The sequence below is a fragment of the Paralichthys olivaceus genome, chromosome 12 (assembly GCF_024713975.1).
Source record: "Paralichthys olivaceus isolate ysfri-2021 chromosome 12, ASM2471397v2, whole genome shotgun sequence".
Classification (NCBI taxonomy): Eukaryota; Metazoa; Chordata; class Actinopteri; order Pleuronectiformes; family Paralichthyidae; genus Paralichthys; species Paralichthys olivaceus.
This window is the reverse complement of record NC_091104.1, coordinates 13,016,061-13,077,660: the sequence shown is the minus strand read 5'-3', so window position 1 is coordinate 13,077,660 and position 61,600 is coordinate 13,016,061. Positions and strand designations below refer to the sequence as shown.

The following is a 61,600-nucleotide window of genomic DNA, read 5'->3' as shown; positions in this document are numbered from 1 at the left end:
GAGTTTTAGAAGTTTTGATGAAAGCCTGGACTGGCAGAGTTATATTCTTTCTGCCTGCTGTGGTGTTTTCCACTGCGTCTTCCCCGGGGAGACCGTTTGGAAATATTTTGGGATGCTCCAAAAAGGATTTCACAGGTTGATGTGTCGACACATTGAGTACAAATAAGGCAGAGAGAGTTTTCAAACAACAAATCTGCAGATCTAAAACTCACCCAGGGATAATGTGATATATATTATTAATAAATATCATATTATATTGATTGAGTGTGTAAATGTTAAGACATTACACCAAATGGTTTTCCTCTCAATCGTGGTTTCATTGATTTGTCAGATGATGGATAAAAAATAAAACACCACATGCATTCAGTCTAAACACACAGCTTCCAATAGTCTGATCCTCACATACTTATCAAGGGGGGAAAACACCGGACGTTTTTTAATTAAGCAACACACTACAATCTGCTCCACTATTTGTCTGTCAACGTGCGCTGTCCATCCGAATAAGCCAATCAAAAAAAAATAAAAACGTCTCAGCACTGACGTCACACTCATCTAAGCCACATGACCCCCGCCCTGCTTTTTTTTTTTAAGCAAGCTGTTGAACAGTTGGATTATAAGATCATGAATTTGGGTTAGATCCATGGATGTCAATCTGAAAATTGGTGTAAGTAATGTGCGGTATTGTTTGTGTTTTTGAGATTTGTTGATCCTTCTTTACAGGATCCTGCTGAGTGAATGGAACTGCACAAACCAACACAGGCAACAAACAGGTTCATGTCGTGTTTCTTATCATAAATACAATAAACACATTATAGTTATTTCACTTGAGCTACAGTTAGCCTGCTGTTGTCTGGGGTGTTCAAATATCATTTAAGATCCCCATCAGAGTCATGCAAGAGATGTCATGGGCTGAATTTCAAATAGTTGAAACAAAACATTGAGTAAAAGATTGTAGAGCTGATAAAAAGGTGACAGTCTTATGAAATATTGACACCTTTTGCGTCCATTAAAAATGTCTCTAAGAAAATGTCCTGAATATCATATACAACACAATTCTAACTAAGATTGTTAAAATGAACTTACTTTAATTCATTTTTGGTTATTAAAGCCTGACTGACACTGGATCTTTAAAGGGTAACCACCTTAAAATTTGGAAAGATAGCTGCACTGCCCACTATGGGACAAAAGGTAAATATATGTGTTAAACAGGTGAGGTCACATTCTCTGTGCTATCATGTGACGTCAGAGAGACTGGAAGAAGCATGTTGTCACCACTAGTTGGCAGCAAAAACAAGCTCTTAAGTTGATCATGATTTCATTCTCTTTTTTGTTTGGAGTAGGAAACTAATTCTTCTTATGACTTAGCCGACACAGCACCAGCAATATTTGAAGATCAGCTCAAATTTTACAAAGAAATATTACTAATAATTGAGATGCTTCATCACAATTTTCCAACTCTTCCAGTTCTTAACTTACAGGGATTTTATGACAATAAACTTAAGTGTGGTCGGTTCAAAACTCACCACTGGCTCAATGTTTCATATGTGTGTGTGTGTGTGTGTGTGTGTGTGTGTGTGTGTGTGTGTACTGCTGCCATACTATACAACATCACCAGAAATGAAAACTTAAATACTGCACTGGTCATGTCACTCTACAAAGAAAATAAGTTTTTGCATATATAAACATATACAAACTTATATTTATAATGTAAAGATTATGTAAGATAGAGTCCTTATAGTCAGAATACATAATAGATTTGTTTTGTCATGGCGAGAGGTCAGTGTGCAGTACTTCCTGTATATAAGCGGTGTGTTGACAGTAAATACTGTGTGAAGTATCTGATGTATTGTAGTTTTCAGTGTATCTGAGATCGTCAACAGTCGCTAGATGTCAGCATGTGGCTGAAAAACTCGAGCTTCTTCTGCCGCTTGTCCCTCCTCTTCTGCTTCCGCGTGGAACTACGTCAATACTACGACCCTGTGGTTAGCCAATCAGCGGCCTCACATTCACTTTGGGTATTTCCCCCAGAGTTAGGTCTGTCAGGCGAACAGCCTCACGCTCCTCTCTGGCGACACTACATTAACACGCATGTCCAGAAATCAGAAGCGCTGAGACTCGAGTGCTGTCTTGTAGCAGATGATCGATGATGGGGGCACAGGATCTTTTAAAAGCCAACATATTAAGGCGGAAGTTGTGCCTGAGAACTGTTCATCGGGGTAAATAACCCTCCGCGCGGGGGCAGCGCAGTGATTGGCTGAGAGTGATGGCGGGTGTTTGTGAAGACTGATCGCTGGAGCTGTGTTTCTTGTGTAGCGATGTTTTGTGAGACTCTGAACACGATCTAACTCACGGATGACACCGAGATCAGGTTCATCACAACCCTGACCCTCACAGGAAGTGAGGAGCTGCTCACCTGTGTCTCCCCACCGCTCCTCCGTCAGCTCTCCTCTGTTTTAGCGCTATAGGCTAAAGTGAAGCTGCCCTGTCGGTGACTTCCAGCTTCAAGATGAGCTCCTCAAGGGAGATCAAGCGTAAGTATCGCTTTGCTGGACAAGTGGACACGTGTTTATAGTGTTGTTGCTTAAGTGTTTGGTGTTCGATCCCTGAGCAGAGCTGCAGAAAGCGAAGAGCAAAGCCCAGAACAGCAGCAACCTGAGGGAGGAGGCGAACATCTGCAACCAGCTGGGAGAGCTGCTGTCCAGAACCGGTGAGGAGGTTATATACAATCTATAGGATCAATGCTTATCTATCTATCTATCTATCTATCTATCTATCTATCTATCTATCTATCTGACTATCTATCTATCTATCTATCTATCTGACCATCTATCTATCTGACCATCTATCTATCTATCTATCTGACCATCTATCTATCTATCTATCTATCTGACTATCTATCTATCTATCTATCTATCTATCTGACTATCTATCTATCTATCTATCTATCTATCTATCTGACTATCTATCTATCTGACTATCTATCTATCTATCTATCTATCTATCTATCTATCTATCTATCTGACTATCTTTCTGACTATCTGGGTATTATATATTCTATATAATGTATAGATATATGAAAGCAGATACAAAGTGATAAGGATGGATGGTTAGTTAGTTAGTTAGTTAGTTCTTAATTAATTAATCCCAAACTGTGAAATTCCTGCAGGAAGGTATCAGGAACATAACACACTAAACAAAATATAAAAGTGTGTTGGCAGAGTAGTAGACACGACTCACACATACAGATTTAGCTTGTGTGTATTTACAAAGTACTGATATGTTTATTCATTTCTTTTTAAAGAACATTTTTTGGTGAGCAGGATTACGCAAGAACTACTCCTTTCCATTAATCGTACAAGGAACAACCCATGAAATTGTGCTGTGGATCCAGGATTTTCTTTTCTTTGTCTTTAACATTGTGAGATAGGGAGTTTTTTCAATCTATTTCTTGATTTCTCAGAGAATAATCATGGATCTTGATGAAAAAAAGATTGGACATGTTTAGAGGATCGATATTTAATGCAATTGTGTGCAGATCCAAATAAAAATCTGGATCTAATAACTTAAATGTGTTTTCATCGAGGGACTGTTGCGTCTTATCTGAGTGCCATTCTAGTTTATGGATGTAACTCAGTTGCTTGTTTATTTAGTTCATTTCACTCCTCACTACCTCACAGACATGCAACATTTCTTTTCCATGACCTATAATGATGCTAACGTCTGCAAGTCTGCAATCATATGCTGTGTCTCTTGTACATTTTTCACTTTAAATGGATAAGCTCTTTCTGTCTCTTGACATTCATCATGATATCCTGTTATCCAGTGTGATTTTTAAATCACTGTGTTGTCGTCTCAATCTAACATTCATCCTCTTTCTTATTCTTTTCTCCACTTTCCATCATATCAGCTCTATTGGTTCATGTTTTTCCCCTATTTCTCACAGTTCAGTATAATATTCACTTCTACATTCTCCTTTTCTAACAGTTTGTTTTCTCCGTTTGCTCACTGACCCTCCTGTGTCTCAGGTGATTATGAAGCTGCCATCAGGGAGCATCAGCAGGAGTTGTCTCTTTCTGAGGTGGTGAATGACGTGATTGGACGAGCCGTGGCCAATCGTAAGATAGGAGAGTGCTACGCAGAGATGGGAAACATTGAGGCTGCTTTGAAAGTGAGTCCATTGATCTGCAAGAATAAGTTGATGCCCATTAAACCACTTTCTTCTGTGGCGTTACCTCACTACTGTATTTTAATGTGTATTCAGCACATAAGTGGTTGTATGTTTGTCTTCTTCAGCATCAGCAGTGGCACCTGGACTTGGCTCGTTCTGTAAGAGATCATGCCGAGGAGCAAAGGGCGCTGGCCACTATTGGTCGAACCTATCTCTTCCGTTATGAATCGGACCAGTCGAGGAAAAGTTTAGAGAAAGCAGAGGATGCCTTCAGAAAGAGTCTGTCCATCGTGGATGATCGTCTAGAAGGTGTGTTTATTTACCGGCGTGTGTGTCCTCAGGGATTTGTAGGGAATCATTTTAAACATTTTTCTTTTCTTAACTCCAGGGACAGTGCCGGCGCGAGAGATAAGTGAGATGAAGGCTCGTCTGTTCCTCAATCTCGGTCTGGTCTGCGATCATCTGGGGGAGCCTAAACGCTGCAGCGAGTTCATCCGCCGTAGTGTCTTTATTGCTGAGTATGAAGAACCGAAACTACTTTGTCTTAATGTAAACACTCAGGTAGGAATGTCGTCTTGTTAATGGGTCTTCCTCCATTTTTATTGTGTGAAGGAAGAGCCAGCTGCTGGAGGACCTCTACCGTGCGAACTTTAATCTGGGCAACATCTACTTTCGTAACGGTCAGCACTCTAACTCTGTGCGCTGCCTGGAACAAGCCAAAGAGTGTGCCAGAAAGATTAAAGACAAGTTCAGTGAGAGCGAGTGCTTTCACTGCATCGGCAAGGTACATCCTCGACCAAACCCCCCTACTTACTGCCTCTCCTGTCTGTACAGTTTGTGACGAGTGTGTGTTTGTGTCCTTGTCATGTTTATCCACAGGTGCAGCTTTCTCTGGGTGACTTTGTTGCAGCGAGACGATCTCTGAAGAAAGCTCTTTTGCTGGGTTCCCAGCAGCCCCAGGACAAGCAGGCAGTGAAGAAAGCTTTCAAATATGGTGACGATTTAAGTTTTGATTCACTCGTTGATAATCGGATTAGTGTTTCATTTTCTCTCCTTCACGATATTATAGTTGATGGCATGATTTTTTTCCTGATGTCCTAGCTGACCATGGCTGTAAATTAGAGGAGGAGCTTGGAGATGATCAGGGAAAAAGACTCAGCTCCCATCAGGCCGTGGAGCTGGCAGAGCAGCTCGCGGACCTCTACTGTAAAGTTGGCTGCTACAGCAAAGCTCTGGATGCCTATCAAGCTCAAGTGAGAAACATTAAAAGCTTTACAGGGACAGTGCTCACATCCCAGCTGTTTTAACTTGTAGCCACCAGGCATTTTAACATCGTACATACTTTATAAGTCTCCTCTTTTAAGCAGCTCTGTAGTTGATTGTTATAGAGCATTGAGAACTGTTGTTGTTCTGGTGCAGCTTAAAGGTGCGGAGGCCCTGGGAAAGGCTGCTCGGGAGCTGGCTGTCATCCACGTGTCCCTGGCTGCCACCTACACAGACCTGAGGCAGCACAGCAAGGCGGTGGAACACTACAGACAGGAGCTGGCGTTACGACACGGCAGATCGTCGGAGGTAAACACGACCAACCTGCACATACACCCAACACTAATCTACTTTTAAACATCAGCCTCATGGTAACGGGTATTATGGGTGTTGTGCTTTGATGTCAACCTGTCTGGCAACGAAAGTGTATATAGCCTTTGATTCATCCATATATTTGGGCTTTAAGACATATTACAATAAATCATTTGGAAAATCCCTTGTCAATCATGATCGATTGATTTGTAGTTTTAATTTATTGTAAAGGCATTTCTGTATCCACCACAAACTTGAATGTGTTCTTTCTTGGACCATGTCCCATCCCGCCACCAAGTTTTGTGGAAATCCCTTCTGCAGTTTTTGTGTAATCCTGCTGACAAACAGCGATACTGCCAGGGGCGAAAACATAACCTCCTAGGCAGAGTAACAAATCACAAAACATGTGTTTCAATAAAAAATAAAAAACTTTTAATAATGGAAAATACTGTCATTGTTAAATCTGAATATTTTCTCCATCGTTCAGTCGGTGGGTTTCCATACTTGAGAATATAACTCCTGAATCTGTCTCTATCAGGAATGTAGCACTTGGATAAACATCGCAGCAGCTCAGGAGGAGAGTGGCTGTACCTTCCAGGACATAGACAGCAGCTACAGCACAGCGTTACACTGCGCTCAGAAGTGTGGACAGGCCAGACTACAGGTGAGGTGATATGAGCAGCTGAAAGAAAAAATAAAGAGGCTGATGGAATACTTATTCTTCTTATTTATTTTTTTAAACCCTCAAGGTATTGGTAAACTAGACTTTTTGAAGAGTGAATGATTTCCCGTCGTTCCCTCCTACAGAAACGTGTGTTGAGGCTGTGGTTGGCGTCCCAGAGACGCAGGGGCTCATTAGATGCGGATGACACTGAGGCGAGGCTGCAGGAGCTGTGTGCTGCAGAGGGCTGGAGTCCAGACGGGAGTGATGGTGAGGAGGATGAAGAGGAGGAGATGGACAACAGCGAGCCTCTGGATGACAGTGACGTCGTGCTCTCAGATTCAGGTTAGAGACACGCTGTTCCAGAGTTGACCTGTCTCATCACAAGATTTTTGGATTCAATTCAAGTTATCTAATGTTAGTGTTTTCATGGGGGCTCTAGATGATGACCTTGAGGGTTATGACAAGATGGTGTCGGGAAGGAGGAAGGCAGGAAGGGTGAGTTTATCAGTCAGCCTCATCTTCAAAGTCCACATTGTGCAAGGCCACTCTTTTACCCTCTGACCTGCTTGTATCCTCGTCTCCTTGCTTCAGTGGAACAAGAGGAATGAGAAGGGTGAGACGTCTCTGCACAGAGCGTGTATAGATGGAAACCTGAAGCAGGTCCAGTATCTGGTAGAACAGGTAAGAATACAAAAATATTTCTGTATTCTGGAATGTGAGCAAGAAAGCAAAATCAAGACAATTGTAATTTAAAACAAAGAAGGTCAAGCAGATAAGGTGTGAAATCGGATTAAACTGTGAACGGTAACACACTTATTGGACTTGGAGCTTCCTGTCTGAGTTTGAGGTGCATATTTATTATTTATTATCTGCTCAGCTATGAATCTTTTATAACACTCTTTAAAAGTTAAAATCAGACATTCTGGATTCTGTGATTATGATTGTTTTCCATCTCGTCTCCATGTCAGGGTCACCCAGTGAACCCCAGAGACTACTGTGGTTGGACTCCCCTGCATGAGGCCTGCAACCATGGTCACCATGGTAACTGATTTAGGATTGAATTCATTGAATCTGGTTTAAAAGCTTATTTTATGAAAATGGAATAAAACCATCTGCTTCTATCATCCTGTGTTTCTCTTTCTCTCGTGCAGACATTGTAGCTGTGCTGCTGGACCGTGGTGCAAACATCAACGACCCTGGCGGCCCGTTATGTGAAGGAGTGACTCCTCTTCACGATGCGCTCGCATGTGGCAATTTACAAGTTGCAAGGCTCTTAGTGGCACGAGGGGCTTCTGTCACTCTACGCAACTCCAAGGTGTGTGTATGTGCATGTATGCGGTTACATTTGTACTTTTAGCCTCTTTTAAACAGAAATCCCACTATACGGCATTTTAGGCTGAATATGTACTTGCTGATTAGCCACGTGTGGACATCCAGACATTGTTCACATACACATTCATGTGCCTCTCTGACTAACTGCTGCCACAATAAATATGGAACAAGAATGCCACTCTATGGTGGAAGAAAGGTGCAACATTCCCACATTAAACAAGCTGTGTGAAAGGGATTTAAAGCCCAGTTTGACGAGGAGATTATTACAGGGGTTGATGAGCAATAAAGTTGTTATGCTGCAGGAAAACCATGTGACCTTCATCACTCACAGGTTTAGTATGATCATTAATGTTTTTAATCATTTATATTGATCAATATTTTGCATTCCTCTCATCATTTCCTATTTCTTTACATTTCGACCAGGAAGATTGCACTTTTTTTTTTTTACTGAGGTAGGAGTAAAATCTCATAGACATGCGTGCTCCAGTTATGATTGGTATCAATGACCACTGCCGGTGATATTAAAATCACCCCACCTCCCCAGACAAATAAATCCCATCACAAGTCGCACTGATGTATGTATCTGTGTATTTCATGCTCTCACTCTCCTCTGTCAGGGAGACGCAGCCATGGATACCCTGCGTTATTGGCAGAGGACGTACAGCCGAGAGCTGGACAAGGAAACCAAGCAGGAGTGTGTGGCTACAGAGAGACTGCTGAGGGAGGCACTGGCCGGGGGAGGTGAGACTTTCACCCGGTCCTACCATCTTATCCTCAGCTTGCCTTTGTTAAATATCCTCTCAAATACTTGTTTTTCCTACTAATCTCTGTCTCACACAGTGCCTGCTGCTCCGGCCCCAGCCAAGCCTTTCGATGCTCTGCAGGACAGCCAGCTGTTTGATGCGGAGAACTCGGAGCCACTGTTGTCCTCTGGAGGGGGCTGCTCCGCCAGCCAAGACCGGCCTCGACACAGCAGGAACTCGGAGGTGAACGCGCGGCCTGCCAGCCCCAAACGGTGGCAGAGCAATAGTTCAACCCAGCGCCACCGAGCCAGAGGAACAGAGGCTGCTGTTCTCTATGGGGTAAAGTCTGATCAATGTTTTCAATGAAAATACTTCATAACTTCTTATTCTTCTTCTCTAGATCTACAGTTACAGTAGATGATTTGTATGTATATGAATTCCTCAGAATAACAGCAGCTGCTCAGATGAAAGCGACTCTGACTGCCCCGTCAGTCCCCTCCGTCCTGTCCGTCCTAGGCACAGTTTCCCATCAGCCCCGAGTCAAAAGGAAGCTCCACCAAACAAAGAAACCGGCTCCATCCAGACTTCAGGCACCACCAGAGAGAACCCTGCACCATTTGTCCTTGAACGAGAGGAGTACCACAGCGCCATTCGAGGCTTGGGCAGTTCCAAAACTCTTCTCCAGGGTCTGTCACAGCCACAGTTCTCCAGCACGCCCGCCGTGACGTCCAGCAACAAATCAGCTCTGGTTCCTGAGGAGGAGTATCTTGCCGATGACTGGCTGGATGATGATTTAGGGGACATGCAGCCGAAGAAGAAGAGGAGGCTTCAAGTCAAGCAGAACGGGATGAACGGGGAGGACACAGCCATTTTGTCAGCAGCCAGAAATCAAAACAGGCACCTAAACTCTAACCCAACCTGCAGAGGTAATGACTTCTCTTTCATTTCAATCTCACTTTATGTTTCTTTGCTTATTTGACCGTCAGTATTGCTCCTCTTCTCTCAGCCTCTGCAGTTCCCTCCTCCTCCAGCAGGAGTCTCTCTCTGAAAAGGAATGGCTCTGTGAGGCCTCACCAGGTGAAAATGACTCAGATGCCTGGGATGGTGCGGTTGGGCAGACGAGAGGTCAACAGGCCGCACAGCCCCACCCTCACAGATGATGACGACATGATACCTGAGACCCCGCCTCCGCACATACACATGCAGGTCAGAGTTCCAAAGAGTCAAAGTCAGAATACAGATTTCACTTATTGAGGACTGTGTCTGCAGCTCGATGATAATTAATGTTTCAACGTGACCAGGGGCTAGAACTGGAACATCATTTGTCATGAGTCTGCACTCGATTAATTTTAGATGGGGATGAATGTGACTGTAAATGAGACAGAGCTGATAGAGCCATTTTAAGATTTCTGAACATTAGCAACTTTACCAGAGAAGAAAATAGACTTTAACATCATATGTTCGCATGAGTCATGCTGCCAATCTGTTAAATCTAGTTCAAACTTTTTTAGTCTGTTAAAACAGCCCTGCCGTAAAATATTTTACTTTCGCAAAGGTTGTTTAGTTCCTTGACTCTATTTTAAAGGTGTTGATTTAATTGTATGGTCTTTTTGAAAGCTGCAGTTTGTGGGGCTGTTAAATTGGCAAAACAAATGTTGAGGGTGATTTCCCTCTGGGTCTTTTTTTTCATGTCGTCTTAAATTTGCCTTTTACATACATTTGCATATCACATGACGTCCATGTGTTTTTCCCAATCCTCACTCAAGAGTCTGGTTTCACTCTATACCCTGCACTTGAATTCAGATAGCCCCTGCTTGTGCTTAGATTTGCTGTTTGTGCTCTAACTGTGTGCTTGCTCGGAGATATTTTGTTGCTTGCGCTCAAGCTTCAGCTCTTCTCCTAGCGCTCACACAGCTTTTCTGTGCACACATCAGTGGATTTCTCTCCGATTTTTTTTTGTGTGCAACCAGTCTGTCAAGATTCCTCAGCCAATAAAATCCTAGATATAGGGATGAAAAACGAAATGGTCCTGCCCTCGTTGTGGGTGTGTAAATGAAATAAAGTCCTGCTCTCAAACTGAAACAGCCTTAAATGATAGAAGCCAGTTCATGTTGCTCACATATATATTACTGTTTTTATTTGTATATTTCAGCCTCCAGCTCAAACACTGGCCGCTCCGATGCCCACATCACTGCCTCCACCAATCAGAATGAGGGTCAGAGTTCAGGAAGATGTTTTCCTCATCCCAGTTCCACAAAGGTTGTTATATAATGAATAAATAGATGTCATTATTATTTTCCTCAAATATTCTGCCGGCACATAAAGAGCTTTGTACTTTGACCATACGGTTGTAGCAGCACCATAAGGGATTTTGAATTTAGTGTGATAGTGTTGTTAATACTGTCATATTTTCTAACCCATATCAATTCCACTGTGTTTCAGTGAGGCAGACTCCTGCACCGTGTCGTGGCTGTGTGAGCAGGCAGCGCAGCGTTACTACCAGAAATGTGGCCTCCTGCCTCGTCTCTCTCTGCAGAAGGAGGGCGCTCTTCTCTGCCCGCAGGACCTGCTGCTGGCTGTCCTGCACACCAATGAAGAGGTAAGGAGCACAGAGACATTAAGATGAAGTATCCTACATGAATGCAGTTTTAATACATTCAATTATTTTTTTACTGGGACAGAATAATAATAATACGTGGTATGTTGCAGGTTTTGGCTGAAGTGTGCTCCTGGGACCTCCCTCCTCTCCCTGAGCGTTACAAAAAGGCCTGTGACAGCCTGGCAGTGGGTGAGCAACTCACACAAACATACACACAAACACAGAAAAACACATTTTGATGATCTGTTACAAAGCGAGGAGTCTGTTTGCCTCCCTGCAGATGAGAACAAGCGCATCACCCGGCTGTGTGAGGTGCAGGATGGGAGCTCCTCTGTGTCGGTGTGCGGCCTCAGTCTGGCGCCCTCTTCCCTCAACCCGATGCTCCGCGCCCTCAAACTTCAGGCCAGTCTAACTGAGCTGCGGATTTCCGGCAACCGTTTCCATGACAACCTACTCCCTGATTTGGTTGCCACAACCATCACCATGCCTCGGCTTCGGCTGCTGGACATTTCTGCCAATAACATCACAGGCGAAGGACTGGGGAAGGCAGTGAGCGCTTTGAAGGGACAGACTCATCCGGCCTTTCCTGTAAAGTCCTCAGATTTTTTTATTATTTCCCCTGATCAGTTTCATGTTGGTGAAAATTTGTGTTGACCTTCAAGGCTTTAAATAACCAGTTGCCTAAAAACCTATTTTATGTATTAGATATGTTTCTATTGAATTCATGAACACTTGACACAGTGTGACAGTTTAATTTCCGTTGGTTATTTGTAATTACTCACTGAAACCACCTCCTCCCTCCCTCAAAACGCACATGGCACATTTTACCACCAAACGTGAGAACGGCACATTTAAAACAAAAAGAATTAATCAGATTGTTGTGGTGTTGGTGGTTTCCTCTCTTAGTGTCTGGAGGAGCTCGATCTCAGTATGAATCCTCTGGGGGACGGTGTGTCTGAGTCCTTGTCCTGTCTGCTGTCCTGCTGCCCTCTGTTAGCCAGGCTGTCTCTGCAGGCCTGCGGACTCACTGCTCGTTTCCTGCAGCAGCATCGCCTGCTGCTGGCCAGCGCTCTGACAGGTAAAACTAACAAAGTGTAGAGTCACTGGAAGACTGAGGAAAGTCTTGTGATGAAGAACATTGTCTCTTCTTCATTTCAAGGTTATTAATGTGGAGTCAATGTAAGTGGATGAACTGCATCTCCTTCTAAATGGAGCAAATGGTTCTTTATGATATTGTAATATTGATCTACAAGCAAATACGATTCTGAAGCCACTTGAGATTCAGTTCAGACTCTTAAAAACTCTTTGAATGGATTCAACATGACAAAGTTGATTAATTTACTTTTTAAGGGAGAGGACACCTGAAGTCAGTGAATCTCGCCCACAATGCACTGGGCTCCACTGGGTTTGAGCTGGTGTTGAAGACTCTGCCTCTCCACTGCCTCACACACCTGGACCTGTCTGCCATCCGCAGGGGTCCTGCTGATTTCCCGGCACTTGAACAGCTCACCAAAGTCCTGTCACAGGTGCACGCATGTATACACATGTACTATGATGTTCCCATGTCATCAGTGAACTGACTCATTGAGACGTTTCCATGGAACTTTTACTGTTTGACAGTTTAAATAAATGACATTGACGTTTGTCCTGAATCACAGGACGACTGTTCACTGACGCACCTGAGTCTGGCAGCAAACGACTTAACGGACAGCGGTGTCAGCACCTTGGCCAGGTGTGTGTGTTTGTGTGTGTCTGTGTGTGTACTTGTGTATTTGCTGAGGGTTTTTCCACTGTGCCTCTGCTGCCGTCTGCTTCTCTGAGGGATTTTCATCGATTCTCTTCCAGGTGCCTGCCTTCATGTCCGTCTCTGCTGAGTTTAAACTTGTCGGGAAACTCGTCCGTCACCTCAGCTGGACTTCACAGCATCCTGAACGCTGTCAGAGAGACTTCTCGACCTCTGACCCTTCTAAACCTTCAAGGTATACGTTAAAAGGCAACTTTATTTTCTTCCTCTTATAAAATAATTTAGAACATTTTTAATTATTGGCATAACTGTTTTTGAAAAAATAGTTTTGCCTTTGGTTGCTCATTTTTATCATAACTTAAAACAAGTCAAATGTAACTTAACCACAAATAGGACATGGTATACGTGGTAGATATTAAGACATTGTTCATATTTGTCTGAGGTCAGAGTGGGTGGTTTGTGTTTGCACGCCTTGCATGAGATGCAAACTAATAGCTGTACCTTCGTCAAACATTTGAAATAGTACCTTAAATTGGGGCTTGTTGAAAAATGCTGAATCAGCCAGAATATGCTGATGTTGGATCTAGGCGGTACATTTTTCTTGCAAGAGAACTTAACATGTAAACTTTGAATTTCTATTCGTTTCATCATCCTCAGGTTGTCAGGTGTCGGGTCCCTGGGACAGTTCAGCTCTGGATGGTTTGTCAGAGCTGGTCAAAGATCTTCGTCTTTGCTCTCAGGGACTGAACAAGCTGGACAGGCAGGCTCTGAAGCAGAACTGGGACAACAGTCAGTCACACGGGCTCTTTATTGACCGGAAAGCCAAGTGCCTGCTCTCTGCTGCAGCCTCTTCATGAAGAGGAAAGAATTCTGTGTCACACACACTTGAATCAGAGCCATGTGAAACTCGTGCTCTTATTAATTCACAAATACACAGCTTTTATAATAAGGATGATTTTCTTTCTTTTTTAGGTTTTGTTCAGTTAGCAGTGACAGCTGGAGACTTCATTAAACGAAATATCTAGTGACACACCATCCATGAACACGTTGTAAATAACTCTAATAACTTTCATTTATTCTGTACCCTTCATTTATGTGTCCCTGTAAAAGTCTTGTGCATAAAAACAGTTTATTTTAAGTGTATTTGGGTTCTGATGAACCTTTGACCTCAACCCACTGAATTATTGTATGAAAAAAATTAAAGTGACTCATGATGCTTTTGTCTTCCAGTGCTGTTTTTAATCGAAAGAGAAAAAGTGTTCTGCTTCATTCATGTCAAGATAAGTTCCTGTGTGAAACTGAAAAGAACCAGAACTGAATTGAAGTGAAGAAACTGATAGATCTTTCTGAGAAGTCACCACAAAAAGCAGAGACAGTTCTTGTGTGTGACTTCGCCTTGTTTCCTCAGCATTGTGGTCACACTTTCAGAGTTGTTGCACATGCATGTGACTATCAAGACTGAACTACTCATCTTTTAATTCTGAACATATACTCTCATGCCCACAAACCTGGGAATAATATATTTAGTTATTGATCCTCTGCTTTTCTCTCTTTACATTTCACCTCTTGCTCCTCTGCTGAGATGATAATGCTATATATCCCTGTAAAATTAGATGAACCTTTTCAGACTATCAAATTAAAGCTCTTACTTTTGGTTTACAGAAGTTGCTGATCATAACAGTCATTCTTTACCGTTTATTTCTAACTATGATTATTCAAAGTCTGAGAAATCGACATATTTGATTGATTTCTTATCATTATTTGATTGCCTCCCTCTGGCAGGTCGTTCTCAGTCTCAATTAACCTATTAAACCTCATATGTGAAGCACATACGATTATGTTTTAGATCCTCAGTCCCAGGCCTCTTCTCTTGTTTCTCTTTTCTCTCTCTTTCGTCTTCCTCCTTGTTTGCTGGTATCTGGAAGTTACTCTGTGTTCTCCTTGATTGTACTCATCACACATAAATATTTTCAAAATGTCTGTGGGTTTTATTTTAAGGAATTTTTGTACCGGGGGACATTCACCTTATTTGACTGAAGGGTCCAAGGACTGAGGGTGTTGAAACAAGATGACCCCTCTTTAATGTTACAAGCAGACAAAGGGCAGCAGGAAGTAAATGACAAAAGGAAGCCGACAGATCTTTGAGCATATCATTTTTAATCAGTCTCTCACCACCAGGAAGCACTTACATTTTTTCTTTTTCTCATGAATTAAATGCTGGTATATTTTTATGCATGCACAAAACATTAGGGATATTCGATGATTTCAGTTTGTGACTCATCGTGTTTTGGACGAAAGAGCAGATGAGCCACTTCCTTTGGCCTAAAGAAACAAACAAAGAGAAGAACTTTTTAATTGTCACTGGTGTCTCTACCGATTATGTTGATTCAACACACGCACATTTTCAATACACATTTATGCGACTATTGTTGTTGTTATTGATAAATAGCATATTTAATATTGTGGTGTAAGTAGAGATGATTTGGATTACTTGTTGGGTAGTTAAATCTGTACCAGTAATCATAAGTAATAAACAGATTATTTATTAAGCTTGTAAAATATGTATTTATCCTTTAAGAGTTGTAGTCACAGTTTCTAGTTTTTCAGTAATCTGATGAATGAATATTGTAAAATCATTTTCTGAAGATTTTGAATTTTTGATCAATTATTGGTCAAAACCTTGAGAGCAGTGTATCCATGTGGTTTTAGTTCAGTTGAAAGGATGTTGGAATCGTAACTCACTGGCAGGCTCCGGTGTTCACACAGATAGTCCTCACGTCGTCAGTGGTCGTGAGCTCCTCGATTAATTCTCCGAGGTGCGTTTTCACGAATTTGCGACACAGCGATTTCAAGAGGCCGATTTCATTGCAGATGACGTTCAACTTAGACTTCATGCTCTGTAAGAGAGAAAAAAATGATTTCTCCTTCAAAGATACTCTAGATCTTTTCTGATCAGGATCGTAGACACTGATTTACCTCTGCGGTGGCGTTTCGTCCGATGATTCTCTTCACCTTATTTAAAGCCCACTTGCAAGCCCAGCATTTACCTGGAAGCTAGAAAAAAGAACTTGTGGTTTTTATTTCTGAAATGTAACATCAGGCACATTTATTTTTAAGAACTCACCTATGTATTTGTAACTATATTTCATCCTGTGAAACCTGCACAGTAACAGTCGGAGGATGGAGTCTTGGTATTGTGGTCCCATTGATACTCAACCATCAATTATGACGTTTAACCGCTATTTTATAGCATCAAATAAATAATTGAATTTAAACTTACCAGAAAAATGAACACTTGACCAAACAGTGTGATAAGAACTATTGAAAATGACAAGTCATTTGATGTCTGTTCTGAGTTTTTGGTTCGGTCCATGTCTCATCCACTAAGATAGAAAATAGCAGCTTCAGAATCAGTTTGATGGTTCACTGACTGGAGAATACTGACTCATAGTCACAGCTGAGATGACCAGAATCAGACCCAGCAAGTTCAAGTGTTTAAGCTCAACTGTAGATTAGTTAAACGACTTAGAAGTCATTCAGAACCAGTGTGAATCTCTAATATTCACCTAGGAAACTTTTAAAATACGAAGAATCCTAAACAGACTTTTGTGTATTTGCTACAGCTGCAGCTCCTCTAGTTCAGGAAGACGGGGATCCTGGGTAATATCCATCGTCTGTGAGTCCCCATCAGTGAGTGAGACTGGAGTGAGCTCCAGTCTAACACATTGAAACCACTGAAACCTTTTTACTGTTGCTCAGTAAAAGTTACAAACTGTTGCTTTAAAAAATGTTTAATTACCTTGCCGGCCTCCACAGAGGGTTCCACATCCACCGGCTCCTGATCATCAATCTCAATCTCAAAGCATCTCCCCTTGACCGTCCAGACTGTGAAGGCACAAAAAGTAAGTTAAAGTTAACACAGAACAGTTTTCTACAAATGAAAACACAGACAGGATTGAACAGTGAGCACCTGAACATGTCACCAGGATGCAGAGCAGGAGGATTGAAGACGTTCCCATGGCTGAGGGCGAGAAGGATCTCTGATAGCTGTGTTTGCTGAGAACCCACCTTTTATACATGAAAGAGTTGAGGGGCTGCACTGCAACACAACTGCTGCCCCCTCAAATGGAAATCCAAACCACAAGGTTGCCGGTGACAGTGCAGGTTCTCACTCTGATGGTTTTGAGGAGAGCTGCTAGACAGAAAACTTTATTCATAGCCTCCACTCACAGTGGTCGTGTTTTCAGTCAGGGCTCACTTAGAGAAGTGGTGTGTTGGAGTATCGTGGTCTAAAGCTTCACCATCTAATTCTTGTAATATGCAAATAAGAAAAAATCTTTATCTGAGCTGCTATCCAAATGTAAATATATTATTTATAATTTAAATCAAAATCTTGGAGCAGTTTGTGTTTTCTTTCACAAAGGAGAGTGATGTTGAGATATTGGCTGTCGGGTTTTGGTTTTCTAATTAACTCATTCAAATCTGAATTAATTTTTAAAATACTATTTATTTTATTTAAATCTACGAATGGCCTCGTTCCTTTATGTATTACTGACATGCTCACACCAGACTTTCAATTTTACCTATTGCTGAATCAATATATTTGTCAATTTCCTTTTTAGATACTATTTCAATTTTTCTCCAATTTACTCTGATTTTTCTTGTCTGTTTGTTTTCTTTTATTCTCTTTTATTTACTTAAAATTAGTTATTTTAAATGTTTATGTTTTTTACGTCTTCAATATCCTTTTATTCTTGTTTCTTTTCATCTTATATGTTCGGTCATGTCATGTCATGTATTCATCCTGTATCTTTGCTTTTTTATCTTAAAGCACATTAAGTGTGTGAAATCTGCTTTACAGATGAACTTGACTTGATTTGAATGGGGATAAAATCCTGAAATAATTTGATTATGATGAGCTATCAGTATTTTGGACATTTCCTTGTCTAAGATTAAAAGACTATTTTATGTTTACATTTTACAGTTTTAATTCATAAATAAGGTGCAGACATTGACTGGAGTTTTCCTTTGACTAGACTGTGAGATAGAGTCCCACCTACTGAAAATATTCTGAATTGTTTGGGTGAGAACTGACAAGTAGGCGGAAGGAGTGTTAGAGAAATAATAAGTAACCTTCATTAGCATCCTCACTCACTGTGAACTTCTATGGAACACCATTCTATATAAATAACCTCTATAAATAAAGTGTTTATGATCAGGTACATTTTCTATGACGTCATATAGAGACCTGCAAATAGCTGCCACAGCCAACAGGTTCCTGTACTCTTGTCTTTAATGTAAGTCAAGTTTATTTATATTGCACAGGAAAACAATCCAGAGTCCAGTAAAGTGCATAAGAGACAAACCAAGTGCCCATGAATCAACAGAATTTATTACGTCGTTTTAAATTATTGTAAAAGCAAACCTTAGAGGTGTAGGCCGAGAAGGGCATTCGAGAACTTAGTGCTACAGCCTCAAAAGCTCCATCAAGTCCTTACACGAGTGCAAAGGATATATGTGAGCGATTTAAGTGACTGGAGGAAAGAAGTTAAATTACATGAATCTGCTGCTAATCAAGTCTCTCATGCTACTCATGTTAATGTTCTCCTGACTTAATTGTTTGAAAGAACAGGAAATAAGAAACGTAACTCAACAAACCTCAACTTTAAAAACCGGTGACCTTCAAATCAGGTCAAACTATGGCTTCACTACTGGTTGTGTCTCAAATTAGAGTCGGACATGTGCATGAAATGAGAATAATTACAACATGTTAAAACAAATTTTTATTCCAAAAAAAGACAATATGCAGAAATGAATTTGTTCATGATGGAAATGAAACACTTTGAACATTGGAAGCATTTAGTCTATGAGCTGTACACAGGCACTTTTTACTTTTTGCAGAGTTTCGCTTTCACACAAATGGCCTTGGGATTCTCATGGTGGGCGATGGAGTCAATCAGTTTTCTTTTGAAATGCCCAATGATCTTGTTGCAGGCCTGGCAAATGAGTTTACATTTGATTCCATTGCAGGCCTTGTTCAGCAGCCTGTCAATTTTTTCCTTCAGTAAAAAAACAAAATGTAAAAGGTCAGATAGAAACGTTTTTCATCAAGAATGGGGACATTGGTCAGTTTATTGATAACAACATACGAAAATGTCCAAATCATAAAAATCCACATTTAAGTCATAATATATACAATTTATATGTATATATGTTGTCCACACATGTTGGTTTGCATTTAAGAAATCGTCACACTATGCGACTGTAATGAGAATAACGGATCAAATTTTAATATTCCAGTGAAAACAATGTAAACAGCTGCTAATATATGTATAATTTATTAATTCACAAGAACAAGAGAAAAAGGAAATAATGTCTGTCCTCTCCTCTATCGTTCCTTTAGTGCTTCCTGAACGTCACCCCGGGCTGCAACAAACCCTGTCACCTCAGTCCTCTCTGAGCGACTCTCTCTCTCTCTGTGCTTTGTTTCATCCACTCACCAACACCACTGACTTTATACTGACATCCACATATTGTCTAAGAAATGTCTAAAATTCAGTTTTTGCTTCGTCATTATGGGATATTGAGTGTAATATTTTTACTTTACATTACACAACATTCAACTTTTTTAATGTAGAGGCAATCAGACAAAACTAATTCAACATGCTGGTGTGAGGCTTTCACACACCTTTTGATGTATGTCTGACTGTAATCTTTTTTTACTTTAAATTATTAATATTCTTCTTAACATCAACAAAATGCATTTGAATGCTTGTATAGATTATATTTCTAGTTATTTGGTTTTAATTGCTATCTTTTTAACCTTATATGTTAAAACCACTATATAAATGAAAATCTTTATTATTATTTTTATTATTGATAGTAGTAGCAGTAGCATTTCTGGTTTCTGGAGGATTTTAACTGTTGTGTTGAATTGACAAACTGAGAAATCAGACTCATTGTATGTGAGGTAAAAACAGTTGTAACCAATTAAAAATTGAATCATAAAAAGTTGTGAATGGTGAGAGTCCATCATTTGTTCAAGGAGTAAATATGTGGTGTTTTTACTTTTCTGTGTATTTCTATTACATCACCTTTGAACTGTCTTTGCCCAGCCACTTCTTTACTTTGGTCACAACAAACGTACAGGCTCTGCAGGAACCAGGAAATGCTCCATTCCGCAAAATCTAATATAATGAAAACAACATGTGTTTTTAAAATAATGCATCAGATCATACAATGAGTCAGTCAAAGAGACGTTCCTGTAAACGTCACGAAATAAAAGGATGGCTGAAGTTTTTACTTGAAATTCATCTCATTCATTGTGATTGTTCTTAGAATTTCTTACCTGCTCCTCATGATGTGTTGCTCTTTTTCTCACATGAAGTTTTAACTGGGAGGTAAAATCATCCTCTTCTGTTTGTTCCACCGAAGATTCAACAACAGCTAAAAAAAAGGAAAGAGAACTGTGTTTAAAGTGTTTTACTTTAATTGTCAGAATGAAATAGTAGAAATCTTGTTATTGTCTGACCTGCAGAGAGCAGGAGAAGAGCGATGCTGAAAACAGGACTCATGGTCATCGATGCTGTTTCACCAGAGTTGACTTGTTCTGCTTTGGGTTGGCTTTTTATTCTATTTCATATGCGTCTGCTGTTTGACCTCAAACACATGCATCAGCATTTGACACTTTTTCTTTTTTTTTTACGTAGTTTAGTACTATTATAAAATAGACATTTTCAAACAGTTGCAGTATCCAAATAGACCTGGTAAACACAAGTAGAAAGTAAGTCTATGTTTCCATGTGATCAAGACTGTTTCACTTTGTTTACAAGTCTGTATTTTCTGGTAAATATATATTCTCTTCCATCCTTTTCATGTTATCAAGTAAAACACAACTCATGAAAGGACTTGGAAGTCAACGACAATGTTCACTGAAACACTTTGCTGCAGCAGGTTCCTAAATCTCTGTAATGAACATCTGGACTATATATATACAATACCAGTATAATAACAGTATATAATAAAAATAACAGTATAATGGCAGCAACAGTATATTATGATAATAATAATAATAATATACACATAGAAATGTGTCATAATTTAGCCTGTGCAAGGTGTGCATCGGACATAACTGCAATATATAATATGTACACATGTATAAATATATGTATATATATATATATATATATATATATATATATATATATATATATATATATATATATTCACAAGATATGATATAATATGATATTATAGTATAGGTATAATATATGCATATAAATACTTGACTATACGCGATATACATACAATAGATAATATACTTATGATATGAAGTAAATGTTCTTTATTGGAGCGGAGTGTTGTACAGGGTACATGGTACAAAGGTGACAGGAAGATTCAGTGCAGTTCTGTGATGGTGGCTCTGACAGAGGAAGATGAGTTGTAAAGTCTTATTGCGGTTGGGAGGAACGATTTCCTGTATCGTTCCTTAGAGCAGCGGGGTTGAATGAGTCTGTTGCTGAAGCTGCTCTTTAGCTTGTCCAGTGTTTTGTGGAGGGGGTGAGAGGGATTGTCCATGATTGCCAGCAGTTTTGCCAGCATCCTGTTCTCCACCACCTCCTCCAGGGTGACAAGCTTAGAGCCAACTACAGACTCAGCTTTCCTGATCAGTTTGTTCAGTCTGTTGGCGTCCTTTGTCTTGATGCCCGCACCCCAGGACACCGCAGCAAAGAAGATGGTGCTCATCCACAACAGACTGATAGAACATCTGCAGCATCTTGTTGCAGACATTAAAGGACCTGAGCCTCCTCAGGAAATAAAGCCGGCTCAGGCTCTTCTTGTAGACGGCCTACAGTTCAAGTAGTTTCACACTTTCACTTTCTCCAATCAAAGAACAAGCAGAGAAACATTTTAGGTAAGGTTATATTTGACTAATCTCTGTCTATAGCTATCCGCACATGAATATACATTCAAAAAAATAATATCTGAGGCATTTTAGCCAATCTGTTCCACCTCTTTTTTTCTCCACATGTACTGTTTACCTGCAGGCAACATAAGTCTTCTTAAACGTGATGGGTCAAACTAGAAACAGCCTCAAGACAGCTTCTGCCCCAAATCTTGTTCTCTTCCTTTGTGGAGGTGTGCTCATGTGCTGCTGGGAAGCTCAATGGAAAATTCAGCTGTACCTCAATTGTGTTTGGCTGCTAGTGCAATTGTGCGACCACTGACTAATGCCGCCCTACGTCAGTTGCCTTTCCACAAGCACCCTGATGCCACAAGAGTAGAGCAAGTCTGCAGGTATGACTCCATCCAGATGTGCTCAGAGGACAATGGTTCCACAAAAATAAAGAAAATAAAAATGATCCATAGCAAGCACAAGACCCTCAGAAAGTTCCTGCAGTTCAGTTAAGTTAAACGCCACCAAACCCACATCTGGGTCAATTTCCTCAGAAGAATCTAAATTCTTTTCATGTCTAAATGTTTCTGTCTGCCAAAAGTTTGCTATGCTTTGTCCACGTGCACATTTTGTCTGGTGAGCTACCGTGCATGGTTCTCGTCAGTGTCACCATGAATCATCTAGCTGGTTCTCAGTTGAGTGGAGTTTCTTCACTGGTTTTCACAGGTTGAGCTGCTGAGAATACAAACGTTTCTTCCTGCTTCACACCTTCTGAAACCATAAATAACATTCACACTTGTGTGTGTTTCTCTCGCACGCACTATGTGAAAAGTGTAAAGGTACCTAACTCTTACATGCTAACCTAAGGTCTACAGACTATTAAGACACACAGTCCCAGACTTTCATGTCTCTTGAGCAATGTGAAGCAACAGACTAAAAGCTGCAGCCAGCTAATAAAACAATGTGTTATGAGAGTGATGGTGCAGCTGTGGGCTGAACAACTCAACAATGTTCCACAGACAAACAAGTTCCACAAAACTGAGAAGAGGTGAAGAGTCAGACGATAACTTTCTTTGGGTTTGTCACAAGTTTCTCTCTTTCGTCCTGTTCGCATGTTCTGATTTTTGCTGGTTCAGAAGCTGTTGCACTAACACTTACTGTTGTACAATCATCTAATCTGCAACTGTATCTTGCAGTGACTTTAATAAAAACAGGGGGTGCTGTGACACAGTCAAGTGTGTGAGGCCTGCCGATGTCCTGTGGTGAGGGCCTGGTGTGTGTGTGTGTGTGTGTGTGTGTGTGTGTGTGTGTCTGCGGCTACCTCAGCTTCTGTAGTTAGGCTGCATCTCCAGCAACAATGTAACCGTGTGAGTTGCTGCTAAATGGAGGTGCAGACCAACCTGACACTGTGCAGGGAGACGACGTCCGTCACTGGGATCAGATGAGGGTGAATCAGGAAGATGCTCTGAGCTGTGAGGTGATCGGATGAGACACTGGACAGAGTCAAGTGCAAGTGGCCTGGAGTTGTGACTTTTAGCAGTGCATATGTCCTCAAATTAATGAAGTTGTTTTCTTAATTTGAAAACTGGGATTTAAAACTTCTCCATCTCTCTGCACATTACAGCCAAAATCATAATTTATTTCTCTTCCCCTCAACTTCAGTCTGAAAACTTGCTTTGAGGACGGATTCACGTCTTTACACACTGAATAACTGACTCACTAACTAACTCAAGCTGTTTTCCAACCAAATCCTATCACAGGATGCATATTTGCAGGACCATTTGAGCAAATGATGAGCTGATTATCGAAAGCTAATTGTTGAGCTCGAAAAGAAAAAAGAGCCAGGATGAAAATGGGCAAATTATTCTGACTCATAAGAATCAGAGTATTGTGAAATACTTTTGTCTTTTTTATATAACTGTGACAAATTCTTGAAAATGAAAATGGTGAAAATGCTGAAGAAGAGGAAGAATGTGAGACCACGGATTTTAGTTTTTGTGATAAAGACGGAATTTTAATCTCATACATACATTATGTACAATATAGTATTCTTGGACATTCACTAAAGCCAAGTTTCAGTGCAGAACAGCCTTTAAGAGATATACTATATCTACTAAGATGCAACACCCTGCCAGAAATGCACACGACAAGAGAGGGATCGTATTTAAAGTTAACACGCTGACTGGAAATGTCTCTTTTTCTTATAGGCACCATTGTGCGTTCACAAGTCTTCTCCATCGGCTCACATGGGCTTTGATCGACAAATTAAAATAAAAAACCAGAGTCCCTAACCCAGAGCTGTACCTTACCTCTCACCCTCTCATGCTAACAAAGAGATGTAATATTTGGTGGAAAGAATCAAAAAGAGAGATTAAATCAATCAATAATCAACGAAGACAATCCTGAAATATATAAATCTAGTAGATTCTGCAGCTTGGAGAAAATGTAAAATGTTAAATTTGGTAAATGAGAAGTATAGTGCCTACTCAAACTGACTTTATTAGTTTCTGATTGATGATTATGAAAATGTATTTTACCATCAACATAATGTAAAACTCTGGATTGCGGTGAGGAAGATATTTCTGCGTGAGGGTGATGTTGTTGGAAGACCAGAGAGAATTACTGAAGTCTTTTTCGATGTGTCAAACTCCTCTGGAAATACTCCTCCACATCTCTGTTTCTCACCAGAAACATGTGGAAAAAACTTTTTTTAGGACTGTAACTGTACGCTGGAGGTTATACAGGAAGTTCTTTCAACAGATGTTTAGGGGAATTAAGGCTTAATAGAAAGTAAGTTATTGTTTTCTTATTTCCTCAATTATATTTAGATCAAGTTTTGAAAGGGCCCCGTATATGCCACTGTGTGTAACCAAATCTTAAAAATAAAAAAATGTGGTGTTTGTTTCCTTTTCTCAGGCATAAATATCCAATATTTATTTCAGAAAATAAACAGAATAAGACTAAGTGGAAAAACTCGTTGGCTCTAATACAATCAAATCCAGTGATCTCCTGTGGTCTAACAAACATCACCTCAGCATCTATCTGTTTGTGCTGAGAGCGAGTGAGGAAGGTGCAGAGACTCTGACCTGGAGTCTTCAATGACAAAACCAGCATCACTTTTTCTGTCAAACCCCATCACTGGTGTCTTGTCTTTTCATTTCAGTTTCCTCCCTCTGAGGCGACTGGTCCTAACTTCCTTCCCTCTTTCTTTCTAACTTTTTCTCTCTCTCTCTTCTCTCTAAGTGTGTCTCTCAGATGATTTCCAGGACGTCACAGGGCACAAAGCCTGTTTTCTTTCCACTCTCCACTCTGATGAAGCCGCTGTGCTCGCCCTCACTGCTCACACAGATCTGAAAGCAGAAGGAAGAGTTTCCTGAAACTTTGTTCCAGTGTTTTTTACTTTGACAACTCCAGAGAGACGTGCCTCATATATATTTTACGAGGTAAATCTTGCTTGTATATATCAACACAGAGTGTTGCATTCGATATAAGACCTTAATTGAAGTTTTGAACAGGGTCTTAATATAAACCAGACAGTATACAAAGACCTTAAATCACAAAATTTGAATCTATTTCCTCAAGCTGTTCTTGTGACACCATGTTCACAACAATGGGACAGACGGCCTCAGGGCCCACTGGCCACATTTTTGGTGCTTTGGTATAAAATGCTCTGTATTTGCGATGAGCTCTAAGGTCCAACACTGATATCTGTGGTTACAATCAAATTTGATGAAGAACAAATTTGTGTGTCTGAGCAATACGCAAATAATTTTTAACAACAAAAAAAGAACTCATCCTATTTTCTCCAAATTTCACTCACTGACCGTCACAATGGATCAGAGGACACTGTGTTCATGTTCTCTCTTAGAACATCTTCCCCTGGGTTTGAGAGACTGGAAAACAGAAGCCACAGACTCGTCTTGTGCCCGGTGGTTAAATCTCCACTGAGGTTTGCTAAATCTTCAGGCATGTTGGGACTCCTTTGAGTCTCAAAGTGTCCTGGGATGCATTGTGGGTAAAAAAAAGGGAGCCTGATCTAAGTATGGCCGTTGTGCCAAAATGCTGTTTGACTGGTGAATCCTGAGAGGGATCCAGTGATGACTGCAGTATAGCTGTTCAGTGAATATAAGTGTGAGAGGGAAGCAGCGATGTGGGAGCTGCAGAGGGCTAATAAGGGCTAATCATAGTTATCAGTACCTGTCCTTCCTTCAGGGTGATCTGGCCTTGTTCCTTGCAGCCGATGAATGTCCTGTTGCACCTGAACACTTGATCCTCGGCCCGCACATGATGCGCAAAGGCTGCTGGGAAGAAGCCGATCCTATCCTCAATTACCCCCTGGAAAACATTAATTCATCAAACATTGAAAACAGCTGACGCATAGAAAAAGCTGCAAAGGACATAAGAGGATTACACCTCCAGTGTTTTCATAAATGATTAAATAAAGGCCTTGAAAAAACAACAGAGGTTCTGTGATTCTTGCTCATGTGAATCATGGTAGAAACAGCATTTTAAAAAAAAATGTAGCTTATGAATTTGGTCCATTAACCATTTATTAACATGGCGGAATCTGGATTCATGACCCATACTGCAGCCAGATATACAAAGTGGGGATCCATTTTTATATAGTCTGTGGTTAAAACAGTTTGGTCACACCACCTACCACCCACAAAAATCAGTAGATAGTAAAGATAAGATATTGCTTTTATGTTTTCACCATGGTTTTCACATGCAGTGCATGCTTAATGACTGCCTCTCGACTTGTTAAAATGTCCATTGTTCATAGAACAAACAGGCCAGATGTCTGTTTATCTAGAGGCTGTAGAGAACAACAACAGCATTAAAATGTGTGATGAGTTTCTTCACGGTCTGGTGGCAGCAGGCTGTCTCTGTACAGTCACGTTTTGGCCCTTTTATCTCCGTAATTTATCTGTCATGCATCCCTGTCCTGCAGCAGCCTGTGGCCTTGCTCCTATAATTTACAGGCTAGACATCCTGTAATTTATCAATCCAGTTTTTCAATCTGGAATTTTCTGTGCTTTGTGGAAAACGCACATTGTATGCAAAACGGCCAACAACTGATTGCCAAACTCTTGTTAAATTTAGGTGGGAATCTCAGGAATGTTGGAAGTTTAATTATATGAAAAACAGTTTAGATGAGCCATGCTAGTTCGGACCTACCTTCCACCAGTCATTGTTTGAGTCGTCAGCCAATAAGATCCTGTCTCCTGCTCTGCAGTGACAAAGCAAAGTCAAATTCAGTCACCATAACCCTCTGATATACAAGATGTTGTTGTTTTGACCCAGTCTGGGTTTACAGATTACAGATTTGACACAGGATGCATTTGTGTTCACACTGTAAAAAAGATGTTGACATATTGTGGCCCAGATTCCCAGCAGCTATAATCTACAATCAAATAATTTGTCATCTTACATACGCTTCATATTGAATCAGAGAACATGTCATCATTTCTGGGTCGCAAATATGTGACATGTGATACACCTATATCCTGTTTGCGGTACATACTTCTCGAAATGCATGAATCATTGTACCCCATCACTACATGTGCAGTAATTACTAGCATCTGTTCAAAGCCATTGGCTTCAAAATCAAAGGAACCAGCACAGTTGAGTCAAGTGTTGGTTTACACAATTTCCCTTTTTCCTTGTGGTTCGGTTATAACTGTGTTGGTGCCCTGTAATAATGATCGTGACTCAGAAAACACTGTTGTAGGTGAGAAACAGCATGGCAGACAATGCTGCTTATGAGGTGATGAAAGCAGCAGGCCAAACTAATTGCAAAACTGAATTTCTCTCTTAAAATGAAGTTGAACCTTCTTATTGAGTGAGCTTTTGCTCTGTAGAGCAGGTATCTGTGGACAGAGGTCCTTGAGGAAAAGTCAATGAATTTCAAATGAAGCCAAGGGAAGCTTTTCCTGATCAAAGGGAGAGGGAGGGTCAGTTTGTGTGTGTGTGTAGGCAGAGACAAGTGCACTCTTATATCCTTAAATCCTCTGTGGGACAAGGAGGAAATGGTTCTTCGGCTGAAGGGCTCTTCATGATGAATGAGGGCCTGTTTCAAAGTATATTGCAGACGATTCCTTATCAATCATAACAATAAGCCTGAGGTTCACACTATATCTGAGATAATAAGACAACATACATGTGTACAGCTGTGTTGAATTATTGTTCCATGTCACTAGGGGTTTCTAAATCAAAACAACAACAAAATACATAGTTTGATGATGTCGAAAAGCAGCGTGGGATCATAGGAGGTGTTTTCACCAACATTTCAAATTTAAATCTGCCTGAACTTACGCAAATGTTACTTTACAGCAGCAAACTGCAATGAATAAAAGTGAGCGTTATCAGTGACCAATACAAACAGTGGACAGCTAACAGCTAACTGGCTAACAGTGTGTTCTTCCCTTGTCAAACATAGGACGTTAAAGCAGAAACGGGCAAGTAAAGCGATTTTGGATGATGTAAGTACAAAAGTCAGCCAAATATACAGTATAACATAGGGTCTACTCATTTTTAGACATTTTAATGAAGAATTGTCACATGTTATATCTTTAAATTCATATATGTCATACATATACATCTCTCTCCACATTGCATGTCTATGAGCCCTTTGTGTGGGTGTGGTTGTGTTTCGGGGTTAAAATGCATGTAAAAAATTTGTCTAAAAAGAATTTCCCCTTGAGGGATTAATAAAGTATCTCTTCTTCTTCTTTTTCCCCAGTTTATTTGAGTGTCAAAGTTCAAAGTGTTAATGTAGCATATAGCATCAACAATTCAAGTCAAGAAATCGTCATGACAAATCAATCAGTACATGACAAAACAGACAATCCAAAAGTACAATGTACAAATGTACAAATGTACTTACATCATCCAAAAAAAAAAAAAGTTTATTGACTCCTGAGGAAAATATCGCCTGTTTGTGTCTGACATGCATTATTTTGGTTCTTTTTTATGGACTCTTTGGTTTATGGACTTTTTCCAGTGTTTCCTTGTGTTTAGGTTTGTGTTCAGTTGTTTCTCCCGTGTCATTCCTCTTTGCACCTGCAATATTTTTCACTATCAATCAGTATCATTTGCTGTATATACTAACATTATCTACTCAGTAGTAATATACTTTATTTGAGTTGATCATTTATATTTGAGGTGTTTCATTTTATTTAGTTTTATATTCTATTTTTTTTCAAAATATTTTTGAGCATGGGTAGAAGGGAGCCTGTGACACAATTATTTGATTGCTAGCGACTGCTGTATGTAATTGTTGTGCACATGATAATTCAAGTCTTGAATCTTGAATCTGAGTTCTCAGTTTCCTGTTTTATCTTGAAGTTTTTACTCCTCCTGTTCCTCTAGCTTAACTTCCTGTCTTTGTCCTGTTTCCCGCCCCCAGCACCTGTTCCTCATGTGTTTCACCTGCGTTCAATTATCTCCGCCTCCCTTGTGTATATAAGTCTCAGTGCTTCCCTTTGTCAGTTCATCGTTTGCCTGTCACACGTCGTTGGTTCGTCATGTTCTTTGCTGTCATGTTACCAGTGTCTTCTGTTTTTTCAGTTTAGCCTTGTTGCAGTTTTTTCTGGTTCCAGTGTTTTTTTCTGTTTGTGAGTTTTTGTTAGTATTATTAAAGGACACTATGTTCTTGCATTTGGGTCCACCTGCTCTCATCAAAACAGACAAACCACCTTTCATGGTCACACTGTTTTCAAATTGTCATTTCTTACAATGCTATCAAGTATTAGTTGTGCCATTTTGAGTGAAAAGTGTAGAATGTCCACTAGTGCCTCAGACTAAGTTTACTGTTGAGTATACGATTAACTGCCACTGGCATAATCCCTAGTGGATGATGTAAATTGACTAATAGAGACAGAACATCATAGCACACATTCAGGTACCATTAATGAGGCCACTCCAGAGAAATAAATCTTTGAAGACCATTACCTAAAAAGAGAAAGCTAATTAGTTCCTTTTGTCTATTCTTGTATATTTTCACCTGTGCTGCTCTGAGTGCACTGATTTCCTAAGATGATACAGGAGAAACACAGACGCCCCAATTAAGAGACATGTTGATTTCCTGGTATGAGCCAGTAGATGACAGCTCTTCAACTGCAGTCACTGACATTTGTTATAACAATAAATTAAACACCTTTACATGTGTTTGTGTTTTCAATTGTGTGCCTGAGTCTTGATGTGTGGTGTGACTTTATGAGTGCATAAAACACAATAAATAATTGCACTGGATTGTTTTCTGAAGCTGTACAATCAGAATTAAAATGAGTCACACAGAAGTTTTGTTTCTGCCTTTGCTGCTGATTTGTTTCCTCATAACAACGGCTTAAAATCGATTTAGAAAAGTCATTAAGAAATTCTCTAAAGGCAGACTCGAGATATCACGTTCAAGAGGCTGGAAATGTGTTGTGAGGCCACGTGATGTTGACCTTTGAGCACCCAAATCGAATCAGTTCATCTGTGAATCAAAGTAAACATTTGTGCCAAATTAGAAACGATTCTCTCGAGGCGTTCTAAAGATAACGTGGTCATGAGGCAAAGGGGGTTTTGTGAGATCGCAGTCACCTTGACCTTTTACCTACAAATTCCAATCCTCGAGTCCAGGTGAACATTTCCACCAGATTTGAGCCAATTCCCTCAAGTCGAGACTGAGACATAAAAAGAAAGACTCAGAGGGCTGGTATCAGGAGACGAAATGTGATGTCTAAATCATTGAATGTAATATTTACATTTAATAATATAAGAGCGACTGTAATATTTAAGACCTGGGATTGATTGCACTGAAGGTGAAATAAACAGTGTAACATCTTGGTGTTTGAGCTGCTGCCTGGCAGGTGACCTCTGGCGACCTACGCGTGTGTTCCAATAAATCACTGCTGGTGTCAATCAGCCCACAGAAGAATTTTGATTGCTGTATATGTTTGATTTCTCCTTTTCTTCAGGATATTATGAAACGTTGGACCGTATCGCTCCACATGGGTTAGTGTGTGTGCACAAACTGACCTCATCTCCAGGTCATGGCTCTCTTGGGGAGTGAAACTGAACAAGGCCACATAGGTGTTGAGTTTGAGGATGTCTTTCTGTAGCTGGCTCTGCTCCAACTAGATGACAAAAAAACAGACACACACATTTGAATTAATGAAATAATGGAAAAAGTGGTGCATTACAAGACAAGGTAAAGACACAGTACACAAACACCATATTGTCTGTTGTCCCTTTTCTCACTGTTGTGTCTTAAAATACTCTTTTGGCGTTCGCATGGGCAGGAGGAGTCCTTGTTTACGGTCCTCTGATAGACCGAGGAGCTGCTTGAACTGCTCCGCAATCTGTTCCCTCTAATCCAGCGTCAATATGAGTGGGAGAGGCCGGATCCGCTTTTCATGAATGCTTAGGAAGTTAAAAAAAGGACAGGGCTGTGGGTGGAAGGGAAGTTCTCACAGAGGTGTTAGCACAATTAGCAGGGAGATAAGCGCTCTTCACACCTGCTCAGAAAAGCGGTGGGTGCGTTTTCCGATTTCATAACCACCACCTTGAGTCTGAACGCTGGATACCTGAAATCCATCCAAATAATAGCTTGTTCCTGCGTGTGGCCTGGAGGGAAACTATGCTAAAAGATTTGAGAATGAATTTTTAGGACACACAGATGTCTATTCCTGCACAGCTTCAGGATTTGACTTCTCGGTGGCAGGTTTGATAATGAAGAGGAGTTGTTTGGTCGTTGTGGCTCCCACGTGCACTGGCTATGTCACTGATGGATGACTTGAGTTAACTGTGGCCTCTGGGTGAAAGCAACAACATCAACCAGTGGCAATCCATTAGAGCTCACTAAGAGCTTCTTGCTGCAAGAGCCTGGCGGATAAGACAAGAGCCTCCTTTCTAAGTTATCGGGAAACAAAACAGTGTCTGAAGTGAAGGACAAAGCAGTGAGGTAAAAATAATAAAGTAAGAGTGGATTCAGGTAGTAAAACAACAGGTTTACATTATGATGCTGATATTTAACATGATTGGAAACAATTGCAAATTCAAAGTTACAGCTGGACTGTCTGTGTCCACTTCCTCCATATTCTTGCACATCTTCTCAAAGCTTACTGATACGGACAGAATGAAGCAGAACCACAGGAAATCGAAGGGGACCACAGAACACAAGGAAGACATTTCAACAAAGGCAGAACATTTTGAAGAGAGACATTAAGCATTGGCAAGAAACTGCAGGTGTCTATATGATATGACTTTGCCTGGACACAGGGACAAACAGCAGCTTTTGCCTCTTTCTTAAGAGGTACTCTATCACAACCCATTGCTTAACAAACTTGCCAATATAAAAGGAGAATGTCATTAAGTGGAAGTGGCTGTAACAATGACATGCTTTGAAAATGACACATCTGGCTGAGAGGCAACATAAATGAGCCATTAAGCCATAATCGGACACAATTTTCTTGACATTCTCTGTAAATGGCCTTTATGACACATGAAGGCGCAGCAGGCGATTGTCCGTGTCAGACATGTGCGCACACAACAGGAAAATGAAAACATGTTATTATCTGCAGCACATTTGCACCGGCATCAGCACTTATCAACAAAAGCTCTTAAATCTAATTATTTTTTTAACAAACTCAAAATCAAACTTTCCAAATTCAAGCAAAAATAAACAACTTTTTTTACAGTCCTCTCTGGTGAAGATGAGTTTTCCACTGATCATTAACCCACAGAGCCTCCGTCTGTCTGTCCCACAGCCTGAGCTAAAGGACCTGTCGGCCGACAGACAAACAGCCCACTGCCAGCTGTGCTCGGTCCAGCCTGAAAGGACCCCACAATGCACTTTGAGTCTGCAAAATGGAATGCTAAATTTTATTGAGAGATGTGTGTGTGGTATGTGTGTGTGTGTGTGTGTGTGTGTGTGTGTGTGTGTGTGTGTGTGTGTGTGTGTGTGTGTGTGTGTGTGTGTGTGTGTGTGTTTGTGTGTCCGTGCGTGTAGGTATTTGTGTGTTTTTGGCCTTGTATGGTTATTTTTTCATTTTTGTGTTTGTCTAAGTATCTGTGTTCTTTTTCCACTGTTGACAACAGAGATAAACATGTAAAACTATTAAAGCAAACAGGGCAGATGCCTGCACGTAGAAAATATTTACAAAGAGTATCAATACTGAAGGATCCTCCCCATGGACGCTGAACAGATTTAAAGGAAATGAACAGTCTTGGTATATTTCTATGAATATGAAGGCATGCATTTTTGCACCATCAGCGCTACATCTTCACTGTTAATTAACACAGCAGCACAGATCCCAGATCAAAACATGAGGGCCAAGGCTCTGTCACATCAGTGCAGGCCAGTGGTCATGTCAGCACTGGTATGATTTGTTACAGCAGGAAGATAATTTTTTTCCACAAAGCCCTGGGAAATTCAGCAGTGGCGATAGAGGCGAGGAGCCAAGTGCAGCATTCTTAATGGATGCTGCACGGACTGGCTGAGTATCAGTTCTCAGAGTCACCAGGCAGAGTTCAGAAGTTGGTCAGTGAACAAAATTGGCTCTCGGGGGTTTTCAGACTAAAGCTATGACACGTTACAGTAAGACTCTGTTCTGCTGTGAAAAGTTTGATGCTACAGTTGCAGACTTGTGAACTTACTGTTAAAGATCCAGTGTGTAAGATTTAGGTGAAAGGGAACTATTGGCAGAAATTTGATATAGAATAATTCTCATGATGTTTTCACTACTTCATTTCATCTAAATTGTATGAATTGTAGTTTTCTTAACCCCAGAAAAGGCCCTATATATTTAAATACTTTATATTTTTATTTTTTATTCTACACATTGAACCTTTAAAGCACGACAATACATTTAGTTTAGTTTTTCGTGTCTGCAGGTGAAAAAGCAAAGTCTGACGTCCTCTGAATCTAGATTAATCTGATTTTTAACAATGTATATCACAGGAACAGCTCTACTCAGATACATGTTGGACTCATGCACATCCAGTTTTCTGCATTAGATATTTATTTTGTGAAAATGATTTGGTGGATTTGTTTCTTACCGGGAAATCATCAGGTTTTCTCTCTGGCTGGTGATAAAGCTCCGTGCCGTTCTCAATGACTGTGAAAACTGACAAAACAAACAAAAAATGAAAAAATGTCATTCACCGAATTAAGAACTAAGCATACCAATCATTAAGAATAGAATTTAAACCCCAGCCTGCTGCCCCTAAAAGCTGTGATTTGAACTAAATTCCATGTTGAACTCAAAAATGAAACCAATTTATTTTCCTGGCTAGAACATTACCAGGAAAACAGCAAAAACATATGTTGGCAACAAATAAAAGATGAAGAGTCAACCTCTGGGGTTCATAAACATCCATAACCGGTCCATGATCGGTTTTCATTTATCATAGCTGTTTTTTGTGTCTGCTTTTTCCATTAACCCTGAGGAGTCCTGGGCTATTTTGCCAATTTTTGAATACTTTTGATTTTGCCTTTATATACCACATCAAACTTTTTTAGATTGTCATGTGTGTTTCTGTTTTTCAGCACAACATTGCTTGTCTTGTGTATTAGGATGTGTATTGGTTTTGATCATTATATAAGCATTTCAATGAACAAGAATAGAAATGAAACACCTGCCTGGCCCTGAAAAACTGTGATTTGTATTTGATTCCACAGTGAACACAAAAATTATACTCAAAATGATGGTGGCAACAAATCAAAAATGTCACAAAAATGTCCTAAATATCTATAACACACTTGTGGATAGTTTTTCTAGTTTTTTTTTCCATGAACCTCATCACTATCAAAGACTGGCCGACACTAACAAGCAGGGCTGAATGGAGCTCTTGATTTTTCCTCTTGTTCGGGGCTTTTCTCTGAATTCCAGCAGCATTGTACCTATACTTCAAACAGCATTCTCCAATACGAATGCCTCTGTGGGCTCCAACATTCTCACTAATTAGAGAGAATACATCAGATTGTAAAGGGTCAGTGCTTTGCCCTTCATTACACAAACTATTGTGCAGCAGAACAAAGCCCAGTGCCTCTGAATAAGGAGCCACACACACACACACACACAATGCAGGTGAAAGGTGAAGGTTTGTCTCATTGGAAAATTGCAAAGATCCTTATTGGATGGTTCACAGGAGGAGAATTTGATGTCGCAAACATTTCTCTGACTCGTGTGAGAAAAGCAGTGGCAGTGTTTTATCTTCCTTGTATCGCTACGTGGTTTGGGATCTTCAGACACTCACCGTCGTCACTGTGTTTTCTTGACAGCTCCTGTCGACTGCTGTGAGCCACCACCTCCTCAGGAACCTTATCCAAGTCACTGGTCTGTAAAGATTAGATACGTCAGTCAAAAGATATCGATACATCTGTCAATCATCTTCCCAATTGTAGGATTGAAGTGAAAAAACAATGTCCATCTCACTCTTCAAAGGTGAAGCCTCTTAATGTCTGGTTTGGTCCGAGCAACAATCTCAAAATACAAAGATTTTCAGTTCATATAAAACCGGAAACACTCATCTTTCAGAAGGGGGAAGCAGAGATTTTTTTTTTTTTAAAGAAATTGTTAAATCCATGTAACTCTAATAAAAATGATGGATATTGACAGAGGAGGATACAGATAGATAGAGAGATGAATGATAGAGACAAAGGTAAGTGGAGACAGATTGAAAGAGATGGGGAAGTGAAAAGACAGACAGACAGATTAGATGGATGGATTGCAGAGAAAGTGATAAGGATAAAGAGGGAGATGGAGAGATCGAAAGATGCCTAGAGATAGATATGGAGATAGAAAGAGAGAGAGGGGGAGGGGGGATGACAGATATTTCGGAGACCCCTGTTATGTAATAAACAATCCACATTTGCAAACTATTAACATAATCCCTGTTGAGACATTGTCATCGCACACACACACAAATCCACTGACAGCTGCTCAGGACAGGACGGGTCGACCACAACAGCTTCCAGACATCATCATATTCCCTGAGCTTCACTTTACACACACAGATGGAAACAAGGCAGGAAAGGGCCACGGCTCTACAATCAGTTCAGTCCATCTTCAGAGCTGTAACACGAGCGCTTGTGCCGACGTCTCCCGTCATGACCGCCTGGACCAGACTGCCTTTATTGGTAGTGTTTACAGCCCTGCAGTGGCCATATCTATTTAGATGATCAGCGACAAAATGTCTCCTGAACTGAACTGAGTGTCGAGTGGAGCTTAATGAAAATAACTGAGACAGAATAGGGTAAACAACCTGAATAATTATATTTACTGACTTTACTTCTACTACTGAACTTCTATTTATGCAACCATGCGCCATGTGCCATTTCATCCACTGAGAACTTTACTGTAAATGCTTCTATTTTGCTGCTATTTGAGGATGAACATTACTTGTTACTACTGTTCATTGTCTGCATACCAGCCATGAAGAATTTGCATTGCTCATTATATGTTGTGTTACTTATGTCTACTTATATATTGTGTTACTAACAAGTTTTGTTCAATATTTTGTGTGACTTACATGTTATGTTACTTACATGTTGAGAACTAATATGTCTACTTATATGTTGAGTTACTTGTATGTTGAATGTGTTGATTGTAAGTTAAGTATCTATATGTCTTTTCATGTGTTTACAATGAGAATCAGAAAGAGCAGCATCTCAGTCCGGTCTATGTCCTGAGTGTACGGCAGAATTGAAAATAAAATGTAATTTGATTTAGACCTTTGTTAAAAAAGAAATTGTCCTTTTCTCACCGAGTTTCTGTGAGGAGACTCAGAGCCGCTGGGCCTTTTAGCTTTCTGTGCCAGAGACGTTCCGAACCTCAAGGCCTCGTACACGGGGTCCACCTTATTCCCACAGGCTTTAGAAAAGGAAAACAAGACATAAGATTTAGTGAAAGACAGTTGGTTATTTACTATAAAATGTGGCAGGTACATCTTGTAAAATAGCTCAGGAGGAAAAGTGGTCCTGAAAGGGACGCGTCATCCCATCATCAGAAAGAACTGAACTTATTATGGAGGTGTGAGCCGCTCACCGATGGGCATGACTTCTTTGATACAGCCGTACTGCTCCTGGATCAATAATGGGGAGCTGTAGTACCGCCGAAAGCCTTTTGGCTGAGGAGGGAAAAGACAGAGAGGGGGGAAAGAGGTGACAGACATTAGAGCCGAATCGATACGCAGCACTGCCTCTGAAATACTGCACATTACTCTGTTTAATCAGACATTTCTGATCACAACCCCACACTGCAGAGACACCACGCTGGATGCCAAGTTTCACAGAAAGTTCAGGGCATATTTCACAATATACAAATTGAGCTTGCGAGGCCAAGAGGCAAAAAAACATGTTTTGTGAGGTCATTGGACCTCGACCTTTGACCACCCAGTGAATGTTGTTGCCAAATTTGAAAAGATGTTCTCAGAGTGTTCTTGAGTTAACATGCTCATGAGGCAAAAAAGAGATATTGCATTCACAAGACACTGAAACGTATTTTCCTTCTGCCACCCAGATTCTAATCAGTTCAACTGATCGTTGAAAGGATTCCGTTGAGGTGTTCTGGAGGTATCATGCTCACAAAGCCGAACATGTGTTTTGTGAGATCATAGTGACCTTGACCTTTGACATTTCATCACCAAACTCTTACTAGTTCATCTGTGAGTCCAAGATGACATTTGTACCAAATCTGAATAAATTTGGTGTTCTTGAGATATTGTGTTCACAAGAATGGGACAGACAACCCAAAATATAATGTCTCTGTTTCCAGCACAGAGACATAAATAATGTCCAAACATGTACTAATCCAAGTCTATTTTTCTACTGTGGACAAATGTATGTGTGATTACTACAAACTGAGGATATGAAAAGCAACAGCACGAGTTTGAGCATCACAGCAGTAAAGAGACAGAATGAGGCTGGAGCACACATGCTGAGGGGGGCTGTCACACTGCGTCCACATCCATAATTCTCCATCAATAATTCTCCATCAGTTTTTAATCTGTCTCAAGTCATGAACGAAGAAAGAAGATTGAAATTCTCAACAATTCCAGGAGCCTTTACGTTATCTGAAGCACAATGGGTGATGATTAATTACACATTAATGTTGTATTGATCATCTCTGTGTTTGTTATTCCTGTGTAGGTACCTCGGTACTGGAAACCTACATCTCACAGGACAGCCATTTTTTCTGTCTTTGCATTCACCTTTCATGCACCTCAAGTCGCTAATCAGCCCTGAAGAATTCTTCATTTGACACTTGTCATGATGAGACGGATAAAATAAGCAACTCTTGAGCTCTTCAGGCCGATGTTTAACGACCGAAGTGTCAGACTGTCGGGGAGAAACTCATTAAGGAAAAGGTTTCACAGAGCAAACACGTTGGGAGAACATCTGACTGTAAACAAAACGAACCACTCACCGTCACCGACACGGTCTTTGTTTACTACATTTTACAACACTGAGGTTGTGACTGCAGATGAACATGAGTCTGTTTTCAGTGAAATCTGTGAAAAAGTCATGGAAGCTTTTCTTATGTGTCTTTAATCCTCAAGTAATTGTGAAACTAAATGTAACTGTGAAGCCTGAATGTCTGGACCACACAAGGTGGGGGTGTGAAAGCCTCCTAAATTATTTAGTCATGCACAGATGTTGCAGACAGACTCACTTCCTCAGTTACAAACGAGCAGAGGTGAGCTGTATTACAAAGCCCACTGTTGTTTCACACAAACTGCACAGACACTGACACAGACCCTCACTGTGCTGGTTAAGGTCCCTGTTTGGCAAAAGATCTGTTTACCCCGAACACTCTGAAACAACACGGCAGCATTTTAAGCTTCACACACTCTGAGCTCCACACGTTTAGATTGTATGGAGAAATGAATCAAGATGTAACCACACGTACAGGAGCTGAGGATGTTCATTTATTGATGAATTTTATTTATCATAGTTAAAAGTGCATGATGTCTTAGTTAACTGAGAACAGAAAGTAAGAGATTCTAAATAACAGGTTTGAACGTGCATATGTTGTGATCTTGTCTCTGTTGATGGCTGAAAGCAGAGTGACATCACACACTGTGGTGAGAGACGGACAGACTTCTGCTCATGGCAGCGTTCTGACAAGTCTTTTGAAAAACCTTTAGAAGTGGGAAACACAGGAGGACGGAGGAAGAGATCTAGATGACGTGAATATGGGTAGTTATAGTTTTTAAGTGTCACCTGATATTGTTTGTGTATGTTCGAACCCGTCTGAGACTGAGGGAAACCAACCGAGTCTGACCCGAACCGGACAGTCATTCTCTTTTTTGTGTCCAAACTCCCTGATTACAGACACGCACAGGGTAAAAAATCTAGTCGTCAGCCAACGTGACAAACCCTGACCTGATTCCTGAATATCACTTACATTTTTTTGTCAGGTGTCAACACAGAGCTACAAAAAGGAAAACATGTGTTGGTTCTTTGTAAGTAATATTTTATTAGTAAAATACTAAAGCACCAGTATTTTACAGCTGTTGGTTCCTGACTCTATGATTTCAGGTTCTCTCTTGGAGGCAGAGCAGCCATGTGAAGTTAGAAAGTGAAGTAATGTTGTGTAACCAAATAGCTGAAGTACAAAATCCTCAATGTTAAATAACACTGATTTTCCAGCTACATGTCTTAAAGGGTTATTATCCCTTCAACAGTAAGTTTAGAAACGTACTGGAAAAAATGAAAATTCAGCCTGTGAGGTAACTTGATTTCTTCGCCTCAATGTTCTCAAGCCAACAGAAACAAGCATGGCTGCAGAAGTCCAAGTTTAGAACAAGACAAGTTTAGAGCCGCGCTCTGATGGGGAAACGTTCTTTTTTATTCTCGACCTTTCAACCTCATTTTCCACTCCTGAGAGCCGACCGTATCTTCAAGCCTCATCCCTCAGGCATCTTGTGAAAAGACGTCACAGTGGAGGAAAAGAGAGATCGTCTCTGCTGTTAATGTCCCTTCCACATTATTTCCATAGTTTCATGAGTTTCATTTATTCTTGCAGACAAACAACAACAACAGTTATTCCACATTTCTTAATCTGATTCCAGCGAAAGATTTGAACGAGTAAGAGACAAAGTAGAAAAACAGACATCAAGTGGCCTGACTGTGTGTGTGTGTGTGTGGGTGTGTAAATAACGACAGAGATGAATATTTTCTGGCTCGTTGTTTCACTAGCGTCGTGTGACTGATCCTTCCCCAGTAGAAACACCGCAACCCCACCCCCCGCCCACAGAGTTACTAAAGGATATTAAGAGGAAACATGAACAATCAATAGATCAATCATCCGATCTTTTCATTTCTACAAATAAGTTTGAGTGTGTTTTTGGAAAAGGTCAGACCTTAACTTTCAAACTTTCTCAAACTGTCTTGAACTAAACAACTGCAGTTAAATGAGAACAGTGACAGGCTGATAACGACAGTAGGTTCTCAATCATACAGGATATTCATCACCAATAATGTAATATAATAAACTTTGTCATCTTTGTGATACTGAAAACGTCCAAAAACCAGCAAATTACCTCAGCTGGTGATAACGTCTAACACTTTATAAAGGGATGATTAATGTGAATATTCATGTGACTCCAAAAGGCCAAACACATAATAAAACATCTTCAATAGATGTGATAAAGCTGATTTATTGGCTTATGCCGATGGCGGTGCAGCAGAACATAACCGAGGTGATGAGGCGGTCAGCATTTTTGTAAATGGTGCGATATTAATATTATCTAACACAGAGCAGCAGAGTGATGATATAACGATCATGCGGAAGATGACGGGGATGGATGCTGGTCACAGATGAACCAACACTCACACATACTGCAGAGTGTGATTTCTGAATAAGCACATTCTGGTGGGAAGCGGTCTGACGGCCGACTCGGACGTGTGTTTGGGTTGTTCATAATGATATCTATAATGGTTTTTTTACCTCCTGAGACAGCAGAATGAAGATGGTGTCGTTTATATCATGACTTGATGTCTCTTACCAGTTTGCCCATGCAGCGCTGCTGTCCCACTCCGTTTTCACATTTGTGGTGGAGACTCATCTTGCAGGCTTTGCAACGCAGGCCGTGCTTTGCCGTGTTTCCTGCCAGGAACACCACATGTTTGGCTGTGGTACCTAACACACACACAAACACACACACACAAACACACACACACAAGTAAGAGGCAACAAGTTAAAATCTGTCATGTCAGGAACTGAACTCTTTCCCTGAAGGAACAGCAAATTACACAAGAGCAGGCAGAGGAAATAGACGTTCAGAACACCATGTCATTCATTTATTCACTGACACTGGATTCTTTCCCAGCATGCACTAAGAAAAACCTGTGAAATGACACGTGGAACATTTTAACAGGGAAATTTTAGCAAATGCGACACATGATGTGCATTTAACCAAACGGAGCCAGCACCATCTGCACCAGTTTCTGGCATGAACAAGGTTTCATCTGAACCAAAGTTACGCAACACTGACGATGCAGGCATTTAGCATGTGCATGAATGAGTAACAAATAAATAACCACAGAGAAAGACAGAGGAGGCAGATACAAAGAGAGATACTGTAGATAAAGAAAGAAAAGATGAGAACGTCAGCCTTGTTTTGGACGGAGATGTGAGATTGTAAAGACAAAGGTGTTGGCGGAGAACAAAGCTAACGTGGCAACGTTAATGAAGTCTGTCACCGTGAGCGTGTTTGTGAAGATGGAGGAAAGAAAGACAACAAAAGGGCAGGAGATGAATAGGCAGGTGTGCATGAATGTTGAGTGGGTGTGTCTGAAGAGTAGAGGGGATGTAATGTCACGACAGGGAAACTCCAGCTCTCACTGCTCGTCTTACAGATTGAATTAAACCTACATGAAACTTCAGCCAGTAGCGGTTTCTCAATCAACAAAAGTCTAATTTGATGACAACGTGAGGGAGCGTGGAATCATAGGATGAATGGGATTAATGTATTAGAGTTTTACTTTATGCAGCAAAAGGCAATGAATAATCGTAATCAATCACGAGTGATAAATGCAAATAGTGGAAAACAGCCGACTGTTATTTTCCTACGACAAACAAAAACACAGGTAAAGCAGATATGACGCAATTAAAATGAGACGAAAATAAAACGTCCTGTTGCCTTGAATAAAATGGGCGATTTCTCTGAGTTGGAAACATCGTTGGAAACTTTTTAGATAGTGTAAGTAGTTACGTCCGCAGTTTATGTTACTTTTTACATTTTGTACAACTGAATAGAACAGTGTCATGGAGCTAAACTTAACTACACGGTGGAATCTTGTGGTAAAAGGCCTAAAATATTAAAATGTGAATTTTTACTGAAGTGGAGAATCTGTGAAACGATAAATGTGAGAGCAGAGAGAGGTTTCTGACAGGATAAGTCATCTGTGAAGGATTATGTGTCGTACACGGCCTGATAAAAAAGCTCCACTCACAGCCAGCAGCGGTGCATGGTTTGACAGCTCCTCCACATTAACAAGAGAGGACAGTGTTGTTATTAGTCTGGCAGCGATGTGCCTCCGGCTGCTGATTGATTAATCGATGATCACGTGCCCGGCTCTGGCCCCACACCCTCTGAGAGTGCGTGTGAAAACATGGACATGCAAAGGAACCATCGATCTACGTCAGTGGGCGTCGAGGGCGCGAGGGATAAATATCAGTATCATCTAGGATTGTTTCGTTTTCTGTGCATTGTGGTGTAATGCAAATAATGTCAGCGTGTTTGGTTTGTTTTGAGAAGAAGAAAACACAGTCCGCTGGTTGCTTTCTGAACGTCCCCAAATACAAGAGTGGAGTCAGTGTTGTGATGTAACGATGCATATTCACATTTTTACTGTATTTAATTACATTTTTCATATATCATTCTGTACTTAAGTACATTTATCTTTCATTTTTATTCCTTTGCATATGTCCAAATATCTGTACTTTCCACTGCATTTTTACAATGCGTTGCGTTGCACATTCTCATTGTTAACCACATTTTATCATCAATATATCATAAGACCCCGCCTCCTTCAACGGATGCAAAGCAGCAGCAGAGTCGCCACCACAGTGACTCAGCAATAATGATGTACTATACTGCTGCATTAGAGAATATGCTACACAAAGTATGCCAAGCAAAGTACTTTTACTTGAAATACTAAAAGTGGAGCTAATGTTCGTTGGTTGGAATCAATTTTTGTCTATTTATTTGTACTTTCAAAATGTGAAATATTTGAAAGCTTCCTCAACCACCGCATTTAGAAAATGATATGTTTGATGGAGATGATTACCTTTTTTCCACGTGTTAAGAAAATCATGTTTATGAAGTTCTCGGCCATCGGATAAATATGTTAAGACTTTCTCATGACAGTACTCATGATTTCCATTGTATGTTTTTTCCCTCTGAGAGCCCAACTCTTTTTGGTTTGCTTGTATTGTCTTTCTGGCCCTGAACATTGTCATTGCTCTGGAAATGTACAAGGTTATTATATTTTGTTGAAATTTTCTAGAAGCGAGAAGAAACAACACTGGTCTGATAAATGAAATGAATGTAATAGAAAACGTTTGAATAGCTCTTGTGTGCATTGTGTTATTCTGAATGATGTCAGCGTTTCAGTCCAGGTTCCAGTCAACATGCAGCATGCTCGGTTTGATGATCAGGGCGACTAAGGTCAGCGAGCAAAGGTAAAAACAACACCGACACATACACCTGATCCTGAACACAAGACACTGTTTCCTCAAAGGTACAAAGCCCCACATGTGTAGTTTAGTCAGTCAGCATCTAATCTCTGCTCAGTGTTCACGTGCTGTAACGTGAACTAGTGTCACACAATCTTGGAGCCGCACGGTGCTGAGACTGAGTAATGGCTGGAAAACTGGATCTGTGTCCTTCCTTTCAAAGCTGCTGTGTTGCTTGGCTGAGCTGCGCTGACACAGAATGGAAACCGGGAGAAATGTGATCCTGGCCTGAATCCTCACCGGTCATCCACAGATTACCACAACAACAACAACAACAACAGAGGAAGAAGAAGCAGCAGGGCAAAGAGTGCAACCTGCACCTACTTTTCAGGTCACTATGAATCAGGTTGGGCCAGGAAGGAACCACCCGTTGAAGCCTTAGCTTCTTGGGGATGGGAGAAAGCATTTCTCGCAATCTAGTTGCACCACTGTGACGCCGCCTCTCAAATGCAGCCTACGACGCATTTGAGAGGCGGCTCCTGACTCTAGCTCTCGTCCGTCTCTGTGGACGACACAGGAGCAGGAAGCACAAAAGAGCTCTTATCAAGCTGCTGTTGATGGGCGTGATTGAGGTGACTCACTCACACGGGACGATTATGAGACGACTCAAAGTCAACTCAGCTCATAAGGGATCAAACTGGAGGACGATACAGGACGCTGACATTGTCGTCCTTTTTTTTGGTAATGGTGAAGTGATTACTTCAGTGTGTGTGTGTGTGTGTGTGTGTGTGCGTCTCTTTGTGTTTGGGTGCTTTTTCCTCCAGGCTCAGAGAGGAGTCCAGGCCTTAAAGCCATTACAGCTGGGGGGGGAATGTGTGACAGTGCTGCTCTCTCTGGCATTTGCTCTATCTTGGCAGCTCTGCCTTTAAAGCCTATTTTTCATTTACACTACAGTAAAGGACACAACTCCTGCCAGATTTTCCATACCTCCGTCATCGTGCCTCTTATTTCCCACACAGTCTTCTTCCTGTTTCCTCGTCTCCGTCCCCACAGTATCAGTCTCCCAACAGACATATAGTGATCCACTAAGCCGCCCATCTAACCACACGCCTCCTGATTTCCTGAGCCAAGCGCCTTCATTGTGACAACAACTTCTTCACCTCCTCCTCATTGTAAGCTCCTCTAAATCACTGACCTGGGCAGCGCTCCTAGATTTATTTGCAGAGTTAAATTAGTTTTTCCCACGGTCATCTGATTTTTCCTCAACATTTTCCTACATCAAAAGAAATAAAGTCTGGAAAATTTGAAGCTTTAAAGCTGGAGTATAGCTGATTCTATGTCTCCTCGCCACCGACAACCAGTGACATGAGGCATTATGTTTAAAGGTTGTCCCCCAAACCATAAATACGTCCCATTCTTGTGAATTTGACGTATCAAGAACGCCTTCGGGAATTTCTTCAAATTTTGTGGTCAAAGGTTAAAGTGACCTTACCAAGCATGTTTTTGGTGAACGCAACATCTCAGGGATATTTCTAGAAATTTGGTGCAACCAATACTTACACTGAAAGATTAGATTTTGGTGGTCAAAGGTTACACTGCCCTCCCAAAATATGTTTTTGGCCTCTTGATATCTCACGTCCTCCTGCAGGGAATCTCTTGAAATTTCAACCAGTTGTCACTTAGACTAAAAGACAAAGTTGTGAGATCTGAGATTCTCCGAAATTTGACCTGATGTCGGCAAAATTTGGTTCCTCTGCAAAACAAAAGCACTTAAATCTCAAGGTCATGCAGGCGAGGAGGTGAGATGAAAAGTCTTTGGAAAGTCTGATCCCTGACGTCTGTATGATTCATCATCAGGGGACCATGACTTCCTGTTCATCACCTCCAGACATTACCTCAATGTGGCTTTAAAGAGCTACCTGTAGTTTGAGTCGTAGATCAGAGTTGAAGGTGTCAGCACATCTACACAAATGTTCACTTTCCTTCACCTTCTCTTGGCCTGACTTTTGTTTAAAGGGACATTTTCTCCACGCTGCCACTCGTGCAGTTTGACATTGTATGATGCATGTTTTGTTTTGTTTTTTACAGTGCACTGATGTGTGAGACATTTCCAGACAGCGTCAGCATATCGACTGCAACACTAAAACAGATAAATGCAGGATGGGTGGAAGCACACGGTCGTGATGATGCAAAGACTACGTCTATCTGTGTTTTATACAGGCAGTAGTGACGCAGCATCACTCTGCTGGCTGACATTAACCTCTGACCAACAAACTTCATTTCTCTTTCAGGTCAAACCTGTCATGTGTAATTCAAGGATTTTATAACACAGATTAGAGTTTGTTAATCAAGAGGGTTTACTCTCTCAACTTTTTTTAATTCCAGGAAGTTAAACGAATTGATATGTTGCATTTAGGATCTGCCTGACATGGACAGCAGCTTAAATCTCTGCATATTCCATCTGCATACATCCTGCACACTGCGTTTCACTTCTAATATTCACTTTCAAGCTCTTTATAGATAATAATTAATTTTTTTCAACCCAGCCCTGTAAATTATATTTCACCCTCTGTCAGCTGCAAATAAACCTCCAATTCACTCATGTGGACATTTATTTAATATCCAATTTGCAGCTAAGGCCCTAAAATCAATATCTCGGCATCAGTCTGCTCTTGCTCTGAGAATTTTATGTGAGGGAATCTACTTCAGTGTTATGAGCGGCACAACAAGGACCCCAGCTTTTATGGAAATGTACATAAAAACAAGGGTCTAACAAAAGGAGAAGGAGTCTTGAATCAAGTTGTAAGGTTCTTCTCTTAAAGGTATTGCTTTAATTATCCTGAGGGTTTTAATTATCCTGATGTTGAATTATAATCAATCTATGAGCCATTCTCTTATACATGAGTTTTAAAAAACAGATGGACGCCTACAGAAAAACATCTTTGTTTCTTTATCAATTATTCACTAATGTGGTTCAGTCTGCCTTCATATTATAGAGCTAATGAATGACTCAGTGAGCTCTATAAATAGCTCAGGCTTTTTTATTATGGATGACACATTAAATCTGTTCAGACTTTTATATAATAAAGGATCAAATTGAAAGAGAGTGGGTGCTTTAAATTCCCAGTCTGCCTTTTTCTATATCATCATATTGTTATTCATCTACTGGGCAGGTTATCATGGGGTGGTTTATTAAAGGGTTTTTGCCGATTTTAACACCGTTTTGCTGGGATGCTGAAAATAAAATGATTGCTCTATGAATTAATATCAACTCAATTTCAAGCATTTTCCAAGTACTTTAATAATTACTGCACTATTTTTAACTGTAGAGACCAGTAAATATTTCAAGTGAATAGCCTGTAAGATTTAATACACACAATGTGATTGGTTTAGGTCCCCACAACCCAAAACTGTCTCTCCTTCTTTTCTCCGCTGCTCTTTGACTCTGGCACACACACACACACACACACACACACACACACACACACACACACTCTGCAGATGACCACACTGTGTTCTCATTAAAGCAGGACAAATGAAGAAGAGGGCAGGTGCATGTTTTTTCATGAGTGGACCAGAGGGCACTGCGCCTTTCACAGAGATGCACAGACCTGACATCTCACTTTCATCAGCAACAAAGATTTGGCCGCTATCCCTCAGGCCGTGCCACATAAAACAGGCCAGAGTCAGCTACAACACTTGTAAACATGTGTAAATCTGTTTAATGGTGGAATAAAGTTCCGTTTTACTTCAGTGGTCTTGTTTTATATATATTTAATGACACTGAACTGCTGATAGAAAATAGATTTCCTCCATCCTAATTATTATGCCATAAATTTTAAAAGTAATGTTTCACCAAGAATGTTAAAAAAGCCTCTAAACCAGATTAACGATGACACCTTCACTCTGTATGTCGCAGTGACAGGTGGAGAGGTCCAAAGTGGTAACACATCATCACTGCCCAACATAGATTCAGTCTGCCACGGTGGCAAACGCACAGATGTCTGGCTGCTCAAACCTCTAGGTATAAACTCTCTGTATAAACCTGGTCCAACAGATGTTTTCAGCCACTTAGGGGCAACACAACCAGCTGTAAACATTATTATTTGTGTTCACCTGTTCTAATATCCACTCTCTGTTTCTGATCTCTATCCACTCCTGAGTGGAGTTTCTGCATCTTTAGCAGCTAAATGCTCCACTATGTTCCTCTGTCTGAGCTTTTTGTCTGAAAACACAGGTGAGAGTGAACCACACCAAAACTGTTGGAGGCTCTACAACCAAAACAACGAGCTGAAAGAGACTATAACGGTCCATAGAGCACAAGGGATATTTCAAACTACCAAACTAAAAATATTAACTAAATAAGCTTCACTGCAACTTACTGAAAAAGGCACCAGTGGTAAATGTAGGAGTAAACATTTGACTTGAGTAAAAGTACAAATAAATACACAAATATCTACTCAATTAAAAGTAAAAGTACCACATTGACTTTTGTATGGAGTAAAAGTAATTTTCTACACTACAAATGTACTCTATTCTCTAATGCAAAATCTACATACCATTGAGTGTGCTCACTGTATATTCCGTTCAATACAATAATAGTAGACTGCAGGCCATGGATGAGGTGGTGGCCAAATATATTTCAGGTGTTTCTTCACCAGTGATGTAGCTACTACAGGAGGCAGGGTCTAATGTTACCTGACCACTCTGATTAGATCGGTGGATTGATTTCCATTCAATTATTATTTTAAAAATATATTTAAAAAAACAATGAGAACATGTAACACATTGCAATGCATTGTGAAAATTAAAGGAGAAAGCACAAATATCTGCTGATCTATGTAACAGTTAAAGTGAAATGTCCAGGAAAATGAATCCTGCTATTGTTTTATTATTATTATACATGCTTGTTAACATGCAAATTCTTCGACCCAGCGACATCCCTGCTAGTCTGACGTCTTTTCTCTGCAACCAAATCATATATCAGGGGCTTGTCGAGCAGATGGCACAGACAGCCCTTGTCATATTCATGCTGCAAATGCCCTGGGACAAAAAGACTGAGTGGTCCTTCAGCGCTGATGGTTAACAAGGAGGCGAGCAGCCGCCAGAGAAACTGGAACATCTGGTAAGAGGAGAACAGGTAGAGGAGCTGGCAGGGATGCTGTTGTTGAATATCTGACACCTCAAGGGGACGATGGACAGAGACGGAATACGAAGGACGGAGATACTTCGGTCACATGTCAACCGGTCAAGTTCGATTCTCAGTGTCAGGTGTTGCAGGGTACATGGTGTGTGTGCATGTGTGTCATTGCTCCACAAACTAATATCACTGGATAACAATGTATTAAAATAAACTTAGACACTTTAGGAAACAATAACCTCCTATTTTGTGCTTTTTCCACATGTGCATTTTAGTACATGACCTTCTATTTTTAAATCTGATGAAAGAAAAAATTCTTAATTAGTAGTAATTTATGAATCCTTAATGAGTGGAAGAGGCTGGGTGCACGGACATGGCATCTGAGGTAGAACAACAGGAAAGCAAGAGTCTGTCGAGTGGAGGATGAGTGCAGGGGATTTACTGTAACATCCACCATGTGGTTGCTCAAAAAACTAGGAATCCTCAGACAAGCCCTGCACCAGGATCATAAGAGAAACATCACAGACTGCAGCCCATGACTCTGGATCAGGAGGAGAGTCCGCAACTGCGCCCCACAATGTCATGGGCACACCGAAACACCTGATGACAGTAGGATACACAATTGATGAAGTCCCTAACATCTGCAGGTGATCGCTGAGACCTACTGATGGTTGGCAACTCCACATCAAACTAGTCTGAAGACCTTCGATCATACATGGGGTATTCATCATCTTGTCCTATGTTGATGTTAAGAGGCTCATATTAATAAGTGTGTCAAATTTGGTAATTCATTTAAATGTGGTTCCATGAGGGGACTGTTGGTGGAGGTATATGCTTTCACACTAATGAAGGAGGGCGGAGCTGTGACCATACCTACGATCATGTGGTTGCACACGTCACAGAACGTCGGCTTCTTGAAGATGTGCTCCATGAAGCAGTGTCCCGCAGAGTCCACCTGCAGCGGGTTGCGTGACTGGGAGCGCGACGTAGGAGGAGGAGCGCAGGGGATGGCCGGAGGCACCGGCGGGATGGGGTGATTGGTGTTGTGCGGCGGGGCCATCCCAATGTTGCAGAGGTGGCCCGTGCTGCTGCTCACGTCGGCGAGCAGCTCTGTCTTGTTGTCGTTGCTGGTGCGGAAGAAGTTGTCTGCGCTCTTGCTGCGGATGCTCTTGGTCTTGAAGGACAGGGATCGTTTGAGTCTCTGCAGCTGAACAGAGAGAGAAAAGAGCTGAAGGAAACTGGAGCGACGGAGAGAAAAGGACATGTGGCAGTAATGAGCGGAGAGAATGACAGAGGAGTCCAAAGTGGGACGTAAAGGAAATCAATATTTGTAATAAACTACATAAATTACTTCCCAACAAAGTCTCTAAAATGTCTCAGTGTTGCTCAGTGGAAAGCCTCTAAGATTTCCTACCTGAACTTTAAAGGTCCAGTGTGTAAGATTTAGGTGACAGGGAACTATTGGCAGAAATTTAATTCAGAATAATTCTCATGATGTATTCGCTAGTTCGTTTCATCTAAATTGTATGAATTGTACTTTTCTTGTCCCCAGAAAAGGCCCTTTATATTTAAATACTTTATATTTACATGGAGGGGGTCCTCTCTACGGAGGCCGCCATGTTTTTTACATTAGTCCAGTCTGGACAAACTAAACACCTTTTGAGTTTTTATGACAATTAAAGGCTACCACAGTTTTCATGTTTGGAAGGAGAGGGTGAGGTGAGGGGTGTTCAGCTGCAACATGAAATTTCAACACTAGATATCACAAAATTCTACACACTGTACCTTTAAGGTTGCAGGTTGGCTCGATGCATTATATCAGTACTATTTCTCACACGCTGTGCCGTCTCTTCTGGCTTCAGCCTCCATCAATCTCATTAGCTTCCTCTTTTACAGTAATGCTATTCATAACGCTCCACACTGACAACTCCTCATTTAACCTCTCAGTGTGTACTTCCTCCCCAGTGAAACCCACTTAATTCTGGGCTCACGCGCGTCATAAAGAATCTCTGAGCTATTGTAATGTGATTTTATGGCTGGTGGGTGTGTGGCTGCCGATCTCTGACTGAACTGGAGAACAGTTTATTGATGAGGTATAATGGGTATAGGCACGGACTTCTAATGATCCTGCACATAGCACAGGCCTGGATGTACTACAGGTAAACATTTGTTTTGCTGCTGGATGCTCGAGATCCTGTCAGCTTGTTTGCCGTTGATATTTTGGCAAACGTGCAAATTGTTTTTAGTGCTTTTCATTGCAGCTTCGGCATGGTGAAGATCAATCCCTTCTGTGGGTCAGTCTGGAAACAATCAATTTAGACCCTTTCTAAACCATCACCACCCACACACACACACAAAGACATGAATATAACACGCATACACACATTTTCCTGCAACCTGTTGTTTTTCACTCACATTGCTTCTTCTAGCCACCTTAAAAAGAAACTGCAGTAAAAAAGCATGATAAAAATGATGGTTCCATCTTTATATATATATATATATATATATACTGTATACATATTTTGCAATTATCAGCAACTGCTGTGGTGGTAAAGGATACTACTACACTTCTTTTCTGTAGTTTCATATGTATAAAATTACAAAAAAACAAGTCAACAGATAAATAATTGAAATAAATAAATGCAACATTAAAAAGTAAGAGATAAAATGAAATAAATACACTCTCAAAGATATCGCAAAATGAGGAAAGGTGAAGTATTGTGTGCATGCATAGAGGAGCTCATGCTGTGTTTGATGGCACCAAATCCATTAGAGGTATGTTAGCTCATAAAGCTGGAGGGTTAATGAAGGTTGGGAAAGATAAGGCAAAAAAAAAGGCCAGTTATTGCATAAGATATTTATTACATAAGATCATTGTAAATGAATAAACTTAGTAAAGAACATGGGTGACGATGGATTTAACCTTGTGCGGCATCCGTGTAACTTAAGTGATCTGTTAAAAGCAGTGACTGTTACAAGTGAAACAGCTTTTACCCTCATGTACATGCAGCTACAGTAAGTTACGATGGACTAAAACCAGCAGGACGCTACAGTTTGCACAAGAGTATACAGGCTCACCTTGCGCTTCTGGTGTTCAGGCCTCACAGTATTCTTTGAGGAGGAATAAAAACACAGACACACACAGCTTTACTCGTTGGTAGTAAACTAATCCAGTCTCCTCACTCAGGAGCTCACTCGTCCTGAATGTGAGATTGATTGAACACTTTATTCTATATTGGAAGTGAGTGTGGCCGTTTGGCAGAAGCTTTTAAAACGATGTGGAAAAGTCAGCCAGGAGAAAGTACCCAGTGACGACACATGCCAAAGTAAGAGCTCACATGCTGGAGCCTAAAAACAAAATACACAATGCATCAGTGGAGATCAACTCTGTCGTCCCCACTGCAGCTGAGAAACCCGATTCTCACAAACAACCTTTACCTCCGCTGTCGAGCTTATGTTTTCATCTGTTTGTTTGTCAGTTAGCAGGATTAAATAAATACTACTGGATAAAATGTGGGTGTGGATGCGGTCGAATTTATTTTCACATTCTTTAACATTCTCAAATAGAGAGAAACATTTTCTCTGATTTATAAGAGCAAAATTCATGCATATTGATGAAAAAAGACAGGCGTGTTTAGGCGACTGAGTGTGTACAATTTGGTGCAGATATAAATAAAAATTGGGATCTAGTGAATTTAAATTTAGGGGGACTGTTGGGCCTGAGTGTCATTGTAGATTTTGAGATAAGAGAAGATAACTAACAAACAATCATAACCTCCTTTGCTGAGGTAAATATGTAAAAAAAAGAGAAAGCATGGGTCTAATCTATGACAGCAGAGGAGAGTTACTGTAGCATCACTACCACGATGACTGTAGTCTAATATCCACCTGCTAATTGTAGTAGTCTGGGCAACATGTGACCCACATAGATGGCAAAACGCCTGAGGCAGCTGTGGATCTCTATCACACAGCCTACTTTTCTACATCGGCCACAAGTAGAAAGTGTATAAACCCTATTTGCCGCTTGTGAATTAATATGTGCATGATAATAATAACGCAATATTTCTTCCTTTACCACTACAGCACATGGTGGATTTTGTTTATAACTTTAACAAGAACATTACCGGCTTTTACATCCTCATAAATCCTTCACTGATTATTCTAATTATCACAATTCTGTAATATGTGCACATAAGTGTGAGTTTAAACAATCTTATGTTAATCTAAGGTTGTTTCCTTGTATGGTTTAATATCAGTGTGTTACTCTAATAGTTATTTTACACACTGAGGGTGATGGGTTGAAGTAAAATGAGTCTCTTAAAGGCACTTGTTGTTTTCTGTCCTATTTCCAGAGCTGTTTATATTATTCAAGTTCATCCCTGTAGTATGATATCCTCTTAAAATACAATTATTATAAGTAGGATCGAGGTTTTAAAGCTGTTTGAAAAAAGGGGAGCTTACACAGTTTTTAGATTCTTCCCTAAATTAGACTTTTATTGAAGCTTTGGATCAGGATACAAGGAGAATATGTGCAAAATGTTGAGTTGAAACTATCCTAAGTTAATCTACAGGTTGTTTTCTTATATCATTTGATATCATTGTGTCACTGGCTGCACACTAAGGGTGGTGTATTGCAGTAAAATGAATCTCTTTAAGGTACTTCTTTTCTTTCCTGGTTATATTATTGAAGTCCACCCCTGTAGTATAGTCAATGATATCCTCCTTAAATACAATATTTATGAGCAGGATCCAGTTTTTGAAAAGGACTGAAAGTTCAAAACATCTCTTGTTAAGATGTATTTGTCATGTTGATAAGTGTTTGCTCTGACGCACACACAAGAGTTAGACTGGTGCACAGCCAGCTCAGACTATGAGTTTAGATTTGTGTTCATAACACCAGGACCATCCTACCTTGGTTTCCTGCTGACTGGGGTTCGCACTCTTGGGGGATTTTGGCGTCTTATCCTGCTCCTGTTCGTCCTCTTTGTCCCCACTTTCATCCTGAGCCATGTTGGCCGGCGGGATCATCTCTCCCCCTCTCCCTCTCTCTCTCTCTCTCTTTCTAACAAAAATAAACTGTTGTCCTGCAGAGTTTGTTTTGTCCCACCAGCTGTTTACATCGTTTCCATTCCTCTGTAGTCACCGTGACCCGAGTGTGAGAGGAGGAGGACCGGACATCCAGACCCGCTGCTGCTGCTGCTGGTAGATCCGACTCTCACAGAGGAAAATGTGAGAAGGAAACAATCGCTTCCACCAAGTCAGAAGTTAAATCTGTGTCCACTCCAGCTGGAGAGTGTCCCGTCCGGCTACGAGAGGCTTCTGCGTGGATCGTGCCGTCGTGCGTAATCCCGCCTGGACATCTCCAAATCCACGCTGCGCTCCGTGAGCCTCGCACCTCTCCGGGAGAAGCACACTGAGGGGCGGAGAGCTGAGAGACACCGAGAGAGGGAAGGGAGGGAAGGATGGGGAAGGGAGGAGAAATGTGACACTGACACTGTGTCCTGCCAAAATCCCACATAGAAACATATCTCATGTGGTCAAACTGAATCACCACTTCTTGTAAATAAGAGAAAAAGACCACATGGTGTTAGGTGTTTGTCTCCAGAGCAAATCTCTCCAAAGGATTTTCTGGAGCCAGGACTTGTTCTTAGAATTGTAATTACTTATCCCGATTAACACTGACTGAAGTGAAAGTGAAAGTGCATCACCTCACAGTCTATACTCATGTACAATTTGAAGATGTAATAACTTTAATGTACGAGTAGACAGAAGATACACAAACTAATTTCATTCTGACTTGTTTAAAGCAGTAGTTCCCAAACTAGGGGTCGGGTCCCTGGAGGGGTCGCAAGACACAAAAAAGGGTCATGGTGATTTCCAGATACAATTTAAAAGCAATTTATATTAATGTCATACTTCAGCCATAATTGTTTCAAAAGCTATCAAGCAGTACATTTCAAATTATACCACGTAAATAATCATCAGCCTTCTGATTTTCTTTGTCTCCTTGTGATCATGACAGATCAGTGATGGCATCAATTCAGCAGGTTAATATACAGCATCACAGGAAACAATGCAACATGTGCCACAAGTGAGTTTTGTCAACTATCTTAAATAAATTGGGATAAAATGTTGCTGCCTTCGTTATTTTGGGTATTGGGCTGAGAAGTGTTGGAACCTCAGATTTAAAAATGACATTCAAAGATGTGTATAAATGGACTTTGTTAACTGTGAACATAGCAGCTAGCTAGCTGTTTCCACCTGTTTCCAGTCTTTGTACCAAGCTAAACAAACCAGTGTTGTTCGCTTAACCGGCGTGTTAGCTTAGCTCAGTGTTATCTCTTTGTTTAGCTCAAAAAACACATTTATGTCATATCCATGTTACAGTATTTACCATTTTTTAAATCAAATGATATGCTGGCTGTATTTTCAGGTGGAGAAACAGCTAATGTCTGATTAGTGATCATATTCAGTGGATTAATATAAAGTAGGGTGTATCTAAAAAAAAACAACCATTTCAGCCAAGAAACAAACACTTTTGTATATATTTTCACGTTGATATGCCATTTTATTGGAAATAAAGAATATTTTGACACATTTTGCAGTGATGTGAGGCATCTCGCCCGCCCCTGATGGGTAAGGTGTGATGCCCGCTGTAGCGATACATCATGCTGCGTCCCTCCAGGCTCTCCTGTGATGTGATGTCCTTGAAGCGATACTGTGGGACGAAGGAGGCAGGCACCAGACTGCAGTCTCCTCACCCTGACAGGGATCCAGACTCCCACACAGTCCAGTCTGCATAACCAGCTCTCCTTCAGATCAGCAGGGAATTCCTCCCTAAGAAGGGATGTACATCCTCTGAAATGAGACAAATGTGTCAAAAAGGGGGTTTAAAACAACAAGAAACATCAAAAATACAACAATAATACTATTTTGACAGGCCAGCAAACAGTTTGTCAGACTGTGGGTGTGTTATTCTGATTCTCCTCTGCCTCTTGTGAAAAACAAGTTCTATACAAATTATTTTAATGCTTTACAGGCATTCAGGGAGTGAAGATCCATGTAGTGTTAAAGAGCCACACATCAGAGACGGCACTGCAGGATGGAGGAAGTGCAGTGATATATGTGTGGTGATAAAAGTCTGGGCAATTACATGCATGTATATCTGCTGTAAATCACTGATGGAGCCGAGGTTACAGGCTGTTCAGGCTGTAATGGTGAGATTAGAAGGTGTGAAAATGGAGTCATTTGTCCACAGGTGGTCTGGATCTGACAAGGAAGAGAAAACTATGCATTGAAATTCATTTTAGAGAGATCATCTCAACTTCAGGCCTTGATCCCTGGCTCCTCCAGTCTCCATGCTCAATAGAATGTGGATACCCGACCCAAGTCTGGACCCGATGGCCCAGGCCAGGTTTGGGAAAACATTTTGAAATGACCTTAGGTTTCTCACAGGATGTTTTTCAAATGGTCTCAGTGGTGTTAACATAAAACTGTAGCAAACTGGTGACACAATGACCCAGCAACAGAGAGAGCACACAAGACAATCCCCCAAATTAGTCAGAGTCAGACAATCACAGCATGAGTCAGTGAATCATCCGTGTGTGTGTGTGTGTGTGCGTGTGTGCATGTGTGCATGTGTGTGTGTGTGTGTTGTGTGCGTGTGTGTGGTTACTGTTAATCACGTCGACAGGAAAAGCCAAATCTACCAGTTGTTCGAAGAAGCAAGAGAGCAGAGTGTGAAAGTGAGACTGAGAGAGAACAGTATAATTTTGTCTCTCTCATCTGCTGGGCCATCGCAGTAGGGCATGAAAAGAAAAGAGAGGAAGATGAAGTGATGGAGGAGAAGGAGAGGATAGAGCAGAGGATGGAGGAGTGATAGGGGTTGATTATTCCAAATGGAAGGTTTCAGCAACGTGAAGATCTGAGTTGTGTGGTGGTTGATTTTAAAGACTTATTTGGTCCGAGCTTCTCTTTCAGGAAAATACTTTGATCTTTGATAACAATGAACACAATATATTAACCAGAGTGACCTTTTTCATCTCTTTTTACTCATTTGGAAGTTTTGTGGTCACATCGCCAGCTGCCGGAGTTTTATTTGAAAATAATTCACAATACGGAAGCATATGTTTCCTTATTTAAAACTTGTTTTTATACTAATGTGAGATGCTGAAGTTAACAATATTATAAGTAATGCAGAAATGTCACTTCATGAAATCGTAATGTCTATTTTCCTAAAATAAACCTTTAAATGATCCCAGCCAGATTTACACGTGTGTGACAGATGTGTTGATAAGAGTTTGTATTTTGAGAAGGGCTGAGTGTGTGTGTGTGTTTGTGTGTGTTTGTCAGAGTAACTTCCTGTTTCACTTGGTGCTTTCTACCACAGAGTTGTAAATGGATGTCATACAGTTTGAGTGCCTCGCTGCATATTAAATGATTTCACACATAAATGTGTTGCATTGGTTAAAAGAAAAAAAACTGTCACTGCAGCTAATTTCTACCTTTGGAGGATCAGAGGAATCTCCAGATGTCTGAACTGCTGCTGACTGAACTCAACAAACCCACAGAATCAGAATACTCCAACTAACTGAGAATATGTATTTGCATTCAATGTAAACCTTTGTTTTTGAGTAAATTTCATTTGTCTGTCAATTGATCTCAGTTGTTTGCTCATTCTAATGCATTATTTTATCTATACAGGCACTAATCTGGGCTGTTTATATTTATTTATTTCCTTTCCATCATTTTATTTGATTTATTGTCTTTCTTATTGTACAAGCACTTTGTAACCTTCTCCTGAAGAGTGCTATATAAATACATATTATTGGCATCACTCGAATCACATCGCTGACCTGCATGATCAAAAGCTAAAGAAACAAAACAATAAAGACAAAAAGTGATGGTAAAGATATTTTGTATTATCAATCAAATGTGGAATCTGGGTTAAAAAATTAAATATCAATGGCAGACAGGATTTTACATAATGGAGCCAGTTGCAAAAAATTTAAATAATAGTTCTTAACTTCAAAAATGCACCCCATGTTTTAATTTTACAGTTGTAGCGCAAAACCTGCCTTAATTCATAGCACCATATCTGAACATCACCTGTGCCAAATATCATGCTAATAAAATGAACCAGAGCAAAGTGAGAGGTTTTATTTGAGATATGGTCAGACGATTCCAAATCGGCACAATTTGGCACCATCTGTACTAGTGAAGGTTTCTCACATCAATTAATTTCACTTATATGTCACACTACAAGTATTTATTCCATCTAAATGCAGCAAGAAACCACTGTAAAAGTTTTTTCAATAGCTCCATACATAGTGCTGTATCATGACATTGTTAACTATCAAACCTGGCAAAATATTTAAGGAAATTCACCAAAACTTAAAGAAATACATAAGTCGCAAGAAGAACTAGTCATGGTTGTATGTGAGTTATATTTGTTGTTAAATCAAGATGATTTCTCTGAATGTCATCAACACTTCTGTAACAGCTTCTACTAAACTCCACATGGTTGAGCTGTGATTTGTTCATGTCTTTGTGCTGAGCTGTCACGAGACCAAGCAGCTGTTTACACTGTGGGTAAGAAAAGATCATGTTTTCTTGTAAACAGCACATAGTTGATCCGTTGATGCCGTTTCCGCTCATTGTGTCTCAAGTCCCGGGAGGTTACGAAATCTGGTCTCCAACGTTGTCACACTCTCATGTGCCAAACAAACTCCACATTATGCCTCTTTTCTGGAGAGTTAGCAGCTCTCGGAAAATCAACATGTCACCCTGCTATTTCTGGGAGTGTAGTTTCCTGCTCGCATCCGTTTCTAGTGCCAACAAGACGTGACCCGTGTTGAATCCTGTCATCGGTGTTATCACATTCAGGGCAGAAGTGAAGGGCTGACAGAACGAACGTATTGCAGCAGCTATAAATAACGAGGTGTCTATTTTTTATTGTTATTGCTCTCCTCAAGATTGATTACAACACTGACTTTTAATAGCCCAGTGGAAAATTGATTGGAGGGGTGACTTTCTAGTTGGAGATGCAAGATTATTGTCATTGTTGTTATCAGTGGACCCTTTGGCATGAAGACTTTTTAATTTAACACTGCAGCGGTTCTGTCGTTCATATGGATCACAAGGCACCGCAGAGTATTTCTGAGGAACACAACTAATAAGATCATCACATCAAAAAACAAATATGTGGAGCATAAAAACAAAGACTCTTATTTGATGAATATTCGCTGCCAATGAGTGGAGGTGTGAAGACGGTCAAATGATGCAAAATGGTTGAAATGTCCCTTTAAATACCTGTCATCTAAAAGTGTACATCATCAATTTATTCTGCGTGTTCTCGGCTTAAAGCTAAAGTGAAGATGTTAGCAATAACCAATGACCCAGCCTGACATTATACAAAACACACAAACACACACACTTACAAACACACACACTTCCCCAGCATGTGATACAGTAATTGGCAAATGGATCCCCGAGAACCGAGGCTAATTAGCCCATATTATTTTAAGCCAACCCAGGAATAGTCTCTGCAGGGTACACGGCAAAGTAATGAGAGATGGGAGTATTATATACAGTATATGTGTGTGTGTATGTGTGATCTGACGTTAGAGAAATGTAATTTAGATATGCTTAAAGAATTGACATTGACAAGTATAGTTTAAAAACGAAATAATTGAATCATGGAGCGTCCTGTGGCCTTGGGGAAAGACGCATAACACAACAGGCTCAGTTTAATGCCTGAAAGGAACTTGTCCTTGTGCCGTCAACTCATCATTTAAGCGTCCAATATGTTTTTTTTTTTTCTGGAGACTGACTGACTGACTTTTTTCTCCCAAATTGAAAACATTAATTTCATCCTTTTACACTGATGTTACATTCGTGCAAAAACCACAGCCTGATCAAACTCTTTGTTCACATTACCACAGAGATGGTTCGGTATTTTGTGACTTTCTTACCAAGAGTTAGACGACAACATTATCTCCTTTCTGTATTTTTAACCCTCTTAAAACTGATGTCCCACAGACAGTGGAAGTTTGTTGTTAATGTGACAGGATCAACATGATCCACAACCAGTTAGTTTAGATCAGCATGAATTCTGGACCAGCTGGAAAGTCACTGCCAAGAAATACTGTCACACATGAACACGCAGATACGCCTGAAATTGACATTTTGACATTTTTTATTTTGGTTCAGATTAAAAAAAGATATTGAACTTTATTATCTTCTGACATATTATCTGTTGTGTCAACATCATGGTCATGTCTGTTTCTTTATGTCAGAAGATAGCATAGCACAGTGGAGGAGAGCAACCACTTCTAAATCTCACAAATTAATCAATAATGCCCCATTCAGTGAATCAGATGTAAAAGTCACACACTGTGGCTTCGCGGGGGGGGGGGGGGGTTACGTGATGTTATTTCTTGGCAGAACAAGAGAAAAACAGTTCATGATGATGGAAAGACTCTCACAGGAGCGATATTGATCTTCTCATATATATATATATATATATATCTGGATTGTCGATATATTTCTAAAAATAAAGTTTTTCCTTCAAACACAAACCAGATGTGCGTCAGTGCATGTGTGTCTCTGTGAGCAGGTTGATATGAAGGTTTATATTTAGGTTAAAACAAACACATATTTTGTCTCCAATGATCTTCTGCACTTCTCTGGATTTCACACTTTAAAGGTGTAAATGATGAAGAGATGATGAACACTCTCAGTCTGAGGGAATGGACACTGATGTGTGACGTGAGGAAGCTGCTGTTCAGACTGGAGGATCCATCTTTCATCGCTTTGTTTGATCCAGTGACGCACGACTGACCCCCTGCGACCACGTAACTGGTCTCCAGCTGGTTGTTAGTCCTGGTCTGTGCCAATCAGAGCTAATGAGACAGCAGAGACTAAAAACAGCACAGAACAGCAGCTGATCCTCTGCCTCACTGAGAGCATCACCTCTCACTGAGAGGAAGAGGAAGAGCGACGCAGACTGACCCACTGTTACAGTGGTTTCACTTTTATTGGCTCTACTTTTCAACATGGATATGAGAAGATAAAACTTTATTATCCATACATCGGGAAGAAACAGGTGGATCCTCTTGGGGCCAACCTATCCAAGGAATCAGTGCGCTTCGGTGACTTCAACTCAATTGAACAGCTAATGATACACATGTTAAAAAACCAAGGGGCATGAAAATCTTCTTATTGTGTGTAACTGCAGCTCTGTTGCTTGGCGGCGGCAGGAAGATTGGGACAAGCTGGACATACAGATCGCAGTAACTGTCCGTATGCCAGACTGTCTCATTTCCATCTTCACAGTCTAGGTTGTAGACCGCATCCTCTGAAGGAGACAGTTGGGGACGACCCTCAGAGAATTAACTCTGATTTAATATCAGTCCACCATTAATCAGTACTTGACAGTCTTGGATAAACATGATATAATGATTACATTAAAAGACTCAAATGTTAGTGATGTCCCTCAAAGATATTTTGTGGCTGTACATGAAGAATAGAAGAACTAAAGTCATTCTGTCTCCTGTAACTGTCTCGTGTTGTCTCTTCTAACAGAGTTCAATCACTTCATTAAACATGTACTTCTTGAAGAATTCCCTGTTTTTTTATTCACACACTTGGCCTGAAGTGAAATGATTTATTTATGCCATGGGTCGGTTCTGCCAAGAAATCTGATTTATTAAAGATGGCTTCCAACCGTGCTGTTAATCCCCAAAAAGCATTGGCTAGCTGGGCCTTATTGGTTGCCATGCCAGTTCCTGTAGTAACAAGGGAGTTAGCTATCAGCCTCTTTGTTTCCCTCTGTCTTTGATTTGTATGTATTTACTCAGCTCCGAGGATACTCTTTGTACACTTGATGATGTTTCCTCACTATATCTACCAACACTGCAGCGCTGCCAGTCAGATGCAATAGGACTGCAATACCCATGATCAGTCTTTAAAGCGAAATGTGCAAATGATGACGACACACTCGACGATGTTTCCACACATTCCATTTCTCTTTCATCTGTTATAATCATGCATTGGGCACGAGTT

The 61,600-nt window shown here is 40.6% G+C and overlaps 3 protein-coding genes across 4 annotated transcripts; 1 reads left to right on the top strand and 2 right to left on the bottom strand.

The window, feature by feature from the left end:
* Window positions 1-2,244: 2,244 nt before the first annotated feature.
* Window positions 2,245-14,042, top strand: tonsl (tonsoku-like, DNA repair protein). The gene is made up of 28 exons (XM_020084741.2): window positions 2,245-2,531; window positions 2,612-2,707; window positions 4,026-4,168; window positions 4,294-4,477; window positions 4,557-4,686; window positions 4,781-4,952; window positions 5,048-5,162; window positions 5,270-5,421; window positions 5,588-5,740; window positions 6,282-6,407; window positions 6,551-6,749; window positions 6,847-6,902; window positions 6,999-7,088; window positions 7,376-7,448; window positions 7,559-7,722; window positions 8,357-8,480; window positions 8,580-8,821; window positions 8,928-9,408; window positions 9,489-9,688; window positions 10,635-10,741; window positions 10,925-11,081; window positions 11,192-11,270; window positions 11,362-11,669; window positions 11,988-12,159; window positions 12,432-12,607; window positions 12,740-12,813; window positions 12,927-13,060; window positions 13,483-14,042. Exons 1-28 carry the CDS (start codon window positions 2,507-2,509, stop codon window positions 13,680-13,682), a joined length of 4,332 nt encoding a protein of 1,443 aa, XP_019940300.2. The 5' UTR covers window positions 2,245-2,506; the 3' UTR covers window positions 13,683-14,042.
* A 4,553-nt stretch (window positions 14,043-18,595) lies between these two features.
* LOC109628029 (saposin-C-like) lies at window positions 18,596-20,503 on the bottom strand. Its single transcript, XM_020084880.2, has 4 exons — window positions 20,357-20,503; window positions 20,174-20,271; window positions 19,920-20,012; window positions 18,596-18,884 (listed from the first exon to the last, which is right to left on the bottom strand). Exons 1-4 carry the CDS (start codon window positions 20,403-20,405, stop codon window positions 18,714-18,716), a joined length of 411 nt encoding a protein of 136 aa, XP_019940439.2. The 5' UTR covers window positions 20,406-20,503; the 3' UTR covers window positions 18,596-18,713.
* Window positions 20,504-24,936: 4,433 nt separating this feature from the next.
* stac (SH3 and cysteine rich domain) lies at window positions 24,937-53,939 on the bottom strand. 2 transcript variants are annotated; one of them, XM_020084662.2, is made up of 12 exons: window positions 53,447-53,939; window positions 51,614-51,646; window positions 49,409-49,742; window positions 40,721-40,854; window positions 36,757-36,838; window positions 36,476-36,582; window positions 34,967-35,048; window positions 33,767-33,834; window positions 30,746-30,843; window positions 26,900-26,951; window positions 25,919-26,056; window positions 24,937-25,071 (listed from the first exon to the last, which is right to left on the bottom strand). In XM_020084662.2, the coding sequence occupies exons 1-12, from the start codon at window positions 53,561-53,563 to the stop codon at window positions 24,973-24,975; spliced, it is 1,344 nt and encodes a 447-aa protein (XP_019940221.2). In that variant the 5' UTR covers window positions 53,564-53,939; the 3' UTR covers window positions 24,937-24,972. The 2 variants fall into 2 exon arrangements, with proteins under 2 accessions (XP_019940221.2, XP_019940223.2); XM_020084664.2 differs by lacking the exon at window positions 51,614-51,646.
* Window positions 53,940-61,600: the final 7,661 nt, after the last annotated feature.

Coding starts and splice junctions, on each gene's coding strand:
- tonsl (XM_020084741.2), top strand. CDS start 2,507: ATGAGCTCCTCAAGGGAGATCAAGC. Junction 5,163..5,269: donor GAAGAAAGCTTTCAAATATG/GTGACGATTTAA, acceptor CTGATGTCCTAG/CTGACCATGGCTGTAAATTA. Junction 12,814..12,926: donor GGTGTCAGCACCTTGGCCAG/GTGTGTGTGTTT, acceptor ATTCTCTTCCAG/GTGCCTGCCTTCATGTCCGT.
- LOC109628029 (XM_020084880.2), bottom strand. CDS start 20,405: ATGACCATGAGTCCTGTTTTCAGCATCGCTCTTCTCCTGCTCTCTGCA. Junction 20,013..20,173: donor CAACACATCATGAGGAGCAG/GTAAGAAATTCT, acceptor TCATTATATTAG/ATTTTGCGGAATGGAGCATT. Junction 18,885..19,919: donor TGGGCAAAGACAGTTCAAAG/GTGATGTAATAG, acceptor TTTTTACTGAAG/GAAAAAATTGACAGGCTGCT.
- stac (XM_020084662.2), bottom strand. CDS start 53,563: ATGATCCCGCCGGCCAACATGGCTCAGGATGAAAGTGGGGACAAAGAG. Junction 26,952..30,745: donor AGCCATGACCTGGAGATGAG/GTCAGTTTGTGC, acceptor TTGTCACTGCAG/AGCAGGAGACAGGATCTTAT. Junction 25,072..25,918: donor TCACCCTGAAGGAAGGACAG/GTACTGATAACT, acceptor TTCTGCTTTCAG/ATCTGTGTGAGCAGTGAGGG.